The 60,948-nt window shown below is 38.5% G+C and overlaps 1 protein-coding gene across 4 annotated transcripts; it reads left to right on the forward strand.

The window, feature by feature from the left end:
- The first annotated feature begins 7,978 nt into the window (after window positions 1-7,978).
- On the forward strand, window positions 7,979-59,298 carry LOC129764348 (uncharacterized). Of its 4 annotated transcripts, XM_055763335.1 has the most exons (8): window positions 7,979-8,727; window positions 38,443-38,536; window positions 39,641-40,111; window positions 40,250-40,385; window positions 52,492-52,634; window positions 57,511-57,790; window positions 57,933-58,047; window positions 58,356-59,298. In XM_055763335.1, the coding sequence occupies exons 3-8, from the start codon at window positions 40,048-40,050 to the stop codon at window positions 58,518-58,520; spliced, it is 903 nt and encodes a 300-aa protein (XP_055619310.1). In that variant the 5' UTR covers window positions 7,979-8,727; window positions 38,443-38,536; window positions 39,641-40,047; the 3' UTR covers window positions 58,521-59,298. The 4 variants fall into 4 exon arrangements, with proteins under 4 accessions (XP_055619310.1, XP_055619309.1, XP_055619311.1 ...); XM_055763334.1 differs by lacking the exon at window positions 38,443-38,536; XM_055763336.1 differs by lacking the exon at window positions 38,443-38,536 and having other exon boundaries at window positions 7,989-8,137.
- The last annotated feature ends 1,650 nt before the right edge of the window (window positions 59,299-60,948 follow it).

Here is a 60,948-nt window from a genome sequence, read left to right on the forward strand (position 1 = left end):
GATGCGATATAATGCCGGTTTCAGTCCTCGCATGAAAATCGCTGCCATCCTCCCAGCATTGATATCAATTTTCGTTGTATAATTACTCATGTTTCCGCAACCCGCTCAACACGTTCGTCGCCCCGTGAGCCATATACAACAGTCATTCGCTAATTGAACTTTCTTCAACTGAACTGCTGCAAAGCGGTTATGTATCAATAATAGACGTCATCTTCAATTTGAATTATTGCTTTTGCTGTTTTGCAGTCCAGTTGGCGAGTAAAATTCGATAATTGGGTTGATTTTCCGGCCCATTTAACGAATGATCACTGGGTATGGGTGATACTTTCATCGTTGCTTTGATGAAATCTTGCATGAAATTTTATTGATGCATGAAATCTTGCATCTGATGTTTACGTTCGAAAAAGGTCTTGTTCGAACAGATTCGTACGAAAACAAGAAAACATTTTTCGAAATTGTCCGAATCAAGTCTTTCGAACGAAAGTCACATACGGCCGTAAAAAAGAATAGGGGTGGTTATCACACTTTTATATAACAGCACTAGTAGCTATATGGATAGCGTGGTCGTATGAAACAGCTTTGCATTCCATCCGTCCTTGGTTCGATCCCCATTGACGTCGTATAAACTTTTTTTTGGCACAATTCCAAATGAAATGAAGAAAGAAAAAAGAAAGAGATGTCTGCTCCCATACATATATACCTTTTTTATGTTATTAAAACAGCTCATTATTTGCGCATTTGGCCCTTCAGCTCACGAAATGGCATTATTTCTGACGAAGATGAAATGTTTTCAGTTTTTTTTTTTTTTTTGGGTGTACGTACCCTCGATGTAACGTACATTTTACCTCAATATAACGTACTTATTTTCAATGTGTAACAATTCTCTTCAGAATCGGTACTTTGAGTTCCAAGAACAATTTATTAAATATCCCTCAAATCTTACAGATTCACAGAGGTCTTTTAGTGGCCTCGGTATAGGTTCCTGAGTTCCAATGATGGTTTTTTTAAACGGTTTTATTTTGCTTGACCTGTTTGCATGTTTGCAACTATGTACGTTTGTAACTATGTATGTGTGTATGTAGCGTTCCCACATTAACAGAAATTTGACCCCTTTCCGACTGATTTGAATTTTAGAGCACATCTTTAACTCTGCAGTCATTATGAAACCGCGTGTTTCTCAAAACCCCATCATTGGTATTTTTATTTTAGTCTCATCAATGTCCTAGATCAGTGGTATTCAACAATTTTTTCCAGAGGGGCCACAAACACATGTTAGGCATGGTGTCGTGGGCCGCAAAACGAAAATGAATGTAAGGTAATTGATATTGGTTTGTGCATTAAATTGATGAAATTTCATCAATTGTTTTGCAGCTTATAGGAACGGTTCCGAATGCTAGCATTCAGAGGTAGACGAGGCGCTATACATCAGCTTTCCACAAAAACGGGAAGGTACTGCAAGTGAATGCTCAAAAGATTCATTCTCAAATGGTTTGAGAATGTGAATACGGTCAAGGGTACGTATACTTATGATAACCGGGAATGAGTATTGAAATCGTATTGGGGTTATTGATAAGTATGAGGAATAATTCTCTGCGGAAGTGTGGAGCCGGAATTCCCAACCATGTTAAATATTCAGCGCAGATGAGAGCGAGCGGTGCAGTTTGCAAACACAGATGTAAGTCCTAAGCTCAACCCATCAATTGAGTGAATACTCTTGCATTTCGTATCAAGATACTGAGAAAATCCTTCGGATTTCGGCATTAGTTGACCCAGTGAAAATCCCAACGTATCCAATGGTACAATGGTACCGATGTTCTAGTTAGGTACGTTGGAGAGTAAGTTCTGTCTCTAAACGCGAAAAAATATTTGCGAAAGATCATTCTGGACTACATTGCATGTATAAAAAACTTCAGAAGTGGTCTGATAACATTTCCAGGGTGTTATGTTTTCATTCATCATTTCTATGATTTGATTTTATTGATGTCAAACAGTCTCAGAGAAAAATGTTTTACTTTCCTTCGATTTGATAAATTGATAATTTTGATTTCAATGTTTTTTAAAATTCATTTTTAAGTTATTCATCTGTTTACCTCCAATCAAATGTATGAAGGAAAAATGACGATAAAGGTTGGCTTCCCCTACTAATTGGATTTTATCATCATTATTCACTAACCATACTAAAATAGCAATAAAATAAAGTAATCTGAGCTATTTCTCTGAGTTTTTTTACGCTTTGCTATAACGTACAATTCGATACAACATACAAGTTTGAGATTGAAATGTTGGTTATATCGAAGTTTCACTGTAACACCTTCGAAATCATAAATTTTGAAGTTTTTTGCTTCTAAAATGTTACTCAAATCCACTTATTCAGATGTTTCACAACTGCATCCTGTGCCAAAGTTTGTCATCTTTCAAATGGAAGCAACATTAGCGTCCTTTTTGAATTGAAGCCATTTTGAAGCAAAGTACTCAAAATAGGAAAATTCTATAACTCTGTCATTGTTGACATTTGATCATATGCATGGATGGATTTTTTTCACTCTACTATCAGCCAACCTGACACCCTGTACATATATTTTTTTATGTAAGATAGATGTTTTCTGGTATTAAGGCAATGAATCAAAAAAATGTTTTTTCTCGTACTGTAGAACCACGAAACGAAACGGAGCGAAAAAAAATATGAGGAGCTGAGGAGCTTTTTCGGCATATCAAATCGAATGCCAATGAGCCAAAAAATATCACACTGGCGGAAATAAAAGATCCTAGTCACATATATTTAGTCCATTCGCATAGGAATATTGAACGAAGACTAAAAACAAGATAATTTTCAAAAGTCATCATTCAAAAACGAAGAGAAACATATCTCTGTATTTTGGATATGTTATGTAAAAGTTTTTTCTCAGCATTTTATAAAAAATATAAAACATATAGCGCTTCCTATCTTTAACCATGTAAACTATGAAAACCAAATACAATCAAAAATAACAAAAACCAAAACCCGTTTTTTGCGAATATGATATTGTTTTAAAGGATACTAGCTCATCTAGTTTAAATCTGATATGCCGATCAACTAAATCGGACTAGTAGTTCAAAAGTTAAAAAAAATCATTTTTGGAAAAAAGTGGAGAAAGTTGATTTTTGGATCACCCTAAAATCGATATGAACACCCTAACGCCAGAATAAAATAATACGTGTGTAATATTTCACGAAAAGAAACAAAAATTTCAAGAAAAAAATATTATATTTTGCAAAGGATTGGGTTTTGTTTTCGTAACTATTGATTGTATTAGTTTTTTTATTTACATGGCTTCAAACTAGAGGGCGCTGTATTTGTTTATATTTTTTCTTTTTACAACCTGATCCTTTCACATTACATTTCTAAAAATCAGAGATGTGACTTTTATTTTTTTTGAGTTTTGCTAACGCTCGGTCGAACTAAACTAAAGGATCGTGTCCTATGTTTCAAATCATCCGGACATTCGGTGGAACACAGGTTTACTTGCGAGAGGCCGCCGCTTCCGACCGTCGACTCGGATTGCGTCACTTCGGAGCCTTGGGGCTGCCTCAGTTCCTTATCCTCGTTAGGACCCATCGTCCCCATCACATTGATTCTGGATAACGATCATTACGAAAAAATAAATTCAAATTAAAAATTACGCTTTGGTAGCGTTCATACGTAGATATCGCGAATCCCAAATACGCATTTTCGTAGCAATAAAAATAACAAAACACTGCACACAACAAGGCAGTGGCAACACAAAAGATAACTGAAAGTCCGTGGGAACAATAAAGCTCCTCTATATTGTATTTCGGATCCGGTGGAGTTAACTCTTCTGTACTCGCGCGCTAAATTGTAACTCGTATACTCACAGATTGTACGTGTCTCTATAATATTGTTATTGTGTATTTTTAGGCATTATTGGTGTTTATTTGAAAAAAACCAATAGAATGAAAAAATTCCAGAAAGTATTTTTTCTTTAACTTTTTTCATTAAATTCAGCCACCTCATTGATTCTCGGTCTGTCAAACCATATGCGCGTGTATGGGAGGGTTAATACGTAAGAACAAATCAAAAAAAGGAAAACATGATTTTTCGTACCATCGGTTAACTTTTAAAAACCATAACTCAAGAACGAAAAATAACGCCTCTCTGATTTTTGGATATGTTATGTAAAAAAATCATTCAAGACAAAATATAAAAAAATATAGCGCCCTTGGTCTCGAGAGCATGTGAATTATAAAAAAACAAATACAATCAATAATGTTGAAAATAAAATCCAATCCAAAGTACTTCAAAAGTTATGAATTTTTGAAAAAAGTTCATTTCGAAAAAAAGGGGAAAAAGTTGATTTTTCGGACCACCCTAAAATGAAAATTTATTTATTTTATTTCTTTATTTCGTCAAACTATAGTAGACAACAAATTACATACATTGCATTACAATTACAATATACTTAATGAATAATTTATAGCTATATTTATTTTAGTATTAATAATAAATTACGAACTGCAACGCAGCAAACATATATGACAAAACTGTAATTCACGCATACAATGATCTCTCAGTCAATGACTTTTTCAATAATTTCTTCGACATTGTCACATCAATTACATTACTGTACTTATTGTACGTTCTCATCATTCTATTAAGTGGACCATTCATAGCATATAAAGTTCGAAATGAAGTTGGTTTGAACAAATTCCGTGCTCGCAAGGCTCGTGTTGGTGCATAAAAATTTTGATTTTCAAGTAAGTTTTCAGAGCTAATCCTGTGTGAAACTAAGTCAATTAAACATGAAATTGTGGCATTTTCTCTGCGTTTCTCAAGTGTTTCAATATTTATTAACATACAACGAGCTTCATATGGGGGAAGGGGAGATGTTGTCCAGCCTAGCTTTCTCAGGGCAAATAATAAAAATTATTTTGTACTGATTCTATTCGATTGGAGTGCAGTTCTTGATAGAGTGCCTAACAGCACTGCAATATTTTAAAATAGATCTTACAAAACTTATATACAATGTTTTTATTGTGTATGGATCACTGAAATTGTAACTAAATCTTTTCATGAAACCGAGTATACTATTTGCTTTATTGATCATTGTATTGTAATGTTCGCCAAAAGTGAGTTTCGAATCAAGAATTATACCTAAATCTCTAATTTTGAAGCATCTCTCTACAGTTTCAAATCCTAGAGAACATATGAAGTCATAAGTTTCATGTTTTCGAGTATACGATATAATATTACATTTTTTCACATTAATATCTAAAAGACTTTTCACGCACCATTCGAAGAAAACATCTACTTCTTGTTGGAAAATCACAAGGTCACTACATTTGGTTACTTCCATGTACAATTTCATATCATCAGCATATATTAGAATGTTGAGGTTAATTAATACTAGTGACACATCATTTACGAATAGGATGAAAAGTAAAGGGCCTAAGTGAGAACCTTGTGGAACTCCGGATGTGACATTCACTGGATTAGAGATTTATCCTCTAAAGCGAACAAACTGTGTTCTATTGGTGAGGTAAGATTCTACCCACTTCAATAAAGTTCCAGTTACTCCCATACGTTGGAGCTTGAAACTAAGCATTGGAATATCTACTCTGTCGAAAGCCTTGCAGTCTGTATAAAGAGTCTCGACAACGTTGCCTCTATCCATTAACGCAAGAGAATAGGATACAAATTCTAACAGATTTGTGGCAGTGGATCTTCCTTTATAAAAACCATGTTGATTCGGTGAAATATAATATTTTAACTGATTGTACATTTTAGTATTGACAATAGATTCAAATAATTTGGGAATACAAGATAATATGGCGATGCCACGATAGTTATTTATGTCAGAACGGTTACCCGATTTGAATATGGGTAGTAGGAATGATTTTTTATATACAGAAGGAAATATTGCCAATTTTAGCGATAAATTGAAAACCAAGGACAAAGGATGAACGAAAGCCTGTGCCAACTTTTTCAACAACATTTTCGGCATATGGAAGGATACCATCCGGCCCGGGACCTTTAGATGAATCCAGATAAAACACACTCGGGTAAAAACTAAAAATAATCGTAATCTCGAACCACGTTATTTGTTGTGTAGTTACCTTGGAAAAAACGGGCGAATTGATTACTAATATCACTATCATTTGATCCAACGTATTCTCCAAATTTCATACTTGATGGAAAATTATTAGATTTCATCTTATCGCTGGCAAAATTAAAAAATTTCTTAGGATCGGATTTAATATTATTTTCTATCCTTGTAATATACCTTTTATATTCTAGTGATATTTTCGCATCAAGTTTTTTACAAATTTCTTTGTATATGATTAAATTATCCAAATTTTCGCTGGCTTTGTATCTTTTATGAGCTTTTTGTTTTTTGTTTTTGAGATTTTTAATATCACGAGTGAACCATACTGGTGTTTTTGAATTTGTATTAAGTTTTTTCTTTCTTGTTGGAACATGTTCACTTATGATTCTATACAGATTATCATCAAAAATTTCAACAGCTTTGTGTATGTTCCTTTCATCTTTAAGTAGAAATGACCAATTTATATAATTAAGCTTACAATTAATTTGCTCGTAGTCTGCCTTTTTGAAATCAAAATTTATCTCAAAATCGCAATCGGCGGGGCGTGTACTTGTGCTATCGATAAATAAAGAGTATTCTATAGCGGTGTGGAATTTTTCATCTTTCCAAAGGGGACATTCAGCTTTCGAAACATGGAAAAATCTTCTGTGCAATTAGTAAACCACAAGTCTAGGAAACAATTTAGTTCATTTGAAATAGGATTGATTTGACAAAGACCTAGTTGGCTTGTTTTATCGAAAATAAGCTGCAATGTCTCATTTTCGCCTACAATCGGGAGTAAAATTGATTCGTTCTTCTCGTCTACAATGAAATCAATTGTATTTTGATTGAAGTCCCCGTAAATATGGATTTTAATATTAGGGTCGAGTTCATCAATAAATGACTCTGCAATATTTAAAAAAAAATTTCTCATAAGAATGTTTTTTGGCAAAATTAGGAGGGAAATAGATAGATACAAAAACATGTGTTTGGCCATTAATACATACTTTAACCCACACATCATCAAATTCTTTATGCTGTTCACTAGGAATACGAACTGCGTTTAACAAGGCATTTACAGCAATGAGTACACCACCCCCCGATTTTTTATCACACAATGACAAATCCCGATCACACCTAAACACGTTAAAATTGCTACCAAATAATTCTTCACTTTTCATTGTGTCGTTCCAACTGGTTTCAGTGGCCAGTATTATATTGTACAGGCAAGCATTAACTGTTTTATATATTTGTTTCATTTTCGCCGCACTATGCATTCTATTGAAATTTTGACAATAAATAATTATTTCAAGTAAACCAGTATGAACTAAATCTTCATCCGAAGAATGCGTCAGTGGTGGTGAAAACTGGTCACCCTAATGAAAAAATAGAAAAATACGGGTTCCCGAAAAACGCAGTTCTACGTCAAAACTTTCACCGCTTTTAATTAAGACATAAATTAGGAAGGTGAGTGAGCCTCATTATTGAAGTGTTACAATTGGCACAAAGTCCGTGAGTTATTGAAAAACGCGACAAAATTTCTATTTTACAGAAAACTTTATTTATAACCAAGCAGAATTGCAAACATTCAAGTAGATCCACGCAGCATCTTCGAGTCTAGCGCCTCACGCATCCGATGTTCAAAACAAATCCAACATTCGAATCGTACCAAAATTCATTCCCTTCGTTATCACGCACTTGCCAGAGTGTTCATCCGCGAGCCGAAAACTCCCGACAGGTCGATCCGAAGCAGCTCCCCCCGGATGATGCCCACACCGACGACGACGGCGTCGAGAGGCGTAAAGACGAGATAACGGAGCGTTTCGAGACTGGGATGGGGAAAAACACGCCGGCTGGGACATCATCACAACATACGCGCGCGATTGTTCGATTCACAATCCTGAGGCCACGTTTCGCCAGTCGTTTGCGAAGCGTCGTCGTGAGCGGGTTGGAAAATTGGACGGGAAAAGCTACGCTGCTGTTTGATTTGTCAGGAAAAACATGTGCGCCGAGTGAAACCGGGCTTCATATTATGAACTAATGTGGTGTGATTAGAGGTGAAAAGAATTATTTTTGCAGTGTCAAAAACGTTGTGAATACATTACGTGAACTGTGTTGTGACGTTCGGATTATTTTTAAAAATAAAACAATCATTTTGATAAAAAAAATAAACATAACTAGATGTTCAAAGTGGGAAATCGGAAACCAAAATACCGCAGCGATTGCAATATTCGCAAATATTTCTTTCGCATGTCAGTGACCAGTAGTTGCTCGAGCAGCTCGAAGTGATTACCACACGTCAGACGGCACTTAGACTGCCTCTCATTCCTCGGATTGAAATATTTTAAGGGCACTCGATAACTCTCTCTCTCTCTCTTTGTAATGAATTGAGTTTTATCACACTACCCATCCACAAGGAAAACAAACAACAATACATATCCGCCGGGACCAAACAACAAGGACATCCAACTGCACTTACCGGATCCGGCAGTGTTTACGGTTAAGAAAGGAAACAGGATTTGTTTACCCTCGCGTAGTGAAAACACCGCTCGTTGTGAGCTTGCACTCGAAATCACAGTTAAACGATCGAACGGAAGGTACGAAGTGGAAGGCGAGCGTTTCACGAAGCCATATCCTAGCGGAAAAGGTACGCGCGATGCAAACTAGAACGGGGAGTGGGGGGCTATTAATGATAGTCATCAGTGTAATCGTCCCGGTCTAGTTAGACCGCAGACGATGTACTCTGTTGGCTGTGTTCACTTGTGGCGGGGATTCTGGTTACTTCAGCTGGTTGCGGTCAGTTCGAAGTAATTCTGACTGAGAGAATTGTTCTCGCAATATTAAGACATTAATGCTGACTCGACAGAAAATGAAACATGTTCTACATAATGTGTTTGTGTCTTATCAGTGATTCACAAGCAAACAAATTTTGAATTGTGTATGGATTGCATTGATCTAATACTTAATCCAATTAGAGCTCACGATTTAAGTCCTCCACGCTTGATTCAAAAGTTGTGAGCGACTCAAATTAAAAAAAAAACGTGTTCAGCTTGACATCTCACACAGGAGGATACAATTTGGGATGCATGTGCCTCACTCTAGAACTGCACCGCGGATCGTCATAATCCTTTGATGCTTTGCCGCGTCTGTCGAGGCGTAGAGCATCATCATGTTCTACAGCCGATAATTGCGTTGTTGCGCACGTTTTCATTTTAATGAGAGTAAATGTTTTCTACAAGTCTCCTCTCAACGCTACATTAATCCTACCGAAGAAGTTTACCGGGTAAAAATAATGGCAACAGCAGCGATCCTTATGCAATTAGTGTGAAAAAATAATAATTTCCCCCACTTCTCGGCTCTTCTCCACAGTGTGTAATAGCTGAGCCAAACGCCCCCCCCCCCCCCCCAACAGCAACTGCAAACTGCAACAGGAAAAAACAGCACAACTTTCGGTGCCTTTCACTTTTCGGCGAACAACGGATCTCAGGCTCTGTTCGGGGCAGCTCTTCTCGACGACGTCTCGAACTAGTCGTCCTCGTCGTCTTTCGCAAATTAATTTCCCAAAAGGACGAACCCGGCGCTGACTTTTCATAACTCATTTGCTAATTTCGGGGCCGCCATTTCTTTTTCGCTTCGAACATTTCGCCGGCTGCATCAATGCTGCACAATTGCAGTCGATGTTTGGAGAAGGAAAAGTTTTAATTCAATCCGGGAAAAGTAGTTTCTAGCTATTGAGTGCAATTTGAGCATTTGAGCGGGGTTAAGCAGGTCAGCTGTTTGTCCTGCACTTTGTTATCAACTGCTCGCGGAATTGCCGTTGAGGTTATTAGCCAACAGAGAGAACAATGAGATGTTGTGTTTTACTATGGTGGCTCGAATTGTTGCTCTGCCACCTCATCATTTTTGAAAGAATTAATTTTTTATTTTTTATATAACTGGTAGATTGGATATTCCTTGCCTTAAGCTATAGAACTTAGTTCGATTCGGTTCCGTTCCTATCCGATGTTTTTTAGATTCTCCATATTCAGATTGCAGCAAAATACAGGGCGGACTCGATTATATGCAGTCTCCGATTTCTATTCACTGTATATAATCAAAAATGTATAATCGAGTCAAACAATTTTTTTTCATTTGATTCTTATGCATATCTTTTTCGGGTTTTGAATCTAAATGAAAAAATGTGTTGGTAAGCGATAAACCTGAGGAAGTATTGGTCCGATTTTGATTTGTGATTTGTGAAAGAAGGTCGGAAAATTCGGAAAATTGAATTTCCATATGTTTAATAATAATATCGTTGCGTTGTTAGTTCTTTCGATATTTGCGCTAACGAAATTGATGTTTGTGTTACGTTTGTGTGAAGCGTGAATGGTGATGGATTCTGCACTGCATTCTGCAGAGAAATCGATCAAGTCACTTACACCCCTTGCATTCTTAGCCATCTCACTTTAATACATAAAATACATAATAAATCAGAATCTACCAAAATCACGATTGTTACTCCACTGTACTCAAAATAGCCAATTAACTTTCACTTTAACGTTGAAATATGTTATTTCACCTCAAATATGTTATATTTGAAGTATAATACAACATATTTTGTTTAACTGTATGTAATCGAGTCCGACCTATATTATTCAATTTCATATGACCAGTTTCTGCTGAGATTAAATTTCAATGAGGGCGAAACCAAAATGTGTTGAAAAATGAAAAGTCAGAGGAACAGGTACGAATTCGGTACCCCGTGGGTAATTTGGTACCCACCCGGATCTCCGGCGGTAATGAGCGCACTCTGGTGGTGAATAAAAAAAAGTGTTCTAGTAATGTAGTAACAAACGTCAGATGCCAAAAACCCTAAATATCTGTGTTTTTTAACACTCCTATACTCGCGCATTGGTCTGTCAGACCGAGAAATCAATAATTCGTTCATTTCTCAGAAAATATCAACACTACGACTTTGCGATTCTCTCTAGCTTCGTTATTCGTCGTTCGTCATCGTTTAGCGTATCGCATGTGTTGGTACAAAGGGGACGTGTGCCACTTTTTAACACTTTCGGTCTGACACACCGACGCGAGTATAGGAGTAACTTTTTTGTACAAGTGCCTTTTTTTCATATTCTGGAATATTGTTGAATGAAATGCATAAATGAATGTTAGTGGCGTGGAATATTTATAGAATATAATGCATAAGATCATTACCGGACTATTCTTATTTGATTTCAGAACCTTTTGTAACTGGATTGCACGGATCCATATATTAACTATTCGTCGTTAGATTCATACGTTCAAAAGCAAAATATAAATGTGTGACTTTCGTATAGTTATTCGCTAAATATAATGGCCATACATATGCACACTTGTGAAAGAATTTCACTTGTGGAAGAATTGTAAACAGCAAACTATAAACTAATCGGTGGCTTATGGTAATTTTTAACAATTACAGTTTCGGGGATATTTTTTTTATATTGAACAATATCGACAAAAAAACGCGAAAAAGAAAAGGAAGTTACTAGAAATCCTTTTAATCATCTTTTTATGCCCCATCTAAAAAAAGGTATTAATTCTTAGTTTACCAAGAATACAGAGACAAAGAATATCATGAGTATGCAAACTTTATATTCCAGAACCTTTATCATCTGGTAATTATCTAGAAGGTCGTTATACATTCTTCTATTCGATAAAAGACCCGAAAAACACGCAACAACCGCATGGAATGTAAAACATATGTTTGTTTCGAGCATGTAGTTATGCTATGTTCTGATTCTTACGCCAATGAAACCACAATCGATAAATACGTTTTTATGTTATTTTATAGCTCTTTATACTTCCATGAATTATATTCAGTTGCTTACTTTTAATTAATAACAGTGAAAAATTCGAATTTCGATATTTGTGTTGGAGTATCAAAAATTACTCTGTTTTGAGGAGGCTGAACTGAAGGAGACTATTCAAACATAATAAGAACGAAGAAAACATATTTTTTGGAGTTTTTTCATTCAATCATACCCTCTTCCTCAAATAAATGTCAATAAAGCCTGAAAAATGCACAATGGCAACATTACAGACAAGTTCAATTTTCGGTCTGACACCGTGCGCGAGTATACGTGTTATGATTTTGCACGCGAGTACAGGAGGGTTAAAAAAGAAATTTGAAGTTTTGCTGTTTTTGAAATCTCGAAATTTTTTCATGTGCGTCTTTTGAAAAATCATTAAATATCGAATAGTGAGCCACATGTAAATATTAAAGCTGATTTGGATCAAGAAATTGATGTTCTTCAACGAATTCGAGTAAGTGTATCGAGATTTTAATCACAAATTTCATAGATTTCATTCCAAAGTGAAAATTCGGTATGCGGGTAATTTGGCACCAATGTAAACATAGTGTTGATGATGCACTATGCTAAGTATTGCATGCCCATGCAGCAAAATTATGTTTTTTCCCGATTTGGGGATAAAACAAACCTTCAAAGAAAAAGGACCAGGCTATTTGCATTTTTGTGAAGAATCTGACATTCCTGGGGACGATGGGATTCAATGTTGCATATGTAAAAATTGAGCCCATTCCGCCTGCACCGATTGCGAGACTGATTACTACGCTTGCGACTTTTGTAAAGGCTTTTGATACGTTTTACTTTTTCAGTTAGAAATAAATCGAGATGAAATTTGTTCACTTTCTCTTTGTTTTGTAAAATTGCATGCTTTTTCATCAAAGTTGCGTTGAATTTACGTAAGATAGTGTACTTCACTTCTATTTTGTATGAAGTGAAGTACACTATACATTTTCAGTGATTTCAGGACGATTCTTTTAATTTGAAAAAATAAAAAAAATGGGGCATCTCGGGTACTCGAATTTGAGTTGTTTCATTTCTATAGATCCCTTCATAAGTTGACGTAATATGAAGAAATTCCGAGCATTGGCCAAGAGCTAAGTACAAAAAACAAAATGAGGAACCAAATTTGTACCAGTTCCTCTACTTTTAAACAATTTTTTTGAACGAAATATTAAAAAATTTCTTGACTCGATTATATTTTCTTTTTCTTGGATGGCATTAACGTTAAAAGTGGAATTTCTGCCTTCTCATCGTAAGTATTACTAGCATCATTTTTATTAGTCACACTTAGTTGAGAATTCTATGCCGAATAACACGCCTTGAATGTATTCTGGAGTGGCAAGTTTTATAATACGCGTGACCACAAGTCGGAATAATTTTCTTTAACGAAAAATCACCCGGCCAGAACGGGAATCGAACCCCCGGCATGATAATGTGGGACGCTAACCACTCGGCCACGGGATCACGTGTCTCGATTATATACAGGATTCGATTATATACAGTAAAAATATCGGAGACTGTATATAATCGAGTCCGCCCTGTACTGTCTGAATCGTACAATTTTATTGTAAAAAATCGACTCTTATCAAAATCAGTGCAATTTTGATTTTCAAATAACTAACTTCACTCTCTGTGAAAAATGAAAACAAAGCATATCAATCTTACCCTGATTTCAAGAAAAAAAAAATTTACTGAAGAAAAAATTGCTCCATTTTTTTCGAATCTTGTAGAGTTTTAAAAATTAAATACCGTCGATGGGGGTGAAAATGGGTGAAAAAAGATAGTTTTCGAACTTTTCGTTGAATAACTATCGTAAATTAGAGTAAAACATAATCCTGATTACCTACAAATGTTCTCTAATGATGAACACTCGTAAGTGTTTTAGAAATTGTTGAATAATATTAATTTTTCACTGAACTACGATGAAATGAAAGTTGACCCAATTTCACCCCTTAGAGGGGGTGAAAATGTGTCAAAGTAGCGAATATTACTTTCTATTAAGAATTGTATTTAAAAATCAACTTTTCAATAATTTCAAGATAATTTAACCACATGTGAGTGTCTTGAATGATTATTTGAGTTACGAAAATAGTGTCAATCCACCTAGAAGTGCGATGGAAATGTTTATATACAGCTATTTCATGTCAAACCGATATAGTGGTTCTCAGATTTTCGTGAAAATTGGTAGTTTTGTTCTTTATCGCAAAACATTAAACCAGTTTTTTTTTTACCATTAGGATGATCATTTCCATTTTAGGGTTGCCCAAAAAATCAATTTTTCACATTTTTTCCGAGTCTGCCTTTTTCTTAAATTTATAACTTTTGAACTACTGTACCGATTCGGATGATCTACAAATCAAATTAAATAGGTGACTATTTCTATTTTACAGTGGTTCGAAATATCTTTTTTTTCTCTTTTTTTCCAAAAATTCCTTTTTTTTTAAAACTCATAACTTTTGAACTACTACACCGATTCGGACAATCGACGTATCAAGTTAAAGCCAATTAATTAGTCTCTTTCCGAAAGATATTGTATTTTTTTATAACTTACATTGTCTCGGGACTAAGGGCGCTATATTTTTTCTTGAAAGCTAAGGTTTTTTCAGATAACATATCCTAAATTCAGAGTTTCGTTATTTTGTGTTATTGAGTTATGATTTTTCAACATTAACAGATGGTCCGAAAAATAATTTTTCCCATTTTTTTTTTCCAAAAATTCATTTTTTTTTTAATTCATAACTTTTGAACTACTGGACCGATTCAGATGATCGATATACCAATTTGAAGCTACACTTAATACCACATGTGCATAAAAAATGGATTCTAGTCGCATAGATGTTGTCCAGTCGCATAGGAATATTGAACGAAAACTGAAAACATGTTAACTTTGCAAAATCACTCGAAAACGAAAAAAACACCTCTCTAATATTCGGATGTAGGGGTTTTCGGGGTTGGGGAAGGTTCTTATGATAGTTCGAGACCCCTCCCCTCTCTCTTAGGGGGGGCTGCCATACAAATAAAACACAAATTTCTATATTACTCGAGAATTAATCAAGCAAATGAAACCAAATTAGGCATATGAAAACCTCCATATAGGGTACAATAAATGAGTCTATGGTGGTTAGACACTCCACCCCCTCTCTAAGGGGGAGCTACCATAAACATGCAACACATATTTCTGCATTACTCGAGAATTAATCAAGCAAATTAAACCAAATTAGGCATATGGAGGTTTTAGGGTGCAATAAATATTTTCACGGTGGTTAAACACCTCATCCCCCTCTCTAAAGAGGGGGGAAGGTGCTCAACAACTCGAGAACTTATCAAACAAATGGAATTAAACTTATCATATAGAGGTTTTAGGGATCGATATATGTTTCTATGGTAGTTCGACACTCCCCCCTCTAAAGGGAGGCTCCCATACAAATAAAACACAAATTTCTGCATAATTCGAGAACTAATCAAGCAAATGGAGCCAAATTTGGGACCCCTCCCTTCTCTGGAAAGGTGAGGGAGTCCAATAAAAATAATGCACATGTTTCAAACAAACATATTCCAACCAAACATGACAATTGAAATTTTTCGGAAAACTCTGAAGGAAAATGCTGAAATTCGAAAAATTCAGTTCGCATGTGTTCTACAATTCAAAATTAACAAGCGTTGTTAGTCCTTTCGATGTTTGCGGTAACGAAATTGATCTTCGTTCGAAAGTGGAAATGGATTTTAATGTGATAAAACGTGATATCGTCTTCTATCTGAAATGGGTCGCCGAATGTGTTGATAAAGGGTGTGTCACATCAAATTGCATCACGGAAAAAACGCTGTAGAAATTCGTCCAGTAGACCGATCCTTTTGAAAATTTTAGACAGTAAAATAAAAACTATTAAACAACTTTTGGCATTTTCTTTTTATTCATACTTCGAGCCCAAGCCCGTATGCTCGCACCTTCCTCTTTACCCCGTCCATAAGGTTCTGTACAACGTCAGGTTGTAGTTTTTTTTTTGAACAGAAATCCATTTTCTCTTTAAGTCCGCCTCCGATTTGACAACTTTTGGGTTCTTCCGGAGGGCCTGCTTCATAATCGCCCAATATTTCTCTATTGGGCGAAGCTCCGGCGCGTTGGGCGGGTTCATTTCCTTTGGCACGAAGGTGACCCCGTTGGCTTCGTACCACTCCAACACGTCCTTTGAATAGTGGCACGAAGCGAGATCCGGCCAGAAGATGGTCGGGCCCTCGTGCTGCTTCAATAGTGGTAGTAAGCGCTTCTGTAGGCACTCCTTAAGGTAAACCTGCCCGTTTACCGTGCCGGTCATCACGAAGGGGGCGCTCCGCTTTCCGCAAGAGCAGATCGCTTGCCACACCATGTACTTTTTGGCAAACTTGGATAGTTCCTGCTTGCGAATCTCCTCCGGAACGCTGAATTTGTCCTCTGCGGAGAAGAACAACAGGCCCGGCAGCTGACGAAAGTCCGCTTTGACGTAGGTTTCGTCGTCCATTACCAGGCAATGCGGCTTCGTCAGCATTTCGGTGTACAGCTTCCGGGCTCGCGTCTTCCCCACCATGTTTTGCCTTTCGTCGCGGTTAGGAGCCTTCTGAACCTTGTATGTACGCAGGCCCTCCCGCTGCTTGGTCCGCTGGACGAATGAACTTGACAAATTCAGCTTATTGGCGACATCCCGGACCGAACTTCTCGGATCACGTCTAAACTGCTTAACTACGCCCTTGTGATTTTTTTCACTGACGGAGCATCCATTTTTGCCGTTCTTCACCTTCCGGTCGATGGTTAGGTTCTCGAAGTATCGTTTTAGTACTCTGCTGACCGTGGATTGGACGATTCCCAGCATCTTACCGATGTCCCGATGTGACAACTCCGGATTTTCGAAATGAGTGCACAGGATTAATTCACGACGCTCTTTTTCGTTCGACGACATTTTTCCAAATTTACGAAAAATTGACAGTGAAGCATGGCCAACGTGTTCTATACACTCTCATCTGATTATAAGCGAAAGCTGAAGATATAATTCCTAAAAATTAAATTTCTACAGCGTTTTTTCCGTGATGCAATTTGATGTGACACACCCTTTAAGAGCAAAACTCGAGAAAGGAATTGTCCGACATTTATTCCATGTAACGGCGAAACACGTTATTTGCAAGTGGATGAAAAATCTTGCACGAGAATTGTGTCTGAAAATAATCTGATATTCTAAAGTCGAGTTTTGGTAGAAGTAGTAAACTTTTATAGTAAAAAATAATTTTAAAGGGTACATCAATGAACAGTTCTGCGATTGAACCCATGAACGCGCGCTCAGTAAGAAAACGTGGATGTGATAACGAAAAATAAATTTTGGGCGGGACGAAGTTTGCCGGGTCAGCTAGTGAATAAATAAATAAATAAATTATAAGAAGGATCGAAAATGTCTGAAGACGAAATTTTTGAGGCAATTCAAGATCTACATATGTTATGAGCAGTGTTGTCACACGTACAGATTTATCTGAAAAGGTACAGATTTTTTCGTTATTTTTTGGTACAGATTCTGATCAGATTCAGATCACAGATTTTCATCAAAAAGTACAGACTGGTACAGATTTTTTACGCGTGTGAAATTTCTCTCGAAAAGTTTGATATTTATTGTTAGTACGCAATCTAAATTTAAAAAGTCTATGTATAAGCATCATCAAACAAATGAGTGATTCGAGACTCACAAATGTTAATGTACATTGAATTCGACTCGGATTGCGTCATCTCGACGGGTTGGGGCCGTCTCTTCGTTAGATGGTGGCTTCGCCCCCCTTACATTGATCTCAGAACAAATTTCATTACGAGAAAATAAATTCATAGAGGAACTGGTACAAATTCGGTACCCAATTTTGTTTTTTATACTTAGCTGTTGGCCAATGCTCGGAAATTCTTCATATTACGTCAGCTTATGGAGGGATCTATTGCGGACATTTCCCCGCAAACCGATTTCAAAAATCTTGATTTGGCTCGGAGCTTTGAGCATAGAAGTGAAACAACTCAAATTCGAGTGCCCGAGATGCCTGGGCATAAATTTGGCAATTTATTTTTATTTTTTCAAATTAAAAGAATAGTCCTGAAATCAATGAAAAATGTATTTTTTGATATTTTCATACAAAATAGAAGTGAAGTACTCTATCTTACGTGAATTAACTCAACTTTGACGAAAAAGCATGCAATTTTACAAAACAAAGAGGAACAAAAAACGATTTTTTCAAGAAAAAGTGAACAAATTTCATCTCGGTTTATTTCTAACTAAAAAAGTAAAACATATCAAAAGCCTTTACAAAAGTCGCAAGCGTACTTAATTTTTTAATTAATTTTGCTGCATGGGCATGCAACACTTAGCATAGCGCATCATCAACACTATGTTCACATTGGTGCCAAATTACCCACATACCGAATTTTCACTTTGGAATGAAATCTATGAAATTTTTGATTAAAATCTCGATACACTTTTATTTTATTTTATTTTATTTTATTTATATATACATTCATCGGACTTAACATGGTCTACATGAAAGAAAAACTACAAATATACATGTGGGCAACAAACACTACGTTGAAACATAAACAATTAAGAGATTCATCATTTTTAAGCCGCCTAAATTATCTAGTTGAGCTAAGCAGCTGGAGCACTTTCAGTTTGAAGACAGATGAGGACTCATTGAAATCAAATAAATGGTAAAACTCATTAAATGCTGAACACATGGATTGAAACGGTGAATTTTTTGTGAAATCCTAACGGTTCCGCGGCATACGCAGAAATCCGCTGCGCTGGCGAAGATTACGGGGTAACACGTTTGCTTGCAACGATTCCAGTAATATTGGGCTGTCCACTTCAGATGTAAGAATTTTAGCTGCCAAAACAGCTTTTGCCAGTTTTCTTCTTTTCTCGAGAGTAGTCAGTCCAAGTAACTGACAGCGAGCTTCGTAAGGCGGTAGATTCTGCGGATTATTCCAAGGTAACTCTCTAAGGGCGTACCGAATGAATTTAAGTTGAATGGCTTCTATTCGATTCGTCCAGTTGCTGTGGTACGGTGACCACACGATTGAAGCATTTTCCAAATGAGAACGAACGTGCGCGCAATATAAAGAGCTAAGGCAATGCGGATTATCAAACTCTCTCGCAATCTTAAACATAAATCCAAGTTGTCTATTCGCTTTGTCGATTAAGGCAGACTGGTGGTTTCGAAATGTCAATCTGGAATCAATCAGGACGCCTAAATCCTTGACGCACTCCACACGCTCAAGCTTTTGATCATTGATACGATAGTCAAAATAGAAGATCTCACGGCTTAGTTTTCGATGGAATGAAATAACGATACATTTCTCAATGCTAATAGTCATTCTGTTCTTTTTACACCAGTCGTAGAATTTGACCAGCAGTGATTGTAGAACGTAGTAACGTCGTCCAAACTTTCCACAACGATGTATATTTTCAGGTCATCGGCATATACCAGTTTGCACCTTCCATCAAGCGGTACAGTGACATCGTTAAAAAATACTACAAATAGCAAGGGACCGAGATTGCTGCCCTGGAGAACTCCAGTTTCATTCACGAAAACATTCGACAACGAAGAACCTACTTTGACTTGCAGTATTCTATCCTTGAGGTACGATTCCAACCAGCGGCAGAGGCTACTAGAAAATCCGAGTTTAGCAAACTTCTTCAAGGCAATGTCGTGGTCAATCCTATCAAAAGCTGATTTCAGATCAGTGTAAATAGCATTAACTTGGTTACCGGATCCAGTATTGTCAATGCAAAACGTGATGAACTCCATCAGATTTGTATGAACAGACCTGCCTTGTACGAACCCATGTTGTTCTTGAGCAATGTAACTCCTGCAGCTGAAGCGAATTACTTCACTCACAATTGTTTCAAGCAGCTTAGAGCCAGCGCACAGCGTAGTGATGCCTCTGTAGTTACGTACAGACCGCTTTTCACCTTTTTTGAAAACTGGAAACATGTATGATTTTTTCCATTCTGCAGGAAATTTTGCTTGTTCCATTGAAAGTCTGAAGATCTTCAGGAGTGGCGTTGATAGTGGTTGAATGCATCGTTTCAGAACAATTGCTGGTAGACCGTCGGGTCCAGGAGTATACGAAGACTTAAGCTTGTGCGCCGCTCTAAAAAGCATTTCTTCGGATACAAAGAAGCAGTCAACATCGACAAGAGCCATGATGAGAATCCTTGCGCGAAAGAGCACAAGTGTCTTCATTGCGGCGGGACTCCTCATGATCTTATTCAATGCCCGGTGTACAAACAACGAGGAGAAAAACTCAAGCGTTCCTTAAAGGAACGTTCCAAGCAGACTTTTGCAGAAATGCTTAAGAGTTCCGTGCCAACGACACAGGACAATCCCTACTCCATTCTGCAGAACGACGAGCCTGTTGCTGACGCTCCCAATGCCGGATGTTCCGGTACATCGCAGGGTGCCATCAGTAAAAGAAAAATTACTTCTTTTCCATCACTCCCCAGAAAGAATACCGAAACTTCCCAAGTTGGAATGAAGCCTCGAACTGAACGTGCTGAGAATAGGCCGAAGCAAGTACCTCCCGGTTTACGTGGTCATGCTACCAACCAGGGGTCCTCAGCACTTCCCGGAACAACAACGAACACGTCTGTTCCATTTTCGCGGTCGAAACAACAGCCACTACCTGGCCTGCTTGCACTTTCAGACCTTGTGGATAACATTTTAAATGCTTTAAATATAAATGATCCTCTTAAAAGCATAGTATTATGTTTGCTTCCGGTTGTGAGAACATTTTTGAAATGTGGCTTTTTAGCAGCGTTCATTTCCCTCGATGCCTAATTCAGCGCAAGAGGTCAAGGATTTGACCACTGTCATACAGTGGAATTGCAGAAGCATCATCCCTAAACTAGACCAATTTAAATTTTTAGTTCACAGTTCTAACTGTGATGTATTTTCTCTCTGTGAAACATGGCTTTGTTCAGCCGACGAGCTGAATTTTCACGATTTCAACATTATTCGCCAAGATCGTAACGACTCGTTTGGTGGCGTACTATTGGGGATCAAAAAACGTCACTCCTTCTATAGAGTCACTATCCCATCGATTACAGGCATTGAAGTTGTCGCTTGTCAGATACAAATCAATGGCAAAGAACTCTGCATTGCTTCGATATATATTCCTCCCAGGACTACGGTAGGCCGCCATCAGTTCTTTGATATTATCGAGGCATTGCCGGAGCCGCGGTTAATCTTAGGTGACTTCAACTCCCATGGAACAGCATGGGGGTCACTCTACGATGACAACCGTGCCACGTTGATTTATGATCTGTGCGACAACTTCAACATGACAGTTTTAAATACTGGGGAAGCAACTAGGATAGCCAACCCTCCTGCACGGGCAAGCATGCTAGACATATCTCTCTGCTCTTCTTCATTATCCCTGGATTGCACATGGAAGGTAATCCAAGATCCCCACGGTAGTGATCACCTACCAATAATTTTATCGATCGCCAATGAATTAAAATCTAGTGAGTCAGTCGATATTGCGTATGACCTCACGAAGAATATTGACTGGAGAAAATTTGCAGAATTAATATCTGAAGCAATCATTTCGATGCATGAACTTCCTCCCCTTGAAGAGTATAATTTTATATCAAGTTTGATTTACGATAGCGCAATTCAACCTCAAAAGAAACGTGTTCCTGCTACCACTTTCCGACGTCGTCCTCCATCACTTTGGTGGGACAGGGAGTGTTCAAAGGTCTACCTTGAAAAATCATCCGCTTTCAAAAAATTCAGGAAAACTGGATTAGTGGAATGGTTTCGAAAGTACCAAGCTCTAGAAGCCAAACTAAAAGGTCTGATTAAAGCAAAAAAGCGTGGATATTGGCGGAAATTCGTCAATGGTTTGTCACGGGAGACCGCTATGAGTACTCTTTGGAATACGGCTAGGAGAATGCGTGGCTGGAACCATACCAATGAAAGTGAGGAATACTCTGACCGTTGGATTTTCAAATTTGCAAGGAAGGTTTGTCCCGATTCTGTTCCTGCACAAAGCGTCGTACGCGATATTCCGCTCCAATGCGATTATGAGAATTTTTCGATGGTAGAATTCTCAATTGCCCTCCTCTCATGTAACAATTCAGCTCCGGGGTCGGACAAGATTAAATTCAACTTGTTGAAGAATCTTCCCGACTTGGCAAAACAGCGTTTGCTGAACTTGTTCAACAAGTTTCTGGGGCTGAATATTGTCCCGCATGACTGGAGATAAGTGAGAGTGATAGCCATACGGAAACCCAACAAGCCGGCTTGCGATCACAACTCGTATAGGCCGATTGCAATGTTATCCCATGAATTTCTCTCATGGCAACTCAAAATCTGCTCGTTACAGTTTTATGGGCCTACCGCAAGGCTCCTGCCTAAGCCCCCTCTTGTACAGTTTTTACGTCAATGATATAGAGCACTGAGAGCACAAGGCAGACAATCGGATATCCCCGTCCGGGATATCTTAGGTAGCCGGGATCCTGATCTTCTGCTTCATCTATACCTGTTCCTCAGAAACGCCGATGTCAACGTTTAATGATGTTTCCTTCGTTGTGTCCCCGTTTCATATCCCTCCTATCCGATCGATAAACTTTTACTTAGTCGCGGCAATACATACACACACTCTTTACAGATGCACGGGCCGAAGGTTGTGCAGTCCATTCAATTCATTCAACAAGAGCCAAAGGTTGTACCGCTCATGACAACTCTACACGAGCTGATGATTGCGCCGGCTAGTGACCATTCTATCCTGGATTCCTCGAGTCGAGAAAGACGCACCACGCTAGATATGGGGTACAGACTAGGGGGGCGTTGCTGATTAATGGTCAGCTGCATCCTAATAGGAAGTATCCCGTGTCGGGCACACGTACAGAGCATCGAAGACTGCAACATACCAATTATGAGAACACTTGTAATACTAACCTCGAGCCAACCGCGAGTAATCGGTTACATATTACTAACATAGTTGTAAGACAAAAATTGTCAAAATATTGGACTCCCGGCCCCGTCAGGCTAACGCCACATGTGCCTTAATAAAAAATATATTTTGGAAAAAAAAAATCGACAAGATCAGCAGGAACAGTATCGAGAAATTCATTGCATGGATTTTCCGGACCAGCTTTGCCAAAAGCTGACGCAAAATGCTGCACAAACAATTTACATTTCGTTTCGTTCGTCGAGGCTGTAGAGGTTCCGAGTGACATAGTCAGGGGTAAACCATCTTCCTTGTGCTTTGATTTTACTAATGACCAAAACATCCTTGGATTGCGACGCAATTGCTCCTCTGGATTCTCCTCACATAACCAGCATATCTTTGGCGATTGTGTGCAAGGTAAGCAGAGCATGCTTCCTTGAATTGAGTCTTCGAATACATACACCGTTTCGATGAATATCTCCGAAGCGCCGTCGAATTCGTTGAAGAACATCAATTTCTTGATCCAAATCAGCATTAATATTTAAAATCGGCTCACTATTCGATTTTTAATGATTTTTCAAAAAACGCACATGAAAAATTTTCGAGATTTCAAAAACAACAAAACTTGATTTTAAAAAAAAACACAGATATTTTGGGTTTTTGGCATCTGACGTTCGACATTACTAGAACACTTTTTTTATTCACCACCAGAGTGCGCTCATTACCGCCGGAGATCCGGGTGGGTACCAAATTACCCACGGGGTACCGAATTCGTACCAGTTCCTCTAATAAAAATTGCCGGCGGCGTTCAAACGTAAGTTCTACTAGTACTTGTAGTAAGTAAACCTAGATATAAAGTAAGCAAGTAAATACAAAATTTTCTAGTAAACAAATAAGTATTTTTTCATATTTCATGATTTTTCTCTACAATTAATAATTCCAATGTTACAGATTTTTGGTACAGTTTTTTTTAAGAAAAAGTACAGATAAGAAAGATTTTTTCCCTTCTGGTACAGAATAAAATGTGGCAATACTGGTTATGAGTACCTGACAGCGAACTGAAAAAGTTGATTTGACAAGCTGGTAACTACGAAGTTTCGAAAAGGCAGCTGGACATTTGAAGGCTGCTGAAATTAATTCTAATGATGTCAATCATTAGATTGCATTGAATGTGTTACAGTTCATCATGAAGTGGGACTCCCATGAATTGGTTCCAAATCTGACAGTGAATTTGAAGCCGTTTCTGAATAACCGTGAACGTTTCTGTGGCATTTTGTGGAAAGGCTTATCAGAGTTGAAATTAATTAAAAATTTGCGGGTCAGACATGTTTAACGTGTTTAGTCCCGTACCGTTATTGCTGCGCATTCCATTGAGCCCGCAACTAGAGAGCGAAAGCACTCTTAACGGGAAACACTTGTATCATTGCCAGTCTCAGATTCCAAAGATATTTATTTGATAAGATTTATTTATGTCACATTTCAACATCCACAAATAAAGCATATTTTATTTATTTTCATATTTTTTGTAACTGTCAGTCCCAGTGGCCAACGCGTAATTATTTTGTTGTTTCGTGTTCGTCCTATCTAATATAATAATAAATACGTTTCTTGTTTAGATAAGTTTGGTTTTTCATTCGAAAACGAAAACCAAGTATTATGGAGGGGTGTACCCTAGTAACCGTAACCCTGTGTCACACGGTTACGCTACGCCACTGTTTTGAGTCAAGTCAACCGACTGTGTTTATCATGAATTATCAACCATTCAATGCAAGCTGATCATAGCCAGCATAACACCTAATGTGCAAATAAACAGAATACTATCATGTCCTCTGCTTCAATGACGCTATCGCTAGTTTGACGTAAAACAACTGACGCATTTTATTAAAAAAAAAATTGGTCGATTAGCCATAACATGTACACGAGACAGCATTTTAATCAACATAGTTAGTGGAATCCTTCCAAATTTAGCCATCCAAATTCAGAGAATATTTCGCCTTCTTATGAACTTCTAAAGACTTCGTAATCAGTTCACATATTTTTTGCCCAACACATTGTACCGCCAGTCATCCGGTCGCCCAATCCTGTCGTCATTCGTTGTATCGCAAATAGACAAACTAAACGACAGGCTGCTGCTGCTTCTTCTTCCGACGTGGCAAGTAGAATGTTTAAGAAACTGAAGAAACGAACGAGACTTTTGATGGAGCAAGCAGAAGATGATTCATGTTCGGTGCTCCATGAAAAGATTCTGTTCGTTTTTCTTTCCCCGCCGCCCATATATGGGATCTGAAGAAGTCCTTTTTTGCGGAGAGCAAACATACACACACACACGGCGTCATGCCAAGGAAACTACATATTGCCCTGACTTGACTTCCCGTTGCTCTTTTTTTGGCCGAGTGGCTGCCGGCAAAAGGTAATACTTCTTGCATCTGGGACGACAAAAATGCAACTACATCAAGCAACAAAACGACGACGGTTGACGGGATTAACGCTTTTTCCAATTACCATATGTATCAGTTGGAAGCAAAATTTTTGCTACAGTTTATAGCTCTGCACCTGCACCTCCCTGCCGCCTACACACGAGTTACCTTTCCATATTGCAGAGTATAAAATTTGAGTCTTCATAGTTCTTGGCAGCAAAAATAGCAAGAAAAAAACGAAAAGGTGAATGTTGGTGCACTCTTTCTAGTTCGGAAAATAAATTTCAAACTTTGCTCTATCTTTGTTTCAAAGTTGGTTCCTGTTCGTTTTGAAATGTTGTATTATTCAAATATTCATTTGAACACCCTCTTACTGCATCGGAACGGAGTTCAAAGCGAGATGGCATTGGAAAAGTTGAAATCTAATCTTCGAATGCAAACTCTGTTTTGACAGTCGTACGATTGTTCATTTCTGCGGTTATAACAGGTTGTGTATCAAAACACAGACCATTCGTCCGGGATGACCGCATCAGCTGAGCGTGATTGCACCTATAGCGCGTTCCAGTGATCCAGGAAGCTGCTCAACACAGGTCAGTCTGACCTGGCGCCATTATGCAGATAGCTTTTGTTTCACTGTTTCACAGGCTGTTGATACCGGAGAACGCAATGGTAAACTGGGACATATGAACTGCAAAGACTTTGGCAACTCCGGTTCCGGTTGGATCGATGCAAACAAAACGGTTCGCTGATAGCGGGGCGTTATTTAGCGAGAGTCGCGCGTTCCTATCGCGAGAGGTGATTTTTCGAGTTCGACTCGATGTATTGGTTGGTAACACGCGATCCGAAATTGACTAATTGAAATACATTGTTTACGAAGTCGGCTGTCTGAGAGTGATTATTCCATCATCTTATTTTTCGTTAAGTAGCTGTTAATGGATGGTGGAATTGATACTTAATCAAGACTGCTGTTCAATGCTGCTTAATTTAATGGGAGAGATTTTATGTTGCACATGATTGGTTTATAGCCTGCATCCGTTCTAGGTCACCACAATTCATTTATTTTTTATTGTAATTCCAACGCACGACGATTACACCTAGATTAGCTCGAAGCTTTTTTCCTAAGCTTTGACCACGAATGGATAAGTTGTTAAAATGCGATAAACGGACGCCATTTATACAGATTTGACTGCGGCCTTTGATAAATTGAACCACCGTATAGCTATTGCCAAACTCGACAGGCTTGGGATTAACGGCAACCTTCTGCAATGGTTCCAATCATACCTCACTGGCCGCCGACTAGCCGTCGTTATTGGCGACTGTCAATCCTCTCTATTTGCTGCTACTTCTGGCATACCACAAGGTAGTCATCTGGGTCCGCTGATTTTTTTGATCTATTTTAACGACGTAAATTTGGTGATTGAAGGACCACGACTGTCATACGCAGATGATCTGAAAATTTACCTTCGGGTCTGCTCAATTGAAGATTGTCACTTCCTTCAGAGACAGTTGGATGCTTTCGCCGATTGGTGTATGCTCAACCGCATGGATGTAAACCCCGCTAAATGCTCCGTCATCTCGTTCTCGCGCACGAGAAAGAACATATTGTATACGTATGTCTTGCGTGACTCAGAAATCGAGCGCGTTAGTGAAGTCAAAGACCTAGGGGTAATATTGGACACGCAACTCTCGTTCAAACCGCACATCTCGTTCATTGTCAATAAAGCGACCAGAACTCTTGGATTCATCTTCTGAATTGCCAAAAATTTCACTGACATCTACTGCCTCAAATCTCTCTACTGCTCTCTATCTCGCTCTGTTTTAGAGTATGGTTCTGCAGTTTGGACTCCTCACTACAACAATGGCGTCGAAAGAGTTGAGTCTGTTCAACGAAGGTTCGTGAGATATGCACTCCGCAGATTGCCGTGGACGGACCCCTTCCGATTACCGAGTTACGAGAGTCGTTGTCAGTTGATTAACCTGGAACTTTTATCGGTCCGTAGAGATACAGCCAGAGCTCTGTTCATAGCTGATGTTTTGCAAGGACGCATCGACTGTCCCGTTCTCTTGGAGAACATCAATATCAACGTCCGACCTCGAGCTCTCCGGAATAATGCGATGCTAAGATTGCCCGTACAACGTACGAACTACAGCATGTTTGGTGGATTTAGTGGTTTGCAAAGATTATTCAACAGAGTGACTATGTTGTACGACTTCCATTTATCCCGAACGCTTCTTCGCCGGAGGTTTAGCTCTTTTTTTTCTGAACTAGTTTAATTTACCATAGGTTTTTAGTTTCGATGTTAGTTTTATTATGTGACGAACTTATGTAGTGTAACATTCATGTTTAGATATAAGTAACATCAATGAGGCCTTCACAGCCTGTTGATGAATAGACAATAAACGAATATCAGTGTAACTCATTCAACAACAATTCACATTGACTATTGACAGCCTACAAACGTGAGTGCCTTATTTCAATGCTCAACATTATGTTGATTTCAAAATGCAACAAGAAATGAAGTGAAAGTCGTATGTTATCAAATGCACCATACTCGCAATTTGTGCAATAATGGAAGAGTCAATGAAAGGTGTCAAAGCACAGGTTTCGAGATCGAATGTAAAATTTATCCAACCTGAGAAACTCTCAGAAGACGACGTTTCACATGATCTGTTCTAATATAAATGTTGAGTTAGCCACAGTTAGTCTTCATGTAGTCATTTGTCCAAGGTAAGATGTAAGTATCGCGGCACATCTTGTCACTTCACGGTGAGAACGAGGTGAATCGTATACAACGCTATTACGAGTGCCACCATGTGTGTAAAATCCGGAAGAATTCATCCGTCGTGACAACTTTGATGAACTCGGTGTTATTATGAGCACCACGATACAGTCACGTCACGGGGAAAAACAATTATATTTGTCACTTGTGTTTTAAATGGTGAAAGCTAGTCTCGGAATGGAATAAGTATAATTTCGGATTTATTTAGCTTTTTTGTTAACATTTTGAATCTTGTCTTGCTTTTTTAAAAAAAAAAAGAAACAAACAGCAATTCACGCGCTAGGTGGCATTTTTAGAACGAAATCCTGACGTATCCAAAGGAGGCAAATTTGTTTATTTGGTCTAATTTCGAATGTCCTAAATGAATACAAATTTTTTGTTTCTATTTTAAAGATTGGACTAACAGAGAGTTGCAACCCCATAAAATGGCAATGGGCCAAAACGATCATTATGATTGATTATGTCTAATATTGATTTGTTGATATTTTGAATATAAAGTAATAACTGTAATGTTTTTCCAACATTGCAGAGCTGGTTTTTGTAATTCAAACATTCACAATTGGTGGACAAGACCCGAATCAGGACGATAGCTACATCGAATAAGGCCATTGATCTTTTGTTTTTACGTTATAGATATTGTCAACGATATTGTTTTGAAGACATACTTTGAATGAAAGAATATTTAAGTTTCAAATAAGGAAAAAATGAATCTATCATTGCAAAGCTTCTAAAATGATAATTTTTAAATTATTCTCTAGTTCTTTTTCAATAATTTTGATATCCGTCTAAAGAAAATCTGAATCATTTTCTTCTTTTGGCAAATTCCTTGAAACTCATCAGATGTTTCATATGAAAACTAGCTTACCCGGCTAACTTCGTCTCGCCCAAAATTTGTTTTTTGTTATCAATACCTTCAAACATCCACGTTTTTTACTAAGCGCAAGTTCATGGGTCAAATCCCAGAACTGTTCATTGATTGATCTTCTAATCTACCTCTTGAAATTACCTTCTATAATTTACTATAAAATTCCCAGTACTTCTACCTAAACTCATCATTATTATATCAGACTATTTTCTGACACAATTCTCGTTCAAGATTTTTCAACCACTTGCAAATAAAATGTTTCTCCGTTACATTGAATAAATGTTTGATACAAAAAATATGATAGAATAAAGACAGCCCTAAATCGGACAATTCCTTCCTCGAGTTTTGCTTTTATCAACAAATTCGGCGATCAATTTTTATTGGTATAGATAGAAGAAGATAAAGATATTTCGTTATCATACTTCAAATGGACTAACAACGCTTGTCACTAAGTAATTGTAGAACACATACGAATTGAATTTTTCGAATTCTCCCTTTTTCCTTCAGACTTTTCCGAAAATTTTCAATTGTCATGTTTGATTGGAATATTTTTGGTTGAAATATATCTAACATTTTTATTGGACCCCCTCTCCATTCCAGAGGAGGGAGGAGTGTCATACCATCATAGAAACATGTCTTATACCAAAAAACCCTCACATCCCAAATCTTGAATACTAATGCAGAAGTTTGTTTTTCATTAGTATTAGAAGTGTATTCATCATAGAAACGTTTTGTGCCCCCTAAAACCTTCACATGCCAAATTTGGCTCCATTTTCTTGATTAATTCTCGTGTTATGCAGAAATTTGTGTTTCATTTCTATGGCAGACCCCCCCCCCCCTCTTCTTAGAAAAATGGGAGGAGTGTTGAACCACCTTATAAAATGTTTCTTGCCCCCTAGAACCTCCACATGCCAAATTTGATTCCGTTTGCTTAATTAGATCTTGAATTATGCAGAAATGTACGCTTCATTTGTATGGCAGTTCCCCACCTCTCCTCAAAGAGAGGGGATGAGTGTCTATTCACCATAGAAACGTTTCATGTCCCCTAAAACCTTCGCATACAAAATTTGGCTCCATTTACTTGATTAGTTTTCGAGTTATACAGAAATTAGTCTTTCATTTGTATGACAGTTCCCCCTTTAGAGAGGGGGTGGAGTGTCTGAGCACCGTAAAACATTTATTACACCCTAAAACCTCCACATGCCAAATTTGATTTCATTTTCTTGATTAATTCTCGAGTTATGCAGAAATTTGTGTTTCATTTAAATGGCAGTCCCCCCCCCCTTTGAGAGGGAGGAGGAGCGTTTAACCACCATAGAAACATTTATTGCACCCTAAAACCTGCATATGCCTAATTTGGTTTCATTTGCTTAATTAATTCTCGAGTAATGCAGAAATTTGTGTTTCATTTGTATGGCAGCCCCCCCTTAGAGAGGAGGGTGGAGTGTCTAACCACCATAGTAACATTTATTGCACCCTACAACCTTCATATGCCTAATTTGGTTTCATTTGCTTGATTAATTCTCGAGTAATGCAGAAACTTGTGTTTCATTTGTAAGGCAGCCCTCCCCCCTTCAGAGAGAGCGGAGGGGTCTCAAACTATCACGAAAACCTTCCCCGGCCCCAAAAACCTCTACATACCAATTTTCATATCGATCGGTTCAGTAGTTTTCGAGTCCATAAGAATCAGACAGACAGACAGACAGAAGTCCATTTTTATAGATATAGATTATGCTTCTGACCGACGCTACTGACCAGTTTCTGTTTAAATAATTATATCAAACCTCATGTCCCGTATATCAAATTACACGAGAATGGGAAGGATAAGAGGATTAAACTTCAGAATCCCATATGGGAGTAGCTCAGATTATACTGATCATGAGATGGATAAATTAGGGTTTATTCTGCGATATAGAAGATGTTAGAAGATATAAATTGTAGAAACGGTTCCTAAAAATTGATTCTAACGTTGATCTATACTAAATACTTCTCACTATTCAAACAAGTAAGACAGAGCTGAGTACAAGAGTATGCGAGATATCGATTATTAAACCCATGATAATCATGCTTTATCTCTAGAGTAATTTATAGAAAGAAGAAATAAAATTAGATTCCCATATGTTCAACAACCACATTATTCAATACCAACCAAGTATTCCTCCTCATCTTTGAACCAGCGTTTGATTCAGCAATCTAACGCACCAAGCAAATGATTCATGGAATGAGTCCGAATAGTTGGATTGAAATACCGAATCATCGAGGTATAATCGCAAACTTGTCATTCTAAAACATACGTTCAATTAAATGGTGTGTCACATCAAATTGCATCACGGAAAAAACACTGTAGAAATTTAATTTTTAGGAATTATATCTTCAGCCACATCAATCAGATAAGAGTATATAGATCACGTTGGCCATGCTTCACTGTCAATTTTTCGTAAATTTGGAAAAATGTCATCGAACGAAAAAGAGCGTCGTGAATTAATCCTGTGCACTCATTTCGAGAATCCGGAGTTGTCACATCGGGACATCGGTAAGATGCTGGGAATCGTCCAATCCACGGTCAGCAGAGTACTGAAAAAATGGATGCTCCGTCAGTGAAAAAGATCATAAGCGCGTAGTTAAGCAGTTTAGATGTGATCCGAGAAGTTCGGTCCGGGATGTCGCCAATAAGCTGAATTTGTCAAGTTCATTCGTCCAGCGGACCAAGCAGCGGGAGGGCCTGCGTACATACAAGGTTCAGAAGGCTCCTAACCGCGACGAAAGGCAAAACATGGTGGGGAAGACGCGAGCCCGGAAGCTGTACCGAAATGCTGACGAAGCCGCATTGCCTGGTAATGGACGACGAAACCTACGTCAAAGCGGACTTTCGTCAGCTGCCGGGCCTGTTGTTCTTCTCCGCAGAGGACGAAATCAGCGTTCTGGAGGAGATTCGCAAGCAGAAACTATCCAAGTTTGCCAAAAAGTACATGGTGTGGCAAGCGATCTGCTCTTGCGGAAAGCGGAGCGCCCCCTTCGTGATGACCGGCACGGTAAACGGGCAGGTTTACATTAAGGAGTGCCTACAGAAGCGCTTACTACCACCATTGAAGCAGCACGAGGGCCCGACTATCTTCTGGCCGGATCTCGCTTCGTGCCACTATTCAAAGGACGTGTTGGAGTGGTACGAAGCCAATGGGGTCACCTTCGTGCCAAAGGAAATGAACCCACCCAACGCGCCGGAGCTTCGCCCAATAGAGAAGTATTGGGCGATTATGAAGCAGGCCCTCCGGAAGAACCCAAAAGTTGTCAAATCGGAGGCGGACTTCAAGAGAAAATGGATTTCTGTTCAAAAAAAACTACAACCTGAAGTTGTACAGAACCTTATGGACGGGGTAAAGAGGAAAGTGCGAGCATACGGGCTTGGGCTCGAAGTATGAATAAAAAGAAAATGCCAAAAGTTGTTTAATAGTTTTTATTTTACTTTCTAAAATTTTCAAAAGGATCGGTCTACTGGGCGAATTTCTACAGCGTTTTTTCCGTGATGCAATTGGATGTGAGACACCCTTTAATTGGAATATTATATCATACACTTATTAATTTTACCTACATAACGTTCAAACGTCCGAAATTATGCAACCGACATAACGTTCAAAAGCACGAAATTATGCAACTGACATGTCTCTTATAAACGGGAATGAACTCTTTCACTCCACGGAGTTTATTTGCACACGCAACTATCCGTGACAATGATGATAGACACAAAAAGATTAAGTGAAGTGTAAGTGACGTGAAAGCGTTTGTGACAGTGATGTTCATGATCAGGCCCAATATCTCTAATATCATTGTCACGGGATTTGAACAAACTCACAGGAGGAACAAAACACCATCCAGTCGGAGTTTTTCATTTTTTCATCAATATACTCGCAATCGGTTCATACATTTTTCTTCAGACTTCTTCGGACACAATCCGAAATCGGAAGGTGGAAAAAATACTACAATCGAAGGGAGTGGAATTGCCAGATGGTTACTTACATGGCACAAAAGACAAACGTTTCAATATGGTGCTTGATATTATTGAAAATTATCATGGATTGGACATCAGGATAAATGCGATTGTCATATCCAAATATGCCCAATCCATAATAAATGACAAAAGAATCATATCCATTTTAGATCGATAGCTTCGAACGGAGCTGTTGCAGATATTCCAGTGCAGCAAATGTGATATAATTACAGATGTTTCAGCTGGGTGTTTGATTTGAGAATGTTTTGAAAAGGTAAACTATCATAACAAGATTTGGATGAATTTGAAGCCTTTTAAGCTTCTGATTTTTGTAAACAAAAATGAATTATGACCGATAAATTAGGATTCTTATTTAAAAGAATTAATTTCGAAGCATACCGTTACTGATACAGCAGCTGAATCGAAACACGAATGAATAATGTTTTATTATTTTCTCAAATTATTTTGAGAATTTTCTTTAAATTGATTATTAATTTGAGATGTACAACCTTGCCAGCTATAACACAAACAGCGTCCCGCCAGTCGCTAAAAAAATTATCCTGTCTCAAATTGAAGCAATTTTTGAAAGACAGACTACTGCAATTATTGAATTTGTTCCATTCGAAGGATCACTGGATTATACGAAGCAATGAATTCTATATAAAAGTGCAACAATAAATAATAATTTCAATGAAAATATTTACAAAGAGCCTGACTGGGTAAGGAAGTAAAAATTGCCCCCAAACTAAATCACCAGCTCTATGGAAAACATTGTATAGGGTACCTAATAAGACAATTTTGACTGTTTTTTTGAACCTCTATGTGGTTCACCATAGCATCTATGGTGAAAAACGTACTTTCCAATTTATTGCACGCCATTCTCAATAGCTTCGAGTAAAAAAATTGAAAAAAATATTAAAGGGGCATCTTACTATTGTATACCTACCTACAAAAATTGGAGTACTAAAAAAACTTGAAATATTCAACTTTTTTTGACGTAGAACTACGTTTTTCATTAAGGGTGCCAAATCAGAAAACGGGTAACGTTTTTATGAAATAAAGTTAACGTTAATAACTATTTTTGCCGCGAATGGATTTGGGCGATTTATATACCAAACGAATCGGAAATTTCCTGAGATGTGTTTGATATGCTATACATTACAATCCCATAGTCTGTATATGGTTTAAATTGATGAAAATTGGAAGCATTCCCATTTCCTCATACATTTGTTCTGTCCATTTGGGTGCTTTCCCGAACAGAGCTGTCAATAACGAGCAACTTATGGACGAACAAAGAAAGGGAAATCGTAAGATGTAAAGTGAACAAAGGAAAAGAAGAAGAACGAAGAGGGATATTTGCCTAGAGTATAAACAGTGGATCTCGCTGAGGCAAACTTTCATTCTTCGTGAGGAAATCGACTGAACAACATCGTTGCTGGGTAAGCTGGACGGCGAGGGATCGAATGCCTTTCTCAAGGCAATGGGGGTGGAGGAGCAATATGATGGATAAAGTAATTTTTTTCAAGAACCTTTTGGGAGGTTAGAGACGAATGAACTGAAGAAGTTTAAAGTCTCATGCAAGGAAGGAAGGCAAACTTTCAGTATCGTTCTATTTTCAAAGCAATGACAATCGCTTGTTCTTCCTTGTTTTGCGTCATCACATGTCTTCGTTTCGGATTGAGTTGTGGACGCGACCAAATTACTCACTCGTTGATGTATCTGGCATTGCAATCATTGCATCAAACTGACGCCATTGCATTAAGGTTCTGAGCTACACAATTGTGTGGGGAATCATCAAGCAAGGTTATCGTCAGCTCACCAAGATAATACATATTCTGGAATTTTGTCAGGTTTGGTTTCACATGACGGTAAGAAAACTCTCTCCACAAAGGATGATAGCTAAGCTAATGTAGACTGGCAATATTAACAGAAAGGGCTTCTGTTGAGAAGAGCGCAGAACGGAGATAAGTTTGTGTATATTTAGTTGCTTCAATCCATCGATATATAAATATTTGTGTGCGTACGTGCGTGCTTCATAAGCCGTACGTAAAAATAGTTCATCTTCGCTACGCTGAAACCCAATTTGTATATGCTCCCGTGTGCATTGGCCCTGTAACGATGCAACTATCACCTATTTTTTATGCTATGATTAACGATTGTTTTGTGTTGCAAATTATGCAGTCGTAATGATAAATATAAACAAGGAGGGAAGATAGCCGGAGGGAAATATTTACGCTAGGGTATTAGTAATGAATCTCTGCTGAGGCAAATATACAGCCTTTTTCCAAGCAGTTAATATTGTTTGTTTTCTGTCATCAATGCATTGAACTGACACTATGGTGAAGCAGGTGTTAAGGTTGTGCACCAAAAAATTATTTGGGAAATACCAAGTTATTCAATAAGTTATATTAAGTTATTGATTTACTTGGGTTTGCGAGCCATTCGCCAAACTGCCTTCAACTAGGATTGCATTTGCACTAATCTTGATCATAATGAAGCAGTGCTACTCTTTTCAAGGTTGTTGAGATTAGAGTTATTTCGATTAGAGTTTATTTCGTTTATTTAGTCACCAAGAAAGTAAATGCCGTTCTGGAATAGTGTATGTGATTTGGTTTCGCTTACCAGTATCAAAACTTTCTCCACTAAGGATGACAGCTGCGCTTATCTCGAGCAAAGTATTGTTCTGCGAGTACAAGTATGAATCATCAAACAATTATCATCAAATGATTCTATAATAAAAAAAAACATTTCAGAACGACCAAACTGGTAGAATGGTTATTTCAAAATTTTCGTTGCATTATAAAATAATATCCGCAGTTATAAACAAGCGACTTCAATTAAACCACAGCGTAGTTCTACGTCCACAATGCGGTTGTGTCTTGAAAACAACCTGCTATAATATTTGCGATTCAGAGATTCAGTACTAATTCAATTCCTATTTGAATGTGTTCCAACGCCTTTTTTTCTATGTGTGTTATTTTTTTCATAATTTTAACAGTGTTGCGAGGTACAAAAAATATATATTTCTTAATTTTGATTATTTTCTTAGAATGTTGTGACTTAAACTGGTTTAATTTATATATAAATATGATCGTATGTGTTTTGATATATTGGTGATTTTTTATCAGAAAATTTCGAGGACTGCGCGGTACGAAAATATATATTTTTTTTATTTCCTATTTTATTATCACACTGTATAACAATAAGAGCTATAGTGGAAAATGTAGTATTTCTTTCTATCACGCCATTCTCAATAGGTTCGTAAATGAAAATCTGAGAAAATACTCAAAGAGTGTCTACTATACTGTACCGCCGACAAATTATAAAAAAACATCTATCGAAAATATAATTTTGCAAATTGAAGTATTTCAAAATTTTGGATTTGTTTTTAATTTTTTAGGTCTATTGATCTATTGAGATCTATTTCATTCTTGAATTTCAAAGCGATCTGAGGTACAATTTTTTGGTGATTGAAAATTTTGAAATTTTTCAACTGAGTATTGAAACACAGTACTGCTATAAAATGTGTTAGTACGTGTTTTTTTATATTTATCATTTGTTTCTCAAAATCTTTCGAGGATTTAACGTACTATTTTTTCTATTTTTAATCATCTGCTTTTTAATTTTCATGAAATCGATGGTTTTATTGTGTTCGTGTATTTAAATTTATAATACTAAACATATCAATATCTGATCTATTTGTAAAACTATCCAATTTGGTATTGTTCTTTTTATCACGAAAAACAAAAAAAAAGGGAATTTTTATGGTTATTTTATTTAAAGATGTGTCATGATACATCATAGTAAGATAAACTTTGAATATATTTTTCACATTTTCATTTTTAAACTATTGATAAAAGCGTGAAAAAAAAACTACGTTTTTAACCATAGCTCTTATTGTGAACCATCATTTTCTAATTTTGTACCCTATACAATATTTTACATAGCACTAGTAATAAGTTATAGAGCTCTTTAAACGAATACACGAATACAATACAATCATAGATTGTAATGATAGTGTCTCTGGAAATCATTCAGAAGTTGTACTCCTGCATTGAAGCTGTTCTCCAACGCCAACGCTCAATCCAATTCTCAGAACATTCCTGGTATTTTATTTTTAATGTGACAATCAGAGCTATCTTCGGTCTCATGATTACAGTCTTCCGGCTATTGTAAGGCGTTTCCTGTAATTTTTCTCCACTTAATCGACAGAAAGAGAATATTTCTTCTTTCTGGATCAAATAATTCCTCGAATCGCTTACAACACAGGCTTCGGCAATTCCAGGAACAGTTAGTTCCAAAAACTCTTTTTTATGTAGATCATACGTTACAATTAAAGAATTTATCATCGCTAATTGGTAGCGCAAATGGATCGAAAAAGAATTAGGCCGGTGACTCCACTCAGTTATACCTACGAGTCACTTCGAACCGTATTTCAAATGTAGCTTTATGTACATATACAGAGGTACCTTAAAGATACCTGACTTCAGGTACAATCTAGGCATAACGTAAACAAGTTAACTATTTTTGTACCCGAAACGTCCGGTTAAATCAACGGGGTGTATTTGGGTTGTTGGGATTTCTATTCTATTTTGAAAAAAACGGTCGTGTGTTCATTGTGAAATACGAGTAATATGTTAAAAAATTGTATTAAGACAAAAAAAGATTTTTTTAATATTGCTACGTTTTGTATTAACCCACATGTCTTCAAATGTTTTTCAACGAAATTCCTAAACGTATATTTTGATGTATTTAGAAAAATTGTTGGAAATTATAAGCAAATTCATAAAATTTCACGAACATGACGGTATAACTCGTCAAACATATTAAATAATTTACTATATAAACAGACAATGAATTAGAAATATTCTTTTAAATATATCGAAAGTGGCTGCATTTAGAAGGAGATTGATAATGAGCTTTTTTGTTTTTAACTACATCAGGATTCATGATTTGTTGCTAAAATTGATTGTGAACATACAAATATTCTAAGTTTCGAAAATTCATAAAAATTCGATGTTCCACAAAGTTCGTCAAAAATAGTCTAACCATCTTGGACTTTTAATTTTGGTTTGTGGTAACGTAAGGACAATTATCACCACTCACGAGACGCGACACGGGACTAAGACACAACACTTATAGCACTTACAAACATTAAACGGGTTAAAATTACCTTTTTTCGTCGACCGGATTCGGGCTCGATGTTGCCCATCTACAGGACGGTGTCCGACTCTCGTTATTTTTTCGTAAATGAGAAAAAAAGAATACTTTTTTCTCATTATATATTTTTTTCACGTTCAAACATCAATACTCTATAACTCTCTCTAAGAAACTATTTCGGTACGACTCTTAGTTTTTGAGATATGAATTATCAAAGATTTCTCTTATTAAAATCGATACGCTCTATTGAATAGTTACACTTGAGTTAAAATATTGCCAATTGCTGAGGAAAACACATATTTCCTCCAACTTGAACGGAATACAACTTTTCATCCGAATCAATAATATTAATGTTTTGTCATTTGTCGATTTCATTTAGAACTGCTCTACAACGACGTCATTCGCCTCCGGGAACACCGTGATTTGAGCCATCTCACGTTATTCGCCGCGCCGAATAAAGAGAAATATATAAGGTAGTGACGTTTCACATAGTAATTGAAAAAGTAAATATTAAAGTGTGCAAATGTATTGCTGAAAATCGCCCAAATAAAAATATTACGCCTTAATATTGATATTCCGTTATTACAATAAGTAACAAAACTGCGTGGACTGTCCGAAAATTTCCCATAGACTTTCGATAACCTTCCTTCCAATTACATTTTTTTTACTGATTACCAAATTTTCTTTAAATTATTTTTAATCTCCTGATTCCAGTCATACACTCAAATCAGTTATCGGCCAATGTTCCTATCAATCACAGTTAATTATTGATTTACGGGCGATGACAGGTCAATATGATGTGTCAAATATATTAAGTTTTATTAGAATCGATTGAATAGTGTAACTGAATCTAATGTCTAGTTAACAATTGTAACCGAACGTATCGAGATATTCCCATTGCGTACATCGGCACATGTTTCACCTTCCATTACTCCAATAGCTATCAATTTAACCAGAAGCAGCAGTTTCACCACTATTTATGATTCATGAGAGTTTTAATAGTTTTCACTCCCAGCACTCGGGCCACAGTTTCAGCACAAAACAATCCCCCCGAATAAAAGTAACGCGATACGTTTCGTTTCTATTTATCCATCCAAACCGATGAATTATTGTTCGACAAAATGTTCTACCCGCAGCAAAAAAAAACATCTTTCTTTCGTCCAATACTTCATTTTCGAGCAAATGAAAATTGAACCAACTTTGTGGTCGAAAGTAGAAATCGAACGGACCGTTCTTTTCTCCGATAGGAACGTTTTCCCCCTCAGTGCTGAAAGTGCAGTGGAATAACAGACAGAGAACCCAAAGTGAGCGCCAGAAGTTGCGGCAGGGAGTTGTGATTTATTCCGGCAGACGAACAATTTATAAGAAAAGTTGCTCGTTTGGACATTTAGCAGACACGCGGGATTTGTAGCGGGAAGACACCACCCGCTGTCGAATCGAGTGAAACTGTTCGCAACATGAAACGATATTGCGCGTCGATATACATATTTTATTTGAACATCATTATATTCAGCTGTATTTAACCACGCTGTTAACCGAGGACAGATTGATACATTGTCTGTTTTTATAACTTTCAGATTGGGTTATTGCGTCAACCTATGCTGGATTTTCACCCCCAAAACAAATTCATTGGCTGTGTTAAACTACGTTTGAATGAGCAAATGACACATTCACCATCCTAAAACAGGACATTGTACAGGCAACCTAAAATTGATCGATCACAAACCCAAAACCACAACCGGATTAAACTGATTTGGCGGTGTCCAGCGGTGCACAGCGAAAGCGGAAAGATAACTCAAATTTAGTCCATACAAGCCCCCGGATCGGTGTTGCGGGAAGTCAGTGGAAAATTTAATAAATAACCAAAACAACGGTGAGAAGTCCAATTTGTTCAGTCTAGGGTGAACATCCTGGAAGGACGACACCATCCGTATAGAAATCATCTGTATCGCACCGAAAGCACTGAAATACCGACGGCAACGCGATGTGGATCAGCGAATGTGTTGATGTCAGAACAGTCTTTCACGTGGCATTTATCACTATGGCAGGTAAATCATTCCTTTTTCGTCGATAGAAATATATTCGTTGTTTTTTGGGTTCCGTACTTGCACTGTCAAAAGAACAGTATCTAAACTAGGTTAAAGTATTGTCTCAATCCACGCTAATGCCATTCTCCGTTTCGGCAGTATCCATCGCCCAAGTTACTACCGAGGATTGCGGCCAGGAGGAGTTGGTCCAGTGTACCAGACCGCTGCAAGTACTTTCCGCTACCTCAGAGCTCTCCTTCGTCACGAAAAAAGAGGAACTGGATAAACTTTGCCCGTAAGTAATTTATCCTACACCGAACCCGAAGTCATTCCACCTTTCGGTTGGTCTTGTTCGGAAAACGTTTTCATTTTCGCTCATTTTGACCCGAAAAGTATAAAAGTATCTCATTACCATTTCATTCAATTGCTTCCACTCAGCATCTAGGTACCATACCTCATCCGTTCATTCATTTGTTCGCTTTGTGCGGTGAAAAGTTTAATTTTATGCCACCTAATCCCTCTTGTACCCGTTCTCTCTCTCACTTTTCCGCTATGTATGTCTTGTTTGCGATTTACCACCCACTTTCTAATCGTCCGATGACTCGAACTTTTCCACAAAGCGGTTGTCCAATTGTTTTCCACTCACTCACGTTCAGTAGATGGTATGTTGGATGACCATTCCACAGTTGCAGTTCATCCGCACCTGCACGTGATGCTGCTTTTCGGCAGCCGCAAGCAGGGGTTTATTAAGCCGAGGTCCAAACGGGTTTTAATCGATGCTGCAAATACACTGCTGCTTTCGACATTGTTGAGTAATTACAAAATGGACAAACTTTTCCAATTTCCCATTGGCGCATGCAACGGTCACTGCCGTTGCCCATGTTTTGGATTGTGTGAGGTGGAACAAAATTGAAAAAATGTTCTTGGTTTTTGGTAGAAGAACATGCGGATAGACGATTGTCACTAACGAAAAATATGTTTGCATCAATTCTATGAAACTAATTGTTCCATTTAGGAGTGGAGTTCTGACTATATTACGCACCACCTCCTATTCCTGTCAGTATTTTTACATTACCTATTCTTGAGGACATGTGAGATAACATAACAACTGTTTTTTTTCAACGGCTGTCAATGTCTATTGGCCAACATGAGCGATCATCCCGTTTTTTCACAACCCTTCAGCTACTTAAATTTATTAGGCGCCGTACACAAATTACGAAACGCTGGAATACGAGTTTTTCGCTCCCACTTACGTAACGTTACCTAACACATGGCGACCTCTACCTTTCTTCCCCTTAGGCGTTATCTAATCTGTACACAAAGCCTCAATTGAAACCTTCTTGCCAAGCTTCAATAAACACCTTCATTCTCGTCGACTGTCATTAGCCGCTTCTGGGAACCAGTAGCGTAGTGTGCGAGCGGCAAACCCGGCATTTGCCGGGGACGCTGACTCTTTGGGGTGCCAAAAGCCAAGAATTTTGAATAGCATTTTTTCCCAATAATTATATTTCACAATTATTATATTTCATCTTTCAATTGAGTAATAAAACACGCATCATCAGTAGTTGCTTCTGTCCGTACATGAAACCAATAACCTCTCTTTGATTTTCGCAAAATTGAAATACCCAACATCACATTACATCAATTTGACCCTTTTGATTTTTCGATGGCATGCCCATGTGATGCAAAACAGTTGCATGGAGCCAATACAGAGGGGCAGTTAAAGCCTGTTTCACTTAGAATTTGGTCGCATAAAGTAGAACATTTCTCAGCATAGAAATAACGTTCAATTATAGGAAGGATGTTATTTTGATCAATGAACTTCAAGGGTAGAAACATGAAAATTATTTTTCATCCGGACAATTTGGTGGATTGATAGTTTTTTCAATGAAATCGATTTTGTTCCCTTATACCACTTGATGAAAACTCGGCTGTAATGGCAGCTTGCCAAGTCAGGACAGAACTTCACTGGAACTTTGTGTGATAGAATGAATGGCGAAATCCTTCACTTCTCCTTGTAAACTTTTCCATTCATTGTTGCCCCTGTGATGCAAACCATTGTCTTCTTTCCACAACTACAGATCCCTTTCCAAATCATCAACTTACGGGCGTATTTATCTGCGTAAACAAATTTAAACTTACCCTACGCTTTACAAGGTAAAAATTGTTACCGACTATATGTCCGAAATTCATTTTTACGTACTCTATGATCAGAAAATACCGTTTTTGAATGAAGCAAAATAAAGTTAAATTACAGTCATATTTATTTTGTCTTCTTCAAAATATGATCCATCTGAAGCAACACACACATGTGCCAACGCTTGACCCAGTCCTCCATGCATCCCGCCGAAGGGTTGGCCTTCAGATCCCTCGTCGAATTTTCTTTGATCTCCTCGATCGACTGAAATCTCTTTCCACGAAATGGCAACTTCAACTTGGGGAACAAAAAAAAGGCGCACTGAGTCATATCAGGTGAATACGGTGCTTGCTCGATGGTATTTACTTGATGTTTAGTCAAATAATTCATATAATAAACCAAGAGCGACTCAATTTGGTTTATACCATCTATTTATTTTATGAGGCTCATTTAGCAATTCATCTGTAACAGAGCCGAATTTAATCGTGTACAATTTTATCTTAAGATAATTTTCGATGTATATTACAGAGTAGTCATTTTTAGGCGTAAGAGTATTCCTATATAGCGATAAACATTTGTTTTATCTATTACACAGTAGCCATTTAACGGGTGTTGAATAAAAAAAAATTTCAATCACATATATAAAAAAATATTTTTTTCATCGATTTCAGTATTTTTTATTATAAAATAATGTATTTTCTTCAAAAAAATGTCAATCAATGTTTGAGTAAGGGCCGTGGTCTGCTGTTCGACGCAACTTTGTCGCAATGCTCTCACAAGAACGTTGTACGGCACTTACGTCCATTTTCCGGATACAATTCCGGATTCTTGTAGTCAGTTGCTCCGTGTCCTTGACCCTCCAATTATTTTTATACACTAGGGCACTGAGTGAGCCAATGAAATCCTCTATTGGGCGGCACTGGAGCAAGTTTGTTGGGTTACGATCTTTCGGCACGAACGGTATCTTTTTCTCCTCAAGATACGCCAGCGTCTTCTTGGCGTAATGGGAAGACGCCTTGTCCGGCCAGAAGACGTACTTCCCATCCGCGTGATGCTCGTTCAGGAACGGCAGCAGGATTTTATCGAGGCACTCTTCTCGGTAGATTTGTTGGTTGATTGCCAGACCACTCGGCTTAAACCAAGGCTTTGAAATGGCCCGGTCGGAAATGGCGATGTACAACATAACCTTTTTTTCAAACTAGTGCTTGAACTTGTATTTCACTTCAGGCGGTGTGGATGACTTGTCGCTGGAGTAGTAATTATCATTTCCTGGAATATGCGTTTTGGACAGCGGAAAATAGCTTCCGTCGTCCATAACGAAAGACGTCCCGCGGTATTTTTTGATCATCCACCGACACTGTGATTTAACCGTCTCAATCTGCTCCTCTGTGTACTCCGGCGACCTCGTCTTCTTCCTGCAGACGATTCCTTCCATCTTGAGTGTCCGATGGATCAATACGTGGGAGCAGCCATATTTCCGACCGGCGTCACGCAGGCTGGTTGCGTCCTTGTTGTCAAACAGCTTCTTTAACGATGTCTTCCTCTGCTTCGTCATTATCGTCACCGGACGACCACTTCCGACCTTCCGCTCTACGTTCAGGGAACCCAGGATACGATATACCGTACTGACAGGTACATTTTCTTCCTTAAAATGTGCCACCGTGAACTTTTTTCCTTACTGGGAATGCGTTTCGTAGAACCGTACAATGCGTTCGCGGAGCACGTGCTGTTTCGACGCCATCTTTGCTTTGACTAAATTCAAACTAGCAAAACCAAACACGCCTACTGTTTCTAGGGAGCCCAAAGAGCAATTTTCTTGGAGAAAGAAAATTTTACGCTCTTTATTTGAGTTACTGAAAGGTATTGAAAAAATTCTCATTTTTTATTTAGCACCCGTTAGACGTAAGAGTATTCCTATCATATCGATACACATGTTACCTTTTTCGGCGTGAGAATATTCCTATTGTTCGAATTTTCACAGTTTAGTCCGTACACAGCGGGATATTGATATGTTGATATGAGGCTTCCATTGTTGTGTTTTTGATAGTGCCAATCACTGATGCAGCAGATCGTAATGTGAGCGGTAAGGAATTGGGATTACCGTCACATGAGGATTGTTGCGTGAACGTAGTAGCTTGAATAACACACACAAAGATGGTCAATTGAGGGGCCTGAGTTATGAGCTCATGATCGTTCGCTTAGTAGCGGACACGCAACCAATTAGGGTACGAAGACATCCCCCCACCCCCTTGGCTTAAATGACTTGATAATTTTTTCGATCGAGAAAGAATTGCTAGCAGATCTTGATTTAGATGCAATTGTGGATCATTTTGCTTCAGTTGAAGCATGCAACGCAAAGGCTGGTGTTCAGGCTGGGAACAAAGACCAATTTGTGGTAAACTGTATATTCGGGAACTTCTGAGCTCGGAACCAATCGGCTGAACAGGTGGAGCTCTCTTCGACGGTCGCTTGTAATGATGGTAATGATATTTCTAGCCTTCTAAATACGGATAAACTGCTCAAAGGGAATATTGGTATAAGTGAGTAGTTTTATCAAAATACCACAATCTCAAAGTTAGTAAAAAAAATCGAAAAAAGTGGTATTTTTTGGGGCGCTATTTTCATAGTTTGCCGGGGGCGCTGTGTACTCTCACTACGCCGCTGCTGGGAACTACTACAAGCTCGTTTTACCATGTAGCAGTCTACTGAAGTTGTCACTTCCGTGATCTTAATACACGTCCACATTACGCCTATCGGCATCTTTCGGCCTCCCGGTAAAACCAATAAGTGTGGACGTGGCACCCGGGCTTGCCGGCGTACCGAAAACCAATTTGAATCATGTCGAACCCAACCCGGAACCAGGGCCCGAAATCTTCGAAGGCGAAAAATGAAGACCGACTCTACTCTCCGCAGCTTCGCTTCGACTAGAACTGTTTCGGCAGTCGCCGCCAACAAAAAGTGACTTGAGTAGAAAATGAATTGACTAACGTTGACTAGCGAGGATAACTGGTGAACTAGTCCAGTCAGTGGTTATTTTAACTGACGCGACTAATGAATACATGTCTGCCTCTCCATTCAACTGACTTCAATCCACACTTCCATTTCCCCCTGACACTAATTTTATATCCGCGAACGCAATTTTATTTTTACGTACATTCGTAGGAACGAAAACATGATTTCTGATGCAAAAAAGAAATTACCCCATCAATGGACGGTTTAAGTGCGCTACACATATAACGTCCCGTTGTATGTGTCACCGTCACCGTGAAGTCAACGTAAAAGAATGAAATGTCAAATATTCTCCCATGGAAATCGTATGGTAGCATTCACATACACAATCACTGGCAACTTTGACGTCGGCAAAATAAGTCCAAGAGAATAGTTGACGGGAAGGTGACGGTGACGCTGTGTGTGTAGCGCACTTTATTGTCTACCCATCGTGAATTCAAACCAACGAACTTAGACATTTATTAAACATGCTATAAAAGTTCTCGCGTTAGTATTGGTAAAAAGCGTGCAAAATAGCGCACATACACTGCACGCTATTCTATACGTGTGAGTAGTTTTCGTGTACAATACAAAATAATTCAGCTCACGTGTAGCGTATGTCAAACCACGTTGAACTCGAACATCGATGCATGCAAACGTACATGGGAGAGAGAGAGGAACGAATTCGTTTTGGGGGGAGTCACTTCAAAATGCAATGATGACCATTTGACTGGGAAGAATGAAAAGATATAGTCGAGTCGGTAGAGGGAGATAGCGACTAAACGCTCGACTGACTGTTTAGTCGTTTCGGCGGAGAAACTGCGTGAAGAAGCCAAAAGTCATTACTAACTCAAGACGGATATAAAGGGTGTGTCACATCAAATTGCATCACGGAAAAAACGCTGTAGAAATTTAATTTTTAGGAGTTATATCTTCAGCTTTCGCTTATAATCAGATAAGAGTGTATAGATCACGTTGGCCATGCTTCACTGTCAATTTTTCGTAAATTTGGAAAAATGTCGTCGAACGAAAAAGAGCGTCGTGAATTAATCCTGTGCACTCATTTCGAGAATCCGGAGTTGTCATATCGGGACATCGGTAAGATGCTGGGAATCGTCCAATCCAAGGTCAGCAGAGTACTAAAACGATACTTCGAGAATCTAACCATCGACCGGAAGGTGAAGAACGGCAAAAATGGATGCTCCGTCAGTGAAAAAGATCACAAGCGCGTAGTTAGGCAGTTTAGACGTGATCCGAGAAGTTCGGTCCGGGATGTCGCCAATAAGCTGAATTTGTCAAGTTCATTCGTCCAGCGGACCAAGCAGCGGGAGGGCCTGTGTACATACAAGGTTCAGAAGGCTCCTAACCGCGACGAAAGGCAAAACATGGTGGGGAAGACGCGAGCCCGGAAGCTGTATACCGAAATGCTGACGAAGCCGCATTACCTGGTAATGGACGACGAAACCTACGTCAAAGCGGACTTTCGTCAGCTGCCGGGCCTGTTGTTCTTCTCCGCAGAGGACAAATTCAGCGTTCCGGAGGAGATTCGCAAGCAGAAACTATCCAAGTTTGCCAAAAAGTACATGGTGTGGCAAGCGATCTGCTCTTGCGGAAAGCGGTGCGCCCCCTTCGTGATGACCGGCACGGTAAACGGGCAGGTTTACCTTAAGGAGTGCCTACAGAAGCGCTTACTACCACTATTGAAGCAGCACGAGGGCCCGACCATCTTCTGGCCGGATCTCGCTTCGTGCCACTATTCAAAGGACGTGTTGGAGTGGTACGAAGCCAACGGGGTCACCTTCGTGCCAAAGGAAATGAACCCGCCCAACGCGCCGGAGCTTCGCCCAATAGAGAAATATTGGGCGATTATGAAGCAGGCCCTCCGGAAGAACCCAAAAGTTGTCAAATCGGAGGCGGACTTCAAGAGAAAATGGATTTCTGTTCAAAAAAAAAGTACAACCTGACGTTGTACAGAAACTTATGGAGAGGGTAAAGAGGAAGGTGCGAGCATACGGGCTTGGGCTCGAAGTATGAATAAAAAGAAAATGCCAAAAGTTGTTTAATAGTTTTTATTTTACTGTCTAAAATTTTCAAAAGGATCGGTCTACTGGGTGAATTTCTACAGCGTTTTTTCCGTGATGCAATTTGATGTGACACACCCTTTAGTCAGTCAGATAGTCATCTGACTATCCTCAGTTGACTATGCCTATGCAGAGCTCTGCCCGGAACAAGTCGGTCCAGATAAAAAAAAAGTCGAACCAAAACAAAACGAAGTAAATTCACGTTGACGGTGAAGCGACCCTAATTCCTCCATATATGTATGTAGAGATGCTTACTCGGCGCATAATTATTTATCGGCAGATATGGCAGGGTAGCTCCAAGCGCCTCCCCAGAAATTCGAAGGTAGAAGAATTAGCTTGTAGAATCAATTTCGGAAAAATAAAAGAGTCGAAAGTTGCACGCTAACAGGATTGGTCGAGTTTTAGTTGTATGAAAGAAAGCCAAGACCGTTCAGGCAACGCTACAACGACACTGTGCATCCTGCACCCGACGGGACGTCCCCATTACATGACGAACCGAATATGCCGCCCGGTGAAGGCCTATTGGCATCATTCGACACAATGTGGACACGCCTGTAGACTTCAGCGATCTGACTGTAATGTGGAGAGATCTTTTGGTATCACGTTCAACGATGCTCCGCAGAAAGTAGACCAATGAATAGATTTTAGAAATTCTAGACGGCCAAACTCTCTTCTCCCAAAACTCAGGAACGAGCCATCTCTATGTTTACTCAGCGTTGTGAGCTAGAGCTAATCTTGCGGTCAGAAAGGTCTAAGCAACCGATTAGGTGAACTATCGGCTTGATTGACCTCATCGGTCCCATTTCATCATTTTTTTCAGAGTTCCTTCAGAGTGGTTCACCGTTTTTCAGGCCTCCTTGATGTAATAAATAGCTGATTTTGACACGTCTAATAGTTAAATAATTGTATTAATACTTATTCCAGGGCACAGAAATTCGATTTCTTTTTATGATAAAAATTGTTTTTGAAGCAGAAATCAATCAATATTACCGTTCTGAATCATATTTCGGACACTTTGTTCTAATATCTTGAAATGCTGAATGCACTGATGACATAACTATAAAATTAATATCACAATTGCTTCTTTAGAGCAATCCCTTGGTTTCACTATCATTTCATATGAGAACTACATTTGAATTTTAACATAATCGGCAGAAATCTGACAACACTACTCATTATCGTTTGTGTTTGACGTTTACTTAGCGTGAGAACGTAGAATTTACCCGTTCATAAATATTTAAATTTCTCCCGTGTTTCATCAGTTCTCATCATCGTTAACAGTTTACTGTGATTGCATGGTTAGTGTTTCGCAGTTGATTATAAAATATAATCAAGTGTAATGTAATTTTCGTCCAAAAAATTACAAAATAAAGTGTCCGAAATTTGAATTCAATCTGTCCGAAATTTTATTCAGAGTCCGAAGTTTGATTTTTATTCGGTTCATTTGAGAAGCATATTATTCGATGATTTTTTTTTATGTTTTCAATCAAATATGTACCAAAGTAGAAAGCCTCAATGCATATTGAACTAATTTATTCAAAATATCAACCAAATAATACCTGTGCATAAATTTGAGATCTGTTTTCTGCATCATTTGCCTTAAGCGTCCGAAATATGATTCAGAACGGTATACATAATCAACCATAATGATCGTTTTTCCTAATGAGATATGGCGAATTGTTGTTTCTCTCACACTGTTACAACGTGTTTGGGTCAGTGGCCTCAATTTACATTTAATGGTGTTGCAACCTTCTGTAGTCTGGATCAGACTACCTAAAAATGGAGATAAAAAAATTGCTTTTCATTTAAGACAATGTGAAGTAGTTACTTACCTTTTGTCTTGTTTCAATGGGTCTGCGGAAGCTACATTTTTAGTTCTTAATTACTCCTCATATTGCAGTAACCGAATCCAAATAAACAAATTTACGTCCTCTAGATGCGTCAGGATTTCGTCTAAAAATATCACCAAGCGTGTATATTGATGTTTGTTTACCTTTTCTTTCCTAAACAAAACAAGACAAGATTCAATATATTACCAAAAAAAGCTAAATAAATACGAAATTGAAATTACTCCATTCCGCGTGACTAGCTTTCACCATCTAAAACACAAGTGACAAATATACTTGTTTTTCTCCGTGACACGACAGTATCGTGGTATTTATAATAACACCGAGTTCATCCAAGTTGTCACGACGGATGAACCCTGCTGCACTCTACACACACGGTGACAATCGTAATAAGGTTGTATACAATTCCCTTCGTTTTCACCGTGAAGTGACGTTCGTGATCAGGCTGTAAATGTAGTATTTGTAATAAGTAAATGTAGATATAAAGTTATTAAATAAATATAGTATTTTGTAGTATGAGTATTTGTTATGCTCATAAAACAGATTTTTCTCTTCAATGAAAATTCTCAATTCTCAAAAATTCTCCAAATGATTTATGGTACAGATTTTTTGAAGAAAAAGTACAGATGAGACAGATTTTTACCTCTTCTGGTACAGATTAAAAGTTGGCAACACTGGTGTTTGCATTGATGCTTCTCAACACTTTCCAATCCGACTAACGATCGTAATTCTCACTGCGATTCTTCGTTTGAGCCGACCGCTATTCTACTCGTGGAACCGTCTGAGCATATAACACACGGTTTTGCTACGCTTGTCAAGACAGAACTTTGGCTGGCAAAAATAAGTTTTATTTTTGTAACTTCTATCAGAACTTTTTAAAACCTGAATGTTTTGTAACCAGGCATCCACCGCTGAAACAGGATAAGTTTACAAACAATATATTAACATCTTTGATCTTTGAACGCTATATTAAATGTATCAATGGGTGTAGATTTGAGGTGAGTCGAGGAATAGCTTACACTTCCTCTATAATGTTTTCTTTGGTTTTAATTATCCGATACAATGTATTAGAAAATAAAAAAAAATATGCCATTTAATTGTTAACAGGTCCCATTATATGGGTTCTTTATGTGATGCAAAGTGAGTTATACCTTCTACTATCCATCCATACAATATTATATGACTATGATTATGTCCTGGTTGTTAATAAAACACCATTAACTGCAGTCGGATTTTTCAGGCAAAATGTGAACATCAGAGCTGACGAAAATCCCAAATGCGATTATTTTCATCTCATTCACTAAATGACACTCTAAATGGAGTTAATTTTATTACATCATTTTCATAAATTAAAATTAACCCTTCAATTAATCATTAAAATGCGATAAGCTTCGCTCACATGGCGCAGCTTTCTGCGGTACATGTTGTTGTGGGAAATCTCACGGGGCAAGCCAGCAGCTCGATCTGAGGCTCCATGAGCAACCATGAATACTTTCCGCACCCGAAGTAATTCATGCGTCGTAGTCGTCGTTGTTGGGAGATAATGAAAAATTACTCGGGCCATTTTTTGACTGTGTGGGGGAATGTGCCACAACCCGGTCTCGTGACTCATTGGAGCCCTTTGCCCCCCGGCTGGAACAATAGAACAATCTATTGGTTTTATATACGGGATAATGACTTTCCCAAATTTCCCACACCAACACCAGCGAAAGGGTTGGCGGCCACCGCAATAACAGCAAAGAATGAAGGCAGCCGGTTTGTCATAAATTTTAATTATGTATCATATGTGTCTCTCATTCGTAATTTGTTTGTTTCACTGTGTGCCGTCTCATTTGTACCACCAGCTGCCGGGACGCTGCGGAGGCAAACACCAATTGGGGTTGAAAGCCGTGCCCTCCCACATTGTAGTGAGTGAACCGGGCGTATTTTTCACGTTTTCCCATTGCTGCCGTCGCTGCTACTGCTGGATAATGACTGAAATTTTAACCCTTTCCTGCAGATAGTAACAGCAACAATGTGGTCATCGGGATCGGATCTGGGCGAAATGTGTCTGTGTAGCGTAACAACGTCTGCATTACAAGCGGAAACTGACGTTTTAATAACCTTTTTTCTTTGTGGTTGAACAGGTTGATTCGATGCTTGGTCAGACGGAGGGATGAAAGTTTTAAAATTGTTGAAACATCGCAGTGGTTTTGTGGAGAATTGTCACTTTGAGTGAATATGAGAACTGAGAACTTGGAGTATATGAAACATTCATTAAATGCAACCGTACACGATAATTTAATACATGACGCATTGTCACTTCCTCATAGCATACATTTGTTGCATTCGAACAAAAAAACATGCCACAAAAATATCCGCAAATAACACTCCCACAAGTGACATAAATTACATTCCTCATCGTCATTGCGATTCCATTGGGGAAAAGAGTGGGAGACGGAACACTAGTGACACGCATTCACACGCACACGATCCGGAAAGCCAGATGGACATCTGCTAGCTTTTCGGAACAGCCATAGCTTTGCCTAGCACAAGTCACAAACATATATTCAACGTTTTCGGAATCCGATGAAATATATATGAGACAACAAACTGTTGTAAATGCGTCGGCACTGAATTAAGTGAAATAACCCTTCCATTCTTCGTTCCTCTCCGGTGGCTGCCGAGAATCAGTTCCGACCAGTTGGGAAGAACTAAACTCCTTTCGAAGCAGACTTTGAGTGTAATCCACCTGCCGGAAAGCTTCCGACTAAGACGATTTACCATAGTTTTCCAGAAAAGGATACGATGACGGTTTGTGAACACAAACAAGACAGATGGGAACGGTTACATATGTAAGCAACTTGAATGACTTCACCTGCCCGCTACCCCTTCACCTGGACAATCGGCTTGCTCTGGCATCTGGCTCGTTGCCCATCTTAGGATTGACATTTGGAGAAGAGCGTCAAACGATGGGATAATGTAGGAAACTTCTTGACTTTCAATACTGCATCCTCTGGCAATGGCAATAGAAGAAGTGCTTGCCCCAAACCCAATATCAACATCGGTCAATCTCTTTAACAACAGTTCTAGGTTGTGTACGGTTTATCCTTTGTTCCTAGCCGAAGCTAGTGGACAATGTTCCATTCACAAGAACTCTATCTTCCATTAAAAGTGATAGCATTCATCGAAAATGTCAATTTGAGGGCGGTTGCGAGTTCAAGCATTTGTTGACTTGCACAGGAAGCTGTGTGGAAGCTTCTGTGACTGTAGTAATTATTTCCATTTGAAAATTCTAAACGACAGTTCTTGAATACGATTTATTTCAACTATTATGTGTGTTTTTTCGTTTCGCCATTTCTATCGCAGGGATCTTCACACAGGTCTGCACTGCATACGAAGTTACACGAGGCGCTGTATGAACATCCACCAGAGGGACCACTTCAACAAGTTGTACCACGGCACCTACGAGGTGATAAACGAGCTCTGCGAAGAAGGACCTTATCAGGAAGGCACGTACGTATTGTACTATTTCATTCATGTTCCATACAGTAGCATACATTGGGCAGTTTTTTAATTTCCATCGCTTTTCTTCATTTTGTTTATTTCAGGCTCAATAGCATTTTAGTTGTAACAGAGCCGAATTTTAATCGTGAACATGTCACATGTTTATCATATCTATTATTAGCACATTACACAGGTACCATTTTTCGGCGTTAGAATATTCTCTCCTATACTTCTTGCATATGGTACACATTTACACAGTAGCCATTTAGGCATAAGAGTTTTCCTTCTGTTCTTCCATTATCCAGTTAGACCGGACAGCGGAGACAGTTGATTGATCATTGTTGAGTTATTTATAGAACAGCAGCCCGATGTGTCTTGCAGAGCAGAGCAGTTGTATGGATGAATCGATCTTATTTCGACCGTGATTCGATCTCCATCGCTGATGATTGTTGCGTGGATGTAGTTATTCTGTAATAACACAAAGATGGTCAATGAGGGCTCTGAGTTTTGAACTCACGATCGATCGCTCACTAAGCGAACGCGCAACCAATGTAGCTACGGAGACCCCCGATTATAGATTTTTTGAAACTAACTATTGTACAGCTGTACAGTTTCAAGCATTATATTAATCCCGCGTTCGAATTAGTCAAATGTCATAAGCAATTTGGGCTCTCTCAGTTGTGCTGTGAGAAGAACAAGTAATGTAGCGGTAATGATACAACGTATCACGTTGCGTCGAACGGAGATATAAATAACGTGTCTGCGACATGTTCTGTTAATAACACTCTAGACAGCGTTCATCCAAATTCATATGTCAAGGTTAAAATCAATTTACAAAAATTGCTGCTTTGCCGATCGCTTGCGTAGCTTTGTAAAATCGTTATGTTCGAAAGAATTATGCGTTTGTTCAATGGAATAAGGGTTTCCTAAGAAGTATGTATGTATTTTAACTATCAGCCTTCAGCGATGCCATTTTCGAGCCTCGCTGCTGCTGACGTCCGGCACTTAGTATGCTGACAATCCTGGTGAGACTGGCGAGAACCAGTCGTTGAATGGATGCTGCATTTACTATTTCTATTTTTTGCAAACCTGCTCTTTTTTATTTCACGCCATTTGTGAAAGTTCTTGTCCTACGTCATAAAAATTAGATAATGTTTTTCGTTATTGTTACACGTACTGAGTAGTTTTCAATAAATTAACAACTGATGTGCCAACTAGAAGAGCCACAGGAGAACAAAAATTTCTAACTCAAAAACTATAAGAACTACAAATTTGGTCAAAAAGGAAATGTACGAAATTGTTGTCGTTAAAAATATCAAAGAAAAATTAAAAAAAAATATACTGAATAAAATTAAATATTTAAATTTATTGCTTTTTTGATACGATCGTACTGTACGATTACGAAATATAAAAACATAAAAATATCTCAGCTTCTAAGGAAAAATTGAAACAAAATAAAGCAATACAATAAAAATCAAATACAGTGGAATCCGTTTATAATAACATCGAAGGAAGATCATAATAAGCGAACGTCATAAAAACGTTTTGTGAAAAAAAAACCTTTTTTATGTAAATATCTACTTTATCTTTACTTTATATGAAAACCAAGCTTCTTTTGTTTTGTAATTGCGTAGTAATAGACAAAAGCGGATTCTACTGTACACTCATGATTACGAAAACAAAATTCAATGGTCTTATAAGCGGAATATTTTTTCAAAAATGACCAACTAAATTGCTTTAATTTAATATGTGGAACATCTGAATCAGATTTTTTTTCACGCGATTTTTTTACGTGACTTAATTTTACGCGAGTCCTTGAAATTACGCGATTTACTCAAATTTACGCGTTTTCACGTGAGTTTCTTGAAACTACATGATTTGGCACTGCCTACAGTCGCTTCGCTGGGAAGGGAAAGAGAAGAAAAGAAATTCTGCGAGAGCGTGTTTGTGCCGAACGCGCGCCGGTGATGGGGCGCGATTTTATTTACGCGATTTACTTGAAATTTCTCGATTTGGATGAGAATGGGTACCCTAGTGAAGAAAAATTAAACATACGGGTCTAATATTTTGCGATGAGGAACAAACTTACCTATTTTCATGGAAATCTGAGAACCGATATATATAGATATATTAGGCTGTCTAAAAAGTCCTGCGGTATTTCCGCGAGGTGTCGTTGTAAGCACGTAGTTCTAGTTGTATTCATTGTATCGACTCATACTATAGCTTGTTGGAAAGGTATTTTTGCGCGCTATAATATAGTCCTTGACAGTGTTTTGTTTGGTTAAGTCGTTCGTGAGTTATAGTGTCGCAAATATGGAGCAAAATCAAGAGAAAATCCGACATATTTTACAGTACTACTATGACAAAGGCAAAAATGCATCTCAAGCTGCCAATAAAATTTGAGCAGTTTATGGACCCGATACAGTTTCCATTTCCACCGCACAACGATGGTTTCAACGTTTTCGTTCTGGTGTAGAGGTCGTCGAAGATGCGCCACGCTCCGGAAGGCCTGTCGTCGACAATTGCGACAAAATCGCTGAATCTGCCGAGAAAGACCGGCATAGTAGCAGCCTCAGCTTCGGCCAAGAGCTGGGGATGAGTCATCAAACCGTTATTAACCATTTGAAGAAGCTTGGATTCACAAAGAAGCTCGATGTATGGGTGCCACACACGTTGACGCAAAAAAACATCTTTGACCGTATCGACGCATGTGAATCGCTGCTGAATCGCAGCAAAATCGACCCGTTTCTGAAGCGGATGGTGACTGGCGATGAAAAGTGGGTCACTCACGACAACGTGAAGCGCAAACGGTCGTGGTCGAAGCCCGCTGAAGCGGCTCAGACGGTGGCCAAGCCCTCATTAACGGCCAGGAAGGTTCTGCTGTGTGTTTGGTGGGATTGTCAAGGAATAATCTATTATGAGCTGCTTCCCTATGGCCAAACGCTCAATTCGGACCTGTACTGCCAACAACTGGACCGCTTGAAGGTAGCACTCATGAAGAAGAGGCCATCTTTGATAAACAGAGGCCGCATTGTCTTCCATCAGGACAACGCCAGGCCACACACTTCTTTGGTGACGCGCCAGAAGCTCCGGGAGCTCGGATGGGAGGTTCTTTTGCATCCGCCGTATAGTCCGGACCTTGAACCAAGTGACTTCCACCTGTTTTTGTCCATGGCGAACGAGCTAGGTAGTCAGAAGTTAGCCACAAAAGAGGCCTGTGAAAATTGGCTATCCGAGTTTTTTGCCAATAAGGAAGCGAGCTTCTATAACAGGGGTATTATGAAGTTGGCATCTCGTTGGGAACAAGTCATCGAACAAAACGGCGCATATTTGACTTAAAACAGATGATTGTAACTAATTTTATGAACAAATGAAAATTCAAAAAAAAATACCGCAGGACTTTTTTGACAGCCTAATATATAGAATGGCTACAGCCATTGTTATGAAATTGAATTTTTGAATAATATTTTTTAACGATTCATTTGAAATGTTATTTTTAGTAAATATTTCATTGATTTTACAACAACTTTTGTGTACATCAAATTTTAATCAGATTTTTCGAGTTATGATTTTTTGCACAAGACCTGGACACGCCCTTTTAAAAAATCAGTCGTAATGAAAATTGGCCATCTGATAATGAAAATTGTGATTTTAGATAGTTGCCATATGTAAACCTTATGTTTTTTGGCTGATATGGCGTGAAATTGCATTATTGTATGTTAAAAAAATGTTTATAGTTATGAAACACCGGAATTATGACTTTCTTCGAATGTCAGGAATCAGAATATATATGTTGTAGATACGTGGATATTTGCATAAAAAATTGTGACATATTTAATTATTCGTGTAAAATAATATAAAATTTTGAGAATGCATCCGTTGTTTCAATCATCAGTCATTTGTTTTCACTTTGCACAATATCGATTCCTGAAACTGTGTAAAGATATTCCATTAATTAGTTCAACGTTAACTGCTGCTGTATGGGAAAGATTCATCATGTGTCGTCTTCAAAATATGTTATTGGTGAACGTGAACGGATTAATCCTCTTGTATTTTACCTGTGAATTTTGAATCCATCGTTCACTCAGACTCAGACTGTCCGACAGCAGAACCAACAGATTATTTTCAATAAATTTGCAACGTGAACACATTCACACAACCGCTGGCACAGACATTGTTCGATTGAATAATGCGTACCCTCATACGAACCGAGCCAAGGGACATCAGCTAAACGATGGCCATTCATTATTCATCCTTCAGAGCTAAACAGAGAAATTCCAACGGAGTATCCTCACAGAATTCAATTTTGTTTACGGATGAGCGTGTTGGACTGACTCGGTCTGGCTGGCTTTCTGGTGCGCTAAAGGGGCTCAATACGTGCCGATATGTGCTGGAACCAAGACGAGGGATGCCCATCATGAATGGCCTGGTCATATCAACCGGCACCGTAGTTGACACAAACGGCTGCAGTGTTTATCCGCTTGTTCCTTGCGAGAGCGCTCAGGAACACTTTTCATTACAAGTTTTACAATACTATCCTTTGCTGTATAGACCAAGCAATCTCTACAAAGGGCACATACATTTATGTGCACAACATCGGCACTTTTAATTTTCTGTAAAGCATTTTCGAATCGAACCCTCCTCTCTTGTACGTTGCATTGTTGTCAATATGCTATTTCGTCTGCTAACGTGACCCATTTTATCATCATTCTGAAGAAGCATAAACTCACGAACACATTATTTACCCATACAAACATGCCATTGGAAAAACGAGGAGCAAACTTTTCAACCTCATCTAACCTTATCTTTCGTCGTTTTCGAATGTTTCCCACTACCTTTTGCCCCAAAACATCCCACCCGCAAAAACCCGTTTCGTTACAGACTTTCTCAGACATGCACCCTGCATGCGACACGTGAAGAAGGACTACGAGGTCTGTGCGGTCAGCTATCAAAGCACAATGGCCAAAATCGGACAGACGGTGGCCAGCAGTACGGTCAGGCCCCCTCCTGTCCAGCCAACACCCAATGCAGCGATGTCGCTCTCGATGAATGACATGCAGCAGCAGCAGCAGCAGCATCACCACCGGCAACATCAACATCAGCCGAATTATACGAAAAGTGCCGAAGAGGCGGAGGAGGAACGACTCAAAACTGTTTGCTGGTGAGCTTTGGTCGGAACGTTTCTTTGTGTGTTGTTGTTTCAAACTTTAGTTGTGGTTACATTTAAATTCAACGGTATATTTACTTGTGAAAAGAAAAAAATTGCAAATAATGCCATCGTTCTGTCGATTATCGATCCACAGCGCTTTCCAGAAGTACAAGCAGTGCTCGGAGTTTACGGTTCGTCACGCCTGTGGGGATGAGACGGCACTTTTCACGCGCAAATTCCTCGACAAAATGTCCAACACGCTGATGAGGGTAAGCATCCGGACACACTGCCCGCAGTCAGTGTACGCACTGTCTAATTAATAGGCCCCACCAAAAACACATATTATCACTTAAATTCATTGTTTTCGGCACGCGTAAGAAAATTATTCCAGCGATCCAGCGATCATTTGTGCGAATGTGCATATCATTATCGATTCTAAATAATTGCAGACACCATGCTATGAATCGGGCAAGGGATGAAAACGTTTGCATACCTAAGCCGCCATATCATCTCCTGCCACTGCCTCCCTCCAATCAAAGGTTCACGGTTCGTTTTCTGTTTCTGTCTTCCCTTCCAGATGCATTGCGTCGATTACACAGCGGAGAGTGGCAAATGCAGGGATTATTTCAGCTCCAGCTCGGCACGGATCCAGCTGGCAGCAGGTATCAATGCTCTGTTGGCCACCCTCGTGTGTCTCGTGGTGGTGGTCAGTCGCGCGTTCAATTGGATCGTGTTAATTTAATTAGCCATCGGAGAGAAAAGAAACACAAATGCCACTCGTAGGATACCTGGGGAGGGGGAGGGGACACCACTAACGCTACTAGTAAATACTAACCGCTCGTCTATACGGAACCCACTTGTGTGATAAGCTAGGAGTGCGTGGAATTGGCCGAACGAGATAAAAGAGTGACACTAGGATAAATATGAAAAGGAGATGTTATCAGGAGGAACAGATTGTGCGTTGTTGAAAAATACGATTATTGTTAAAATACGATTAGAAGTCTTTTTTTTTTTGCTTCCCGCACTTGAATGGTTATTGAATTATTTTAGTGTATATAATTTCGCATAACATAATTTAAATTTTAAGACCCTTTTGGAGCTGATTTTCCTTTCAGATATAAGAATTAGTAATCCAGGAAACGATAGCTGCCATGGAAAATCACGAAATTGTTATGGATGTTGCATTTACGTTTTTAATGATAGTGATCACAGAGTTAAATAAACACTGTAACAAGAGGTTGCAATCTTAGATGAAACTAACTCTATTTCTAAGATAAACCAAAACATCTACAGTGTTAAACACTAACTTTACTTATTATTGCAATTGCTTGAAGGCGCCATGCGCACTGCCTATGTAAGACTGGGATAACTCGTTCCACCGTTCCTTCAAACGACACATAAGAGTTACAAAAATAAATGGAAATATTACTTGATGAAGAAGTTTTCATTCAACGAATGTTATACATGAGTGAATGTTGAAGACAAAAAAATACGGAGACGAAAATCTTGTTAGAGAAAAATTATGCATTTTATTTTTATTTCACAATTCTTTCATCCTTAATTCTAACCACGACCATTTCCTCAACCGTCATACTTTGCAACAACTGTTTTCCCACTTGTTTGGTACCCAAAGTTCGATATCACGTCGCTTGCAGTTCCATTTTTATTCCTCAGACTAGCTGATCCGGCACACTTCGTCCCGCCCAAAATTTATTTCTCGTTATTACATTCAAGTTTTCTTACTAAGCGCACGTTCATGGGTCCAATAGCAGAACTGTTCATTGATTGATCTTCTAATCTACCCTTGAAAATTACCTTTTACTATAAAACACTATAAAATTCCTAGTACTTCTATCAAAACTCGTCATTATAATATCAGATTATATTCAGACACAATTTTCATTCAAGATTTCTCAACCACTTGCAAATAACATGTTTCTCCGTTACATGGAATAATTTTTTGATACGAAAATATGATAGAATAAAGACAGTCCTAATTCGGACAATTCCTTTCTCGAGTTTTGCTCTTATTAACATATTCGGTGATACATCTTTATTGATATAAGGTACACCGGGGCAAGTTGAAACGAAAAAATCGTTCAAGTTCAACTTGAAAGTTATCTTAAAAAATCACTAAATCACTAAATTGAAATCTGTTTGCAGCATATATAAGGTATAACAGATGACTTTTGTTGCGGATACAGAAACTAATTTCGAAGCAGCCCTTTTATGATCAGCTCAAACTAAAAAATATTTTTATTCAAATTTTACAAAAATTCATTAATATTATTTTGCTTACAAAACAGTTTCTTTTTCAGTTCTCGTGCTCGCACCTATTTTCCTGATTTTTTCCACGCTTCCAGTATTTTGCCTTGCCTTGCTTAAATTTCTCCTAATTTCTCCCTGTAACTTTATGAAAACTTCACATCCAGAATACGCACTACAAATCCACCTATACTACCTTCTTTTCAATCAATTTAATTAAAAAAATATACTTTTTTATCAAATTCACAACTCTCGGTTTCACTCAATTGTGCTTTTCCTTTTTTTTTTTTTTTTGTTTCCTTTTCTTCTATGAATCATTCCTGTCAACTTTGACGGCTTTCGTATACCCGCTACGCAAACTTGTTGTAACAAAAATGTCTTCGCTAAAATGGGCTAACTCATCGGTGCTCATAATTCCCCAGCCCGTAACTCCGGTACCGGTCCAGCGGAAGTTCCGGATTTACAGTTTTCGATTTCCAGCACCGCCAAGTTCGCTACGGCTCGTCGATACACGCCTCCTGCTGTTCTCGCTCTTGCCTGTCTAATCCTCCCGTCCTTTCCTGCATACACTTCTTCAACTATTCCTCTGGTCCAATGCTTCCGATTTTTTCCATTCGTAATGAACACTAGGTCCCCAGATTGAAGGGGCTTTGGATCGTCGAACCACTTCGTACGTTTGTTGATACTGGGCAAGTACTCTTTAGACCACCGCTCCCACATGCGATCTGCCAAATATTGAGACCTTTTATACGCCTTTCGCAAAGCTTCAGCTAATTCCACCGGCTTATCGAGTTGCACATCGTTGCCTAGAACTGTTCTCCGTAAGAAATGGTTGGGGGTTATTGCCTCCACCTCCGATGAATCTTGAGGAATGTAGGTTAACGGACGCGTGTTGATCGTGTCCT

The sequence above is a fragment of the Toxorhynchites rutilus genome, chromosome 2, assembly GCF_029784135.1.
Source record: "Toxorhynchites rutilus septentrionalis strain SRP chromosome 2, ASM2978413v1, whole genome shotgun sequence".
Classification (NCBI taxonomy): Eukaryota; Metazoa; Arthropoda; class Insecta; order Diptera; family Culicidae; genus Toxorhynchites; species Toxorhynchites rutilus.

Coding starts and splice junctions, on each gene's coding strand:
- LOC129764348 (XM_055763335.1), top strand. CDS start 40,048: ATGTGGATCAGCGAATGTGTTGATGTCAGAACAGTCTTTCACGTGGCA. Junction 40,386..52,491: donor GAACTGGATAAACTTTGCCC/GTAAGTAATTTA, acceptor TTTCTATCGCAG/GGATCTTCACACAGGTCTGC. Junction 52,635..57,510: donor AGAAGGACCTTATCAGGAAG/GCACGTACGTAT, acceptor GTTTCGTTACAG/ACTTTCTCAGACATGCACCC.